At 38.1% G+C, this 72089-nt stretch overlaps 3 protein-coding genes across 3 annotated transcripts in view; all 3 read right to left on the reverse strand.

Annotated features, from left to right (window-relative positions):
* Positions 1-11021: 11021 nt before the first annotated feature.
* On the reverse strand, positions 11022-14144 carry LOC132847750 (uncharacterized). The gene is made up of 7 exons (XM_060873291.1): positions 13877-14144; positions 13686-13781; positions 13325-13503; positions 13111-13232; positions 12927-12988; positions 11585-11864; positions 11022-11345 (listed from the first exon to the last, which is right to left on the reverse strand). The coding sequence occupies exons 1-7, from the start codon at positions 13978-13980 to the stop codon at positions 11250-11252; spliced, it is 939 nt and encodes a 312-aa protein (XP_060729274.1). The 5' UTR covers positions 13981-14144; the 3' UTR covers positions 11022-11249.
* Positions 14145-14298: 154 nt separating this feature from the next.
* On the reverse strand, positions 14299-48785 carry LOC132847769 (mucin-2-like). The gene is made up of 12 exons (XM_060873306.1): positions 46011-48785; positions 39986-40118; positions 39760-39881; positions 17710-17771; positions 17502-17609; positions 17165-17259; positions 16937-17058; positions 16180-16241; positions 15972-16079; positions 15635-15729; positions 15409-15530; positions 14299-14505 (listed from the first exon to the last, which is right to left on the reverse strand). The coding sequence occupies exons 1-12, from the start codon at positions 48783-48785 to the stop codon at positions 14299-14301; spliced, it is 4011 nt and encodes a 1336-aa protein (XP_060729289.1).
* A 16020-nt stretch (positions 48786-64805) lies between these two features.
* The window catches only part of LOC132847770 (uncharacterized), a 31263-nt gene continuing 23979 nt past the window's right edge, over positions 64806-72089 (reverse strand). The window contains 15 exon segments of the mRNA XM_060873307.1: positions 64806-64907; positions 65140-65419; positions 66561-66622; positions 66728-66849; positions 66942-67120; positions 67336-67431; positions 67532-67593; positions 69721-69842; positions 69947-70101; positions 70284-70391; positions 70492-70553; positions 71243-71364; positions 71492-71703; positions 71829-71936; positions 72037-72089. The exon segment at positions 72037-72089 is cut by the window's right edge and continues 9 nt beyond it. Of these exon segments, the coding sequence (XP_060729290.1) occupies positions 64812-64907; positions 65140-65419; positions 66561-66622; positions 66728-66849; positions 66942-67120; positions 67336-67431; positions 67532-67593; positions 69721-69842; positions 69947-70101; positions 70284-70391; positions 70492-70553; positions 71243-71364; positions 71492-71703; positions 71829-71936; positions 72037-72089 (1839 nt within the window). The 3' untranslated portion in view covers positions 64806-64811.

The raw sequence follows: 72089 nt of genomic DNA on the forward strand, positions 1-72089 counted from the left end.
GAGCCCCAAACAATATTATTTCTGTCCCAGACAAGCCCCCAGTACTAGTAAGACCCAGTCTAGGGTTGGGACGCACAGTTTAAGGAATGGAACAGGCTGAGATGATGTAGAAGGTGGACAGAAAATTAATATGATGCCCCAGAGTTAAATAGAAATGACACACAAAAACACAGCTGTGAAATCAAGTTGATATATTGTGATTGTGGTATATAGAGCACAGTGAACTGGGGAAGATTTCCAGGTGGACCAAGGCTGAAATAACAAACAGAAATTTAAATTAACAATTCACATTGTCTCAAAGCAGCTTTAATGAAGTATAGAAACAGAAGAGAAAAAAAATAAATATATATATAATAATTAAAATAAGAATGAAAAATAAGAATAAAAATAAATAAATGAATACCTACAGTCGTATGCAAAATTTTAGGCACCCCTGACAATTTCCATGATTTTCATTTATAAATATTTGGGTGGGGGGCACGGTGGCTTAGTGGTTAGCACGTTCGCCTCACACCTCCAGGGTCGGGGTTCGATTCCTGCCTCCACCTTGTGGGTGTGGAGTTTGCATGTTCTCCCTGTGCCTCGGGTTTTCCTCCGGGTACTCCGGTTTCCTCCCCCGGTCCAAAGACATGCATGGTAGGTTGATTGGCATCTCTGGAAAAATTGTCCCTAGTGTGTGATTGCGTGAGTGAGTGAATGAATGAGTGTGTGTGTGTGTGCCCTGTGATGGGTTGGCACTCCGTCTAGGGTGTATCCTGCCTTGATGCCCGATGACGCCTGAGATAGGCACAGGCTCCCCGTGACCTGAGGTAGTTCGGATAAGCGGTAGAAGATGAATGAATGAATGAATGAAATATTTGGGTGTTTGGATCAGCAATCTTTGGCTCTCCTCTGAAGAGTGACAACATGGAGGCGTCAAAACAACTCTCAAATGACCTGAAAACAAAGATTGATCAACATTTATGGTTTAGGGGAAGGCTACAAAAAGTTATCACAGAGATATAAGCTGTCAGTGTCCACTATGAGGAAAATAGTGAGGAAATGGAAGACCACAGACACAGTTCTTGTTAAGGCCAGAAGTGGCAGGCCATGTAAAATATTGGAGAGGTGAAGGATGGTGAGAATGGTCAAAAACAGGCCACAGACCACCTCCAACATTCAACATCAACTTGCTGCAGATGGTGTCACTGTGCATCGTTCAACAATTCAGCGTACTTTGCACAAGGTGAAGCTGTAAGGGGAGAGTGATGCAATAGAAGCCTTTTCTGCTCACACGCCACAAACAGAGTCGCTTGAGGTATCCAAACACACTTGGACAAGCCGGCTTCATTTTGGAATAAGGTGCTGTGGAGTGATGAAGCAAGGATTGAGTTATTTGGTCATAACAAGGGGAGTTATGAATGGCGGCAAAAGAATTGCTTTCCAAGCAAAACATTTGCTACCCACAGTAACATTTGGTGGAGGTTCCATCATGCTTTGGGGCTTTGTGGCCAGTGCCGGTACTGGGAATCTGGGTAAAGTTGAGGGTTGCATGGATTCCACTCAATATCAGCAGATTCTTGAGAATGTTGAGGAATCCGTCAAGTTGAAGTCGCACTGGGGCTGGATATTTCCCTATATATATGGGGTTTAAAGAGTCTGTGTACGTTTTACTCATTTGATATCCTATTTATGGCAGTAGACAGCTATGAGGTCACAGAGATCAGGACCTCTGTAATTTTTTCTTATTAAAAAATAAAATGAGAAGCTCTTATAAATATAGGGTAATTTCCCGAAAACAAAATCTGTTGAAATGCTGGGTGGCTAGTGTAACGAAGGCTGGAGAGAGAAAGTACATAAACATGCCTTCCTGAGCTGATATGTGATGGAAGTGTAAAAAAACTATATTGGCAGAAAGTATAAATGAACCCGGGTCTCTGGTGTCAAAGCTGCACATACAGTATTACACAGTCAACACCTCACACCACTGGGGCCACTGTTTGCACAACAGTTTCATTATAATTTTCATTTATTATGAACAGTTTCATTTATTTAACTATTTCAATAGTTTCATTATTTGTCCAAATTAACTCAGTGCGTTAAAGAGATAAAACATTGGATGAGCTGAAATTTTCTGTTATTTAACTCGGATAAGACAGAAATACACTTCAACTTCCATTTAGAGGGATGTACTGTTACTAGTAGCTCGACAGTGAAAGACCTGGTGTTTATTAGACAGTAACTTGTCTTTAAAATCATATCACCATATTACAAGCACAGCCTTCTTCACCTTAGAAATATTGCCAAGCTGAGAAACATCCTGTCTGTATCTGATGCTGAGAAGCTAGTTCATGCTTTCATGACCTCTAGACTGGACTATTGTAATGCATTACTAGGTGGTTGTCCTGCATCTTTAATAAATAGGCTACAGTTAGTCCAAAATGCAGCTGCCAGAGTTCTCACTAGGACAAGAAAGGATGACCATATAACCCCAATTTTATCATCTCTACACTGGCTACCTGTTAAGTTTAGAATTGATTACAAACTGCTGCTACTTACATACAAGGCTCTTAATGGTTTAGCTCCCATGTATCTAACTAGTCTTCTAACACGTTACAATCCTTCGCGCTCTCTGAGATCACACAACTCAGGACTTCTGGTAGTTCCCTGAATATCTAAGTCTACTAAAGGCGTTTTCGTATTCAGCTCTCAAACTTTGGAATAGTCTTCCTGATAATGTTCGGGGCTCAGACGCACTTTCCCAGTTTAAATGTACTGTAGATTAAAAACTCATCACATTAGTCAGGCGTACACATAATACATCCCATAATACTGTGCTCTATTACGTCTGACCAAATGCACATTATCATCTAGTGCTTGCTAATATGAACAGCAGATATGTTAATTCCTCTCTACTGCTTCTCTCTTTCTATCATCCCGAGGCATCCAAAAATTGTACCAGCTCCGATTGTCTTTTGTGCGATGAAGATTTGGACCTCCACTGAGATGAGGCCAACTCTGTGAGAATCCTGAGGCAGCTAGAGATCTGCCAGCTCCGGTTGGACTCTGCGATACTAAAGAGGAGATGTGAACTCCATGTGTTCTTTTACATCATTACAACATTTATCAGACTGTATATTTATAATCACACCCACCCAGTGTTACCCATATGAGGATGAGGTTCCCCTTTGAGTCTGGTTCCTCTTAAGGTTTCTTCCTTTACCATCTAAGGGAGTTTTTCCTCCCCACAGTCACCTGAGTCACCTCAGACTTGCTCATTGGGGATCAATACAAACACATTTAAATATATCTAATATCAATCTTGAATTTTGTATTCTATTAATCTTTATATTAACCTTTTGTTCTATGTTCATGTTCTGTAAAGCTGCTTTGAGACAATGTCAATTGTAAAAAGCTCTATACAAATTGAATTGAATTGATAAAAGACAGAATTAATGAACTTCTCAGTAAACGAAAGTCTTCCTCTTTTTTAAAACTTACAGTAATGCTGCAAGAACTGTTTGAACATTTCCACTGATTGCACTGTATTTTGTACTTTGTCATAGGTTTAATAAAAGAACATATTTTGAGCAACAATTATTTTTTTGTTATTTACTTAGCTGAAGCCTTGACATACATTGCTGTATACAGTATATTGCATATGCTGTGATATACTGTAATACATTATAATATTATATTTATTAGAATGCTTTTTGAGTGTTATGACAATATAATTTTTGCTTCTCAGTTTCGAATTGCTTTGTCCCAGAATAAATGTAAAAAGCAAAAAATGTAAAATGGTATTTAAAAATGAAAACTGTGCTAGAGCTTATTATGTGAAGGAGCTAAGGTAACCGTGAGGCTATCTTAACTTTAAGGTGATATTTAAGGCATCTTTTGTTTCAGGAATTTGGATTCTTTTTTCCTACGATCAGTCTTGAGAAAAATTTAGAACTGTCTACATTTTCTTTCAGGAATACAGTTTATTGCGATAATTTTTTTCTTAAATATGAATTTAGGAAGAATATGACTAAACTTGAGAATGGCATGTTGTGAGATAATGCGTCGAAAAACATTCCCAAAATAAAAACTGTCTCCACACATGCACTTACAACACTTCAACACTTCATTTCAATGGGATGATGCTGCCAGCCTCCCGCATCAAGTAAAATTACTCAATCTTTAACACCATGGACAATAAACAACTTTGTAAACTGTCTAGACTGAATGATATAGCTGTAATTCAGACAACACTCAGAAGAGTTTTAAACAGCTGACTATTCATTCAGAGCTTCACATTTTATTTTTTAATTTGAAAAATGAAAACAGCCACATTCTCCAATATTAAAAGGATATGCAGACTTATGCAAACAGCTATAGTTTTTCCTGAATGTTAACCTAAATTTTAGTAGCAATGTATATGTATTGAATCAGGATCTAACAAGATTTATAACATTTTGTATTAGAAAAATATCTTTAAATGCCTTTAGTCATACTGTTTTTAGTAAAGAAAAAACTGAGATCATTATCAGATTTTGTTCTCATTGTTGGGATTTTTGTTATTTGGCTGTCTTGTTTAAATGAAGGTAGAATGCAGGTAGGGACATGCTGGAACAGGTTTGGAACTCTTAGTTCCACTGAAGAGAAGTTATAATGCTACCTAATACAATACCATCTTTTACAATTATGTCAATTCAACAATTTGGGTCCAACGTGTAAACATTAATATGTATCTTACATCTTTATATACAAACAGTAAAATATTTATTCTTTCAAAGTATGTTGTAAAACCCCATCAAGCATATGTATAATTCCACAGTTAGAGGACATAAAAAAAATTCACAAAGTAATATCATACTTATAATGAAAAATATAATGGAGGGTGACAGAAAATACATACTTGCCAGTGTATATTTACACATAAATCAGTTTCTTTAGAATCTGTACATATGTCACCAACTAGTTTCATGTGAATGTAACATGGGTGTGGCAGAAGTTTAATAGGCAGGTTTTATATTAATGATTAACACTTGAATAGAAAGGAGGTGATCCAACACAAACTGCACACTCTGGCAATATCAAGAGACAAACAGTAATCTGTCAGTCAGGATGTTAGTTCAATAGAACAATACATTTTTAATAGGACATAAGTGTTTATGTAACGACGGGAAACAGAGCGGACCCAAACGCAGGATAGCATAAATCAAAATAGGGTTTAATAACTGAAAACATGAAACAGGACGCAGACTAGACAGGACAAATCACAGTAGATGCCGCCCTGCATGAAGCAACGCGGCACAGTTAAATACAAGAAGACAATGACACAATAAGGATCAGGTGTGATGACAGGGAGGAGCAGATGAAGGCGGGGCAGACACGTGACGAGAAACATAAACAGATGCACGTGGCCAGAGTCCGGGCAGAGTCCTTACAGAGCCCCCCCCAAGGTGCGGCTCCCGACGCGCCAATCCGTCCAGGCAGTCCCGACGGGCCCGGGAGGGGGGAGCAAGGCACACGGCGAGGCAGGTGGGGGGAGCAAGGCACACGGCGAGGCAGGTGGGGGGAGCAAGGCACACGGCGAGGCAGGTGGGGGGAGCAAGGCACACGGCGAGGCAGGTGGGGGGAGCAAGGCACATGTGGGGCGACGTCCTCCACAGAAACCAAAAGTGAAGCGACGCCCCCCACCGGAAAGTGCGGGGCGATGTCACAGGACACTGAAAAAACAAAACAAACCTTGGGCTGGCGACATGGTCCGCAACCAGGAAGTGAGGCGGCGCCCCCCTCGAAAAAAACAAAAGCGAGGCAGCGCCCCTCACCGAAAAAATGCGGACCCACTTCGCCAAACGCGCCAAGTCCAGGGGGGAAAAAAAAAACAAACGCGAAAAAAGTACTCCCCGTTTAGCCGGTCCAAGTAGCTGCTATCCCGCTGGGTCCTCATGTGGCGGCATCTTCTGTAACGACAGGAAACAGAGCGGACCCAAACGCAGGATAGCATAAATCAAAATAGGGTTTAATATCTGAAAACATGAAACAGGACGCAGACTAGACAGTACAAATCACAGTAGATGCCGCCCTGCACGAAGCAACGCGGCACAGTTAAATACAAGAAGACAATGACACAATAAGGATCAGGTGTGATGACAGGGAGGAGCAGACGAAGGCGGGGCAGACACGTGACGAGAAACATACACAGATGCACGTGGCCAGAGTCCGGGCAGAGTCCTTACAGTTTAGCACAAAACTATGGATAATTGAAAACATTTTTTATAATCCCACTAACTGATATTTTTCCTTGCCAAACTCATCTTTGATTGGACTCTACATTCAGTTTTCTGTGAAACTGTTTTGTGACAATGTCTATTCTTTAAAGCACTTTATAAATAAAACTGAATTTATCTGAATAATTTAAATAGGGTGGTTCAAAATATTTTCTCAGAGTGCCTATTTGCACATTCTGTGTGCATTTTGTTCGGTTTAGAAAATAAACTAAAAGTCAGGTGATGTTAAAAAGCTGCAGGGTGAGAAATCTCAGCTGTGTACATCATAAAACCTCTGCTGAATACAGAAACTCATTCACCACAGGCCACTTTGTTGTCTTTAATTTACAAAGGTAGCACAGTACACAAAGGTTGAACAATTGGTGCAGCCAGAACCTGTAAAAGACAAAACCCAACCCAGCTTCACAATGTTGCTGAAAACGGACAAGACAAATTGTTCTACAGTTCTCTTTGACATCATAATTGGTCTAAAAATAACACATTGTCCATCCAGAGTTTACACCTGCCAACCTGTGAGATGACTAGTGTTCACCTGCAGCAGCAAAAGAAAAACATATACACAAATAAATTACATTTAAGATCCAACAATCCAAAAATATTTAATACTAATACTTCAATATCCATTAATATTTGAAAACATGTATAATTATACAGAATAAACTGAAACACATTAATAAAGTGAAATTTGTTTTGGTATAGGACAAAAAACTGGTACTGTTATAGGATATAGAGTGATACTGTAAATTGTATCATGACACTATAGCCAGTAGGAGCATAAACAAGCTGCAGTTAGTCCATTTACATTTACAGCATTTGGCAGATGCCCTTATCCAGAGTGACGTACATAAGTGCTTACTGTAAATCTCTAACATTGAATACATTAATGCTGGCTCACTAGGTTACATACTTAAGAGACTGGAGCCTTAATCCAGTGCCTTAGACCGCTCGGCCATGCTACCTGCACCACCTAGCAGCTAAAGAACCTACTGTAGTTCTAAATTGAAACAGAAACTATGAACACATCACTGCTATCTTATCCTCATTGCATTGCATAACCAGTCAAATTTTGCATTGATTATAAAATTCCATTACTGATTTATAAAGCACTGAATGGTCTCACATCACTGTACCTGAGAGATCACTTGTTTTTTTATAATGCGTCATGCCTTCTTTGACCAAATGTTGCACACTATTTGGTAGTTCCTCAAGTAGTAAAGGCTACAGCAGAGGCAGAGCTTTGTCTTTCAGAGCCCCACAGTTATGGAAAAGGCTTCCAATTGGTATTCGGGACTCAGACATCGGATCAATGTCCAGGCTAAAAACACATTGGTTTATTACAGCGTTTTATGAATAGATTTATTAGGTAAAGTAGCAGATCTGGAGAATTCATGGGCATAGATTGTTTGGTGAACTGGGATATTTGGATGCTGTCACCTTACCACATTTCCACCATGAGTTCCTAGTACTGGACCTACTTCACCAATCCCGATGTCCTACCCCTGGTTGGAGTCTCGTTGCCTGGTGTGCACTCTGGGTTAGAGTGCAAGAGTGTGAGAGAGAGAAAAATATTAGGTATGATTGTAGTCATTTGATGGACAAATGTTCATTATGTGAAAAGCGCAGACTGGTGAGACTAGCTATGACAGCATAACTAAAAAGGAGTGCCAGAAAGTGACAGAGATATGAGGGCTTACTGGGACATATAGTAACCCACCACAATACAGTCTGCATGGTGACAGCATCCAGACATCCCAGTTCACCAAACTGTTTGTTTCACTTTCCAATGCGTCCTAGGTTACCAACCTCTCTTGTTTTCCTGGTATAAAGAACTATCAGATTTTCCAGCCGTAGATAAATGGTTTTAATGGAGATAGACAGTGTGGCTATGTGCAATATGCCTACAGACAGTCATTTGGCATCAGTGCCTGCAGGCAGATCGTCAGAGATGACCCTGTACGCCATATCAGCCAGCGCAATGGCTATGGCTATTGACCAAGAACAGGAAACTGAAATTGCACAGTTGGCCCTAGATTCATTGAAGCTTTGACAATCTTACACCAAGTCAATGTTTGAAACAACTCTGCTAGCAGTTCCTCCTTCTACCCACCAGAGGGAACCTTTGCCTAAATATTAAATATTTTCAGGTTATTTCCTGCCATTGAGGACTTTTAAATCAGTGATTTATGTCATACTACACAAAGTATTGTTAGTTTATTTTACTTTGAATATCTGTATGTTGTTCCTGTCATTTTGACTCAAGTTTTAACCATTGCCCTGTTCTTGGATTTACTGTTCTCTGGATTACATTTTTGCACCTCTCTTCCACTGATTGTCTATTTTCAGCTTTGCCTATACTCTGCCTATTTCTGCTAACTTTGTTCCTTGCCTGCCTTTTTGGATGTGTATGTTGTGCTTTTTCCTTCATTAAACTCCGCAAATAGATTCTAATCCCTCTGCTTCTGCTAATCTGTCAGAGTATATAACCAATTAGAAATTGATTTGAATTTCAATGTGTTGTTTTTTTTATGTAAAATATGATTGTGATTTTAGTTCTTCCCACAATAATTTCTTACTCCTCAGCTTTGTATTAAAAATAAAAATTGTTTGTCAAATATTCATCACAGCACTGTAACATAGGTTTTGTCTTGTATTCTATGTCTTTTATTGTGATATCTGTTTATTGTGGTTTGCTTCCCTTGCCCCCATTTCCTCCTGCTTTGTGTATGTGTCATGTTCTTATTGGTTTTGCACTCGTGTCATTCTGTTCCCCTTTTGATTGCTTGTTCTAAGTCATGTGTTCTTGTTCTTGTTCGTCAGTGGTTTCCCATATGTATTTAACCATGTGTGGTTTCCATGTTCTTTGTCGGTTGTTGTCCCTTTATGGCTGCTGTGGGTGTGTGTTCGTGGTTCTCATCTCATTTTGTCATTGCCTTACCCAGTATTGCATTGTGTTTTGTTCAATAAAATCTTAACCTGCATTTGGATCCTCTGCCTCTAAATTTTATACACATGATAAGCCCACTACAATCGTCTTCTTTGCATAAGGAAGTTGGGTTCGGTGCACAGGGCTAGCCATGATATGGTGCCTCTGTAACAGAGATGGATAATGGAATCCTTGGGGGCCCAACAATGGCAGGTTAACAGTGCTGATCGATAACCCAGGGCCTTAACTGTTGCACTACCACTTCCAAATATTCAGTAGGAATTGGCAGTGGTACACATCTGTGTTTGATGTATAAGGTAAACATGTACTAGATAAATTGCTCCAAATTTCTGCAAATGAGGTGGCCACTTTATAGATCTTAGATTATTTTATAGACTTAATAATTATTTTATTGCCTTTTAGTCCAGTCTTTTTTTGATAGCATTTTGAATTTTTGTAAAGCTGCTTTGTGACAATTGTCATTGTTAAATGCACTAGCATTGTTGTACAAATAAAATCTAATTGAATTTCTGAGTTTCTGGTTTTTAGAGCATCAGTCTGAAGGGCATATTCTGGAGGACTAGAGATGCAGATTTGATCTAGAAGCGCTGTTCTAGCTGGAATCAGACAAACAAAAGGATATATATGAATATACTGAAATACGTTTACAATATGGGAATACAATTACAGAGAATTATTAGAACACAATGTAGTGCATACACAAGTATGAAACACAACAGTGATAAGAATAACAAGCCTCTTACTGACACAAAGAATAAATCGATATTGATACTTTAGAAAATACATTATGAAAGAGAAAAGGTAAAAAAAAAGAACACTTACACATGATGTGTACTTTATTTTGTTATCTGGAGAGAGAATGATGAGTGGAGCCCTTGGGCAGTTTTTTTATATACCAAAAGTGGTGTGGACGAAAATAAAGGGAAGTCAATAACCAAAGACAATAAATAATAAGAACTTAAAGTGCTGAGAATGGAATATAATGGTAACTCAAATAGCTAAAATCCGAACATAATTGGAATTTTTAGACTGAAAACTCAGAGCACCTGCTAACTCTGTTAATTGCCAGAAATGTAAATGTAAACATCTGCAGGCACTGAGTGAGAATTTCAGAGCTAGATCTCATCTATGATTTGTGTGAGTAATATTGCTTTTGTCAAAGTGTTTACTGACTTAAGGAGCTTAGAAGAAGTGACCCTACACCCAGTGTCACTCTGGCTGCAACAAAGCCTTTGCTTGTATACAGGCTTGATGAACCGCTGAAGGTGTCTGGGGGATACATGAAAATTCATTGTCATTCCAACATTCCTCCTGCATCCATGTAAAGTGCAAAGCAAATCTGTCCTGTAATGGGGTTGACACAGTTTCTGTTAAAGCACATTATTGAGAGGAAAAAAGGGGGAGATTCCTGGCATTGATTAACAAATCAATTCAATTTGATCTATTTGTATAGCACTTTTAACAATTCAGTATAATAATTAATAAAATAAAAAAATGTAAAGTTTAAGATTAAGTGATATTTATCTGTAACATATATCCCTAATGAGCAAGCCAAGCCAATGGTGGCAAGGAACAATCTCCCCGAGATGAAATGAGGAAGAAACCTTCAGAGGAATCAGACATAGAAGGGAACCTAATACTCATTTGGGTGAACTAGGTAGGAAATAGTGTAAATTTAAATAATGTCCTTTCTACAACAGTTTGTAGTTTAGTGAACTACTGTGTCAACGCAAATTCTGAGTTCACCACAGACCCAACACTTATTTCTTCATGCCAACATCTCAAAATGATAAAAATAGAAAAATACCCATTTACAGACATAATATTATCAGCTTTATTATACATATTATCAGGCAAAATAAACATATTTATGCACATATGAAATTCATATGTGAATGAAATACATTCTGTTGATTATTTTCTTTATAGTATGCAGCCTACATGCAGCTTGAAATTCAATAAATAAATAAATAAATAAATAAATAATTGATTCCAATAAATTAATTAAAATAAATGATGCAAGACATTTTTTTACACATAATCTGTTTTTAAAAGAGTCCATTTCTTGTTGCATATTGGACGTTGTAGGACCGTCTTCTGCTGTAGCGCCTCCTTAAACCAGCACAGCAGCCACAGAGCAGACACTGAGAGATACAGGGAGGAAGTTAAAAAAGAAAGACAAGGGGGAGTAGAGGAGAGATTCTGATTAGATATTTATGCTTATTTTTATTGTTGTAAAATAACATCTTTAATCAAAATAAACAAATAATCTTAGTTAGGTTTTGCAACAAATTATTGACATATAAAAATAAGAATATTTATATTTCATGTCAAAGAGCATCCTAAATTTATATGGTTTACAAGCGATTTTGGTGACACTTACACAGAGTAGAATCCAGCAGGGTATGAGAATAATGACTATACTGCAGGGGATAATGATGCCCAGGATCCATGCAGAATTTCCAACAGTGGTGATGTTCTGTGCTTGGACTGTGGGCCTTAGGACTACATGTACAGGGGGGTCTGTTTGAGCAGCAGGAGTAGTGAGGGTTGACAGACCGCTAATGTTGAATACTGCATCTAGAAATCCACTTGGTGTCCACTTGGTGTCACCTTCCACAAAGACGTATTCTGAATTAGCCACAATTTCTGTACCATTAAATCTGGAGGAAAAGAAAAATATAAATTGAGTGTATTTCCTACCCTTAAAGAACATATGACAGTTAATCATTTCATTGTAGAGCCCAAGAATGTGTTTTTAAAGGCAGGTCTTTGGAAATAATTGTCCCTAATTTTATGTTGGTCTCAAATATGTATATATATCAAATGCATTGTCATTGTCATTGTCAAATGGTGCCGCAACATGTCAAGTCTTCACCTGGAGATAGACATCAACTTGTTCACTTAGGAAGGCTGTAGTTATTCAGCAATATATCAGGTGCTTAGGGTTCCTTGAACTGTGCTCTGTTAGTTAAATGGGCTAACTTTATATTTTTAATAGGCTGAGAAACAATCTCAAGTACTATATTTTTTTTTCTGTTTGTATTGTGTAAGAACATTCTATTATCCTGTTATTTTTATTTGTTTTTGTAGTAAAAAATAAAAAGTGAATTATTATGACCTCAGCCAAGAAATACAAAGCTTAAGCCCAGTCCAGCTTGTTTGCTGTTCACCTGACTAATTGTCTTCTACATTTTTGAGTTTGCCTGTAATTTAACACTAAATCTATAGTTGTATCCAACATGTCTCTGAATCTTTCTATAATATTAAGGCAGTTCATATTTTAAATCAATTATTTCTATTAATACTATCCTGGTGCTTGCATTCTAAGAAGAAGCAGCTTTTATGTATCATGTACAGTACATATGAACAGGGTCAGCCAGTATACAGCATCCCTGGAACAGTCTGAGGTAACGGTTGCAGCTTGGTAGGACTGGGGCTTGAATCTATAATCTTCCATCAGGAACCCATTGCCTTACCAATTGCTCTAATCGGTGACCATCTGCACATGATCTTGATTCATTTCACCATTCATCAACCAATGATGAAAAATTGGCTCATATTACTCAATCTTTCAAAACCTTCCAGTTTACTATAATGGCTCCAGCACAGAGATATTTCTTCAAAATGACAACTTGTATTTTATTCCTTAAAGATAATGTTTGAATTTTGAATCAGTTTTGTGAAGCAGCACTCAAGATGAGATGTAAAATTAAGACACTTACGTGTAGTTTGCTTGTGGGAAGACAAATACAGGAGCATTTTTGACATTCAGAATATTGTTCAACTAAAAAAAGGGATAAAAAAGTGGTCTTAGTATTTTATTTATTTATTTATTTATTTATTTATTTATTTATTTATTTTAGAGTGTAAAATAATTTGGGACAAAGAGCAGTTGCTAACACATACCAAGCTGTTGATGGTGTTTTGGATTAAAGAATATGTTCCATTCCTCAGCTGCATGTCCTTGGAGATTGTCACATTGCTGATTTGGAATCCAAAGCTTATAATGTATGAGTTGTTGTCAATTTCTGAAAGGTAGATAATGAACAGAATTATATTCAACACATTACAGTTAATATATTTTAATTCTAATTTAGGGAGATTAATAAACTAGACTCACTCTGATAGGTGACATCCTGTATGCTCACAGGATCACTCAGTTTTTGTGTTACAAGATCTCGTGCTCTTCTGATCTTTGCATCCAGCTGAGCATTAGCAGCATTGAGAACATCAGCCTCACTAGGTACTTTGGTCAAATTCTTAAAAACTAGACGAATATATATCAGAACATTCCCCAATCTGAAATAGGAAAGCAAATATTACTTGTAAAGTACATGAAGAAAAAGTAGAACATAAAGCTCAGTTATTCATTAAGTAAATAAGAGCTGATGAAAACTAGAAGGTTGAGAATAGAATAACAACGTTGTTCTAACATTTTGTTAGAACAACTACCTTTTGAAATTATATTTCAGGGCACTTACACAGGTGAAATATCATTCAGGAAAGATGCTGGTGTTTTAGTGTCTCCAACTTGGCAGTTGTATAACATGTCTCCTATAACCTGGGTTCCTGAAATCCTGTTACCAGTAGAAATATATTCAAACATCATAATTTGGTTTACATTTCAAAATACAGAAAGTATTTTCTGTATAGAACACCACTGTGAACTCACGTGAAGAAAGAACTCTGTGGTTTGAATGGTTCTGCACCAGCTTTATTTAGAAGTGTGTTTAACTGGATAAGGAAAGATAATATATCAGTATGAATGTGAGACATTAAATCATTTCACTAATACGCAATGTGCTTAATTATATTGTATTAAAATGAAATTTTAACACAAGAATTTAACAGTTGATACATTTAACTCTCATACTGTAGTAGAAAACGGGGTCTTTCCACACATAAGAAGGGTACGAAGCCATGGCACATAACTCTAACCCTAAACCTAACCCTCCTGGTGCTACCCCAGGGTACAGATCTGTGCAAGGAAGAGGAGCAGGCATGGAATCCACTGCTCCCGAAAGCACCAGAGGTGGGAGGGCAGGAAGTAGGGGAAGCCTTCCTGAAAAGGACCTTCCTATGAAGCCTCGAGCATCAGGATAACTTCTTAGTATGCCTGGCCGAAATGACAGCCCTATGGTCTCCTCTCGCCTGACGGGTCTGCCACCAAATTCCTGCTGTAAAAGCCGGAGTCCCGATCTGGGAGGGGAACATGTTCTTTGCCCCTTTTCTCAAAAATGAGAGAAGTTTCTCTTTGAGGAACAAGGTTTGGTCTGGGTCAACAACAGTGGGCAGCACAACCTGAAGGGAGGATTACAGGATTTTGACTGGATTCTGTAGTGTTTTACCACGTTATCCATAACCCACTGTGACACACCCAGCAGAAGCTTCCATGCTGAGAGAGGTGTTAGCCTCTTGCGGTGCTTGCCTTGCCTACAGCCCTGAAAACCACATGAGGTGGTGGGGTAGACAGCATTGGAGATGGCCCTTAAAAGGCATCCTTGGAAACCCTCCGGCATTAGGATTCCTTCTGACCACAGATGAGCTCCTTTAGCAGGTCAGCTTGGTAAGCCTGTAAATCTGTGATTGTGTGCAGCATCATATCAGGTTATCCTACAAGATTGTAGCCCTTTCCTAAACGAACGATAATCGAACACCAGAGAATTGTGTAGCAATTTGACTGCTTCTTACTCCTCATTGCCTACATAGAGCACTACAATGCCTAAATCGAGTCCTTGAATAAAGAAAATACTTATAACTCCATATTTGATTAAGGAGAAATCGACCAAGCTAGCTCCGAAAGTAAAAGCAGAGGAATAAAAGCCAGGTGCTTGGTTGGATTACAGACAAACACGTGCGGATTGAGCATAGCAACAACACGCGATAATAGTTCTTTGTTCAAGTTGGGAGAAATTGCAAAGTCTGCTACCGGGATCACATGGAAACACAATGAAGCTGGAGTAATGTGACGGAAAATGCCATTATATGGACTTGCGCATAATCACTTCATCACGTATCCTTCCTAAAATTGGCGTGTGCACCCACAGAGCTTCAGACACAACTTCCTCAAAGTAGCATTCCCATAGTGTCAGCCGTGAGACAGCGTCAAGTTCCCTCAAAAAGGAACTGATGATTAAATGATATTCCAAAAAACATCAAGAACACCTGTAGAATGTCATTAAGCACATAGTAATGTACACTCACAGCATTGTTGATGATGCTCTCCACGGTGTTATAGGTATCATTCCATAATTCAGGGTTCTGTGACATGCTGATGTTACTGATCTGGAATGTGAATTTTACTGCATAGCAGGTGTCTGAAGTTTCTGTGGAACAAATCAGATGACCTTGAAATGCTGATAAAGAAGTCATAGAGATGAAAGAATAATTTGTGTAGTACGTATTTGTGTTATCAATAAAACAAACATACTCTCATAGGTGAAGTTCAGCACTTTTACAGAGTCAGTGAAGTTTGTAAGTCGAGCACTCAGAAGAGTCTGGATTACACTGAGGACCAAACTCTCACTGGGAACAGGAGAGGAGGAATTGAAGAACATCGTGGTCTGAACCACAGCTGAACCAGATCTGATGAAATAAAGCATTATGGTGATTATTTTTTACAGTCAGACTGCTGATTTAATTCTCTGTTAAATTCAAATGTTCGTAAGAATGTTATTAATTATAGATAAATGAACAGACTTCACATACAGAAGGTAAGAACACACTGACTGAATGCAAACTTCTTAAATTAACATCAGGACACTTACGTAGGTGTGCTTTGTGCTTTAAGCTCATTCAGGAAAGATGCTGGTGTTATAGTGTCTCCATCTTTGAAGTGGTATGTCATGTCACCATTAACCTGGTTTCCTGAACTCCTGTTAGCAGTAGAAGACAAAAGTCACAATCCAATTGACTGTACAATATGAATTAACACACTATTCTGTGAGAGTGGAAAGAACACTGCTGTGATCTTACGTGAACAGAGAGCTCTGGGGTTTGAAGGGTTTGGTAGCAGGTTCATTTAGAAGTGTATTTAACTGCAGAAATAAAAATAATTAATCAGTTTTTATGTTTGACCAAAGAACATTCCTTTGTATTGTTTCTGTAACCAGTTATTGTTTTAGATGATTTTTTTTATTCCTGTTTGTTTTCAACTGAATATACAGACATGATCTATCCATCCCTTCATTCCCTAAACTGCTTGATCCAGCATCAAAGTGAGCAGAGAGGCCAACACCTCCCTGTCTCTATCAACATCATACATTTTAAACAAAGAAAGGTTAGAGTCACTACCTGTACTTCTCCCACTGACCACAGGAGTCACTGTCACCTGAGTTCAGAACTGCTTTGCATCCCTGAGGGAATTCACTTCATTTATGTCCCAACTTATGGAATATTTTTGATGTCTGCCATTGCAAAGTCTTTCTACTATTTCTGTGAGACATATCTGACGTTTTTAATTTCCCCCATTGCAATCCACTATTCGATTATTGTTTATGATCCTGTTACAGATTTCTGCACAGTTTTAACTATTGTATCTACATTTTGCTGTGCTTTGACCTTTCCCTGATTTACCCCACTGTGGGTCTGTACTTCCTCAGATAACCCTGGGTTGATCTGTTGACTTTTAGATTAACTATTAAATTGTTTTTATTAATCTGTGCAACTGGATCCAATGTCATATCTGGATATTTGTGAGAATATCATTAAGCACAGAGTGATGCACACTCACAGCATTGTTGATGATGCTCTCCACTGGGTTGTAGGTATCATTCCATAATTCAGGGTTCTTTGACATGCTGATGTTACTGATCTGGAATGTGAATTTTACTGCATAGCAGGTGTCTGAAGTTTCTGTGGAACAAATCAGATGACCTTGAAATGCTGATAAAGAAGGCATAGAGATGAAAGAATAATATACGTGTAGTATGTATTTGTGTTATCAATAAAACAAACATACTCTCATAGGTGAAGTTCGGCACTTTTACAGAGTCAGTGAGGTTTGTGAGTCGATCACTCAGAAGAGTCTGGATTACACTGAGGACCAAACTCTCACTGGGAACAGGAGAGGAGGAATTGAAGAACATCGTGGTCTGAACCACAGCTGAACCAGATCTGAGGAAATAAAGCATTATGGTGATTATTTTTTACAGTCAGACTGCTGATTTAATTCTCTGTTAAATTCAAATGGTCGTAAGAATATTATTAATTATATATTAATGAACAGACTTCACATACAGAGGGTAAGAACACACTGACTGAATGCAAACTTCTTAAATTAACATCAGGACACTTACATAGGTGTGCTTTGTGCTTTAAGCTCATTCAGGAAAGATGCTGGTGTTGTAGTGTCTCCATCTTTGAAGTGGTATGTCATGTCACCATTAACCTGGTTTCCTGAACTCCTGTTAGCAGTAGAAGACAAAAGTCACAATCCAATTGACTGTACAATACGAATTAACACACTGTTCTGTGAGAGTGGAAAGAACACTGCTGTGATCTTACGTGAAGACAGAGCTCTGGGGTTTGAACGGTTCGGCAGCAGGTTCATTTAGAAGTGTGTTTAACTGTAGAAAGAAAAATAATTAATCAGTTTTTATGATTGACAAAAGAACATTCCTTTGTATTGTTTCTGTAACCAGTTATTTTTTTTAGATGATTTTTTTATTCCTGTTTGTTTTCAACTGAATATACAGATATGATCTATCCATCCCTTCATTCCCTAAACTGCTTGATCCAACACCAGAGTGAGCAGAGAGGCCAACACCTCCCTGTCTCTATCAACATCATACATTTTAAACAAAGAAAGGTTAGAGTCACTACCTGTACTTCTCCCACTGACCACAGGAACAAATCATCCCTGAGGGAATTCACTTCATTTATATCCCAACTTATGGAATATTTTTGATGTTTGCCATTGCAAAGTCTTTCTACTATTTCTGTGAGACATATCTGACGCTTTTAATTTCCCCCATTGCAATCCACTATTCGATTATTGTTTATGATCCTGTTGCAGATTTCTGCACAGTTTAAACTATTGTATCTACATTTTGCTGTGTTTTGACCTTTCCCTGATTTACCCCACTGTGGGTCTGTACTTCCTCAGATAACCCTGGGTTGATCTGTTGACTTTTAGATTAACTATTAAATTGTTTTTATTAATCTGTGCAACTGGATCCAATGTCATATCTGGATATTTGTGAGAATTAAGCACAGAGTGATGCACACTCACAGCATTGTTGATGATGCTCTCCACTGGGTTGTAGGTATCATTCCATAATTCAGGGTTCTGTGACATGCTGATGTTACTGATCTGGAATGTGAATTTTACTGCATAGCAGGTGTCTGAAGTTTCTGTGGAACAAATCAGATGACCTTGAAATGCTGATAAAGAAGTCATAGAGATGAAAGAATAATTTGTGTAGTACGTAATTGTGTTATCAATAAAACAAACATACTCTCATAGGTGAAGTTCGGCACTTTTACAGAGTCAGTGAGGTTTGTGAGTCGAGCACTCAGAAGAGTCTGGATTACACTGAGGACCAAACTCTCACTGGGAACAGGAGAGGAGGAATTGAAGAACATCGTGGTCTGAACCACAGCTGAACCAGATCTGAGGAAATAAAGCATTATGGTGATTATTTTTTACAGTCAGACTGCTGATTTAATTCTCTGTTAAATTCAAATGGTCGTAAGAATATTATTAATTATATATAAATGAACAGACTTCACATACAGAGGGTAAGAACACACTGACTGAATGCAAACTTCTTAAATTAACATCAGGACACTTACATAGGTGTGCTTTGTGCTTTAAGCTCATTCAGGAAAGATGCTGGTGTTTTAGTGTCTCCATCTTTGAAGTGGTATGTCATGTCACCATTAACCTGGTTTCCTGAACTCCTGTTAGCAGTAGAAGACAAAAGTCACAATGCAATTGACTGTACAATACGAATTAAAACACTGTTCTGTGAGAGTGGAAAGAACACTGCTGTGATCTTACGTGAAGACAGAGCTCTGGGGTTTGAACGGTTCGGCAGCAGGTTCATTTAGAAGTGTGTTTAACTGTAGAAAGAAAAATAATTAATCAGTTTTTATGATTGACAAAAGAACATTCCTTTGTATTGTTTCTGTAACCAGTTATTTTTTTAGATGATTTTTTTATTCCTGTTTGTTTTCAACTGAATATACAGATATGATCTATCCATCCCTTCATTCCCTAAACTGCTTGATCCAACACCAGAGTGAGCAGAGAGGCCAACACCTCCCTGTCTCTATCAACATCATACATTTTAAACAAAGAAAGGTTAGAGTCATTACCTGTACTTCTCCCACTGACCACAGGAACAAATCATCCCTGAGGGAATTCACTTCATTTATATCCCAACTTATGGAATATTTTTGATGTTTGCCATTGCAAAGTCTTTCTACTATTTCTGTGAGACATATCTGACGCTTTTAATTTCCCCCATTGCAAATCACTATTCGATTATTGTTTATGATCCTGTTGCAGATTTCTGCACAGTTTAAACTATTGTATCTACATTTTGCTGTGTTTTGACCTTTCCCTGATTTACCCCACTGTGGGTCTGTACTTCCTCAGATAACCCTGGGTTGATCTGTTGACTTTTAGATTAACTATTAAATTGTTTTTATTAATCTGTGCAACTGGATCCAATGTCATATCTGGATATTTGTGAGAATTAAGCACAGAGTGATGCACACTCACAGCATTGTTGATGATGCTCTCCACTGGGTTGTAGGTATCATTCCATAATTCAGGGTTCTGTGACATGCTGATGTTACTGATCTGGAATGTGAATTTTACTGCATAGCAGGTGTCTGAAGTTTCTGTGGAACAAATCAGATGACCTTGAAATGCTGATAAAGAAGTCATAGAGATGAAAGAATAATTTGTGTAGTACGTAATTGTGTTATCAATAAAACAAACATACTCTCATAGGTGAAGTTCGGCACTTTTACAGAGTCAGTGAGGTTTGTGAGTCGAGCACTCAGAAGAGTCTGGATTACACTGAGGACCAAACTCTCACTGGGAACAGGAGAGGAGGAATTGAAGAACATCGTGGTCTGAACCACAGCTGAACCAGATCTGAGGAAATAAAGCATTATGGTGATTATTTTTTACAGTCAGACTGCTGATTTAATTCTCTGTTAAATTCAAATGGTCGTAAGAATATTATTAATTATATATAAATGAACAGACTTCACATACAGAGGGTAAGAACACACTGACTGAACGCAAACTTCTTAAATTAACATCAGGACACTTACATAGGTGTGCTTTGTGCTTTAAGCTCATTCAGAAAAGATGCTGGTGTTTTAGTGTCTCCATCTTTGAAGTGGTATGTCATGTCACCATTAACCTGGTTTCCTGAACTCCTGTTAGCAGTAGAAGACAAAAGTCACAATGCAATTGACTGTACAATACGAATTAAAACACTGTTCTGTGAGAGTGGAAAGAACACTGCTGTGATCTTACGTGAAGACAGAGCTCTGGGGTTTGAACGGTTCGGCAGCAGGTTCATTTAGAAGTGTGTTTAACTGTAGAAAGAAAAATAATTAATCAGTTTTTATGATTGACAAAAGAACATTCCTTTGTATTGTTTCTGTAACCAGTTATTTTTTTTAGATGATTTTTTTATTCCTGTTTGTTTTCAACTGAATATACAGATATGATCTATCCATCCCTTCATTCCCTAAACTGCTTGATCCAACACCAGAGTGAGCAGAGAGGCCAACACCTCCCTGTCTCTATCAACATCATACATTTTAAACAAAGAAAGGTTAGAGTCACTACCTGTACTTCTCCCACTGACCACAGGAGTCACTGTCACCTGAGTTCAGAACTGCTTTGCATCCCTGAGGGAATTCACTTCATTTATGTCCCAACTTATGGAATATTTTTGATGTTTGCCATTGCAAAGTCTTTCTACTATTTCTGTGAGACATATCTGACGCTTTTAATTTCCCCCATTGCAATCCACTATTCGATTATTGTTTATGATCCTGTTGCAGATTTCTGCACAGTTTTAACTATTGTATCTACATTTTGCTGTGTTTTGACCTTTCCCTGATTTACCCCACTGTGGGTCTGTACTTCCTCAGATAACCCTGGGTTGATCTGTTGACTTTTAGATTAACTATTAAATTGTTTTTATTAATCTGTGCAACTGGATCCAATGTCATATCTGGATATTTGTGAGAATATCATTAAGCACAGAGTGATGCACACTCACAGCATTGTTGATGATGCTCTCCACTGGGTTGTAGGTATCATTCCATAATTCAGGGTTCTGTGACATGCTGATGTTACTGATCTGGAATGTGAATTTTACTGCATAGCAGGTGTCTGAAGTTTCTGTGGAACAAATCAGATGACCTTGAAATGCTGATAAAGAAGTCATAGAGATGAAAGAATAATTTGTGTAGTACGTAATTGTGTTATCAATAAAACAAACATACTCTCATAGGTGAAGTTCGGCACTTTTACAGAGTCAGTGAGGTTTGTGAGTCGAGCACTCAGAAGAGTCTGGATTACACTGAGGACCAAACTCTCACTGGGAACAGGAGAGGAGGAATTGAAGAACATCGTGGTCTGAACCACAGCTGAACCAGATCTGAGGAAATAAAGCATTATGGTGATTATTTTTTACAGTCAGACTGCTGATTTAATTCTCTGTTAAATTCAAATGGTCGTAAGAATATTATTAATTATATATAAATGAACAGACTTCACATACAGAGGGTAAGAACACACTGACTGAATGCAAACTTCTTAAATTAACATCAGGACACTTACATAGGTGTGCTTTGTGCTTTAAGCTCATTCAGGAAAGATGCTGGTGTTTTAGTGTCTCCATCTTTGAAGTGGTATGTCATGTCACCATTAACCTGGTTTCCTGAACTCCTGTTAGCAGTAGAAGACAAAAGTCACAATGCAATTGACTGTACAATACGAATTAAAACACTGTTCTGTGAGAGTGGAAAGAACACTGCTGTGATCTTACGTGAAGACAGAGCTCTGGGGTTTGAACGGTTCGGCAGCAGGTTCATTTAGAAGTGTGTTTAACTGTAGAAAGAAAAATAATTAATCAGTTTTTATGATTGACAAAAGAACATTCCTTTGTATTGTTTCTGTAACCAGTTATTTTTTAGATGATTTTTTTATTCCTGTTTGTTTTCAACTGAATATACAGATATGATCTATCCATCCCTTCATTCCCTAAACTGCTTGATCCAACACCAGAGTGAGCAGAGAGGCCAACACCTCCCTGTCTCTATCAACATCATACATTTTAAACAAAGAAAGGTTAGAGTCACTACCTGTACTTCTCCCACTGACCACAGGAGTCACTGTCACCTGAGTTCAGAACTGCTTTGCATCCCTGAGGGAATTCACTTCATTTATGTCCCAACTTATGGAATATTTTTGATGTTTGCCATTGCAAAGTCTTTCTACTATTTCTGTGAGACATATCTGACGCTTTTAATTTCCCCCATTGCAATCCACTATTCGATTATTGTTTATGATCCTGTTGCAGATTTCTGCACAGTTTTAACTATTGTATCTACATTTTGCTGTGTTTTGACCTTTCCCTGATTTACCCCACTGTGGGTCTGTACTTCCTCAGATAACCCTGGGTTGATCTGTTGACTTTTAGATTAACTATTAAATTGTTTTTATTAATCTGTGCAACTGGATCCAATGTCATATCTGGATATTTGTGAGAATATCATTAAGCACAGAGTGATGCACACTCACAGCATTGTTGATGATGCTCTCCACTGGGTTGTAGGTATCATTCCATAATTCAGGGTTCTGTGACATGCTGATGTTACTGATCTGGAATGTGAATTTTACTGCATAGCAGGTGTCTGAAGTTTCTGTGGAACAAATCAGATGACCTTGAAATGCTGATAAAGAAGTCATAGAGATGAAAGAATAATTTGTGTAGTACGTAATTGTGTTATCAATAAAACAAACATACTCTCATAGGTGAAGTTCGGCACTTTTACAGAGTCAGTGAGGTTTGTGAGTCGAGCACTCAGAAGAGTCTGGATTACACTGAGGACCAAACTCTCACTGGGAACAGGAGAGGAGGAATTGAAGAACATCGTGGTCTGAACCACAGCTGAACCAGATCTGAGGAAATAAAGCATTATGGTGATTATTTTTTACAGTCAGACTGCTGATTTAATTCTCTGTTAAATTCAAATGGTCGTAAGAATATTATTAATTATATATAAATGAACAGACTTCACATACAGAGGGTAAGAACACACTGACTGAATGCAAACTTCTTAAATTAACATCAGGACACTTACATAGGTGTGCTTTGTGCTTTAAGCTCATTCAGGAAAGATGCTGGTGTTTTAGTGTCTCCATCTTTGAAGTGGTATGTCATGTCACCATTAACCTGGTTTCCTGAACTCCTGTTAGCAGTAGAAGACAAAAGTCACAATGCAATTGACTGTACAATACGAATTAAAACACTGTTCTGTGAGAGTGGAAAGAACACTGCTGTGATCTTACGTGAAGACAGAGCTCTGGGGTTTGAACGGTTCGGCAGCAGGTTCATTTAGAAGTGTGTTTAACTGTAGAAAGAAAAATAATGAATCAGTTTTTATGATTGACAAAAGAACATTCCTTTGTATTGTTTCTGTAACCAGTTATTTTTTTTAGATGATTTTTTTATTCCTGTTTGTTTTCAACTGAATATACAGATATGATCTATCCATCCCTTCATTCCCTAAACTGCTTGATCCAACACCAGAGTGAGCAGAGAGGCCAACACCTCCCTGTCTCTATCAACATCATACATTTTAAACAAAGAAAGGTTAGAGTCACTACCTGTACTTCTCCCACTGACCACAGGAGTCACTGTTACCTGAGTTCAGAACTGCTTTGCATCCCTGAGGGAATTCACTTCATTTATGTCCCAACTTATGGAATATTTTTGATGTTTGCCATTGCAAAGTCTTTCTACTATTTCTGTGAGACATATCTGACGCTTTTAATTTCCCCCATTGCAATCCACTATTCGATTATTGTTTATGATCCTGTTGCAGATTTCTGCACAGTTTTAACTATTGTATCTACATTTTGCTGTGTTTTGACCTTTCCCTGATTTACCCCACTGTGGGTCTGTACTTCCTCAGATAACCCTGGGTTGATCTGTTGACTTTTAGATTAACTATTAAATTGTTTTTATTAATCTGTGCAACTGGATCCAATGTCATATCTGGATATTTGTGAGAATTAAGCACAGAGTGATGCACACTCACAGCATTGTTGATGATGCTCTCCACTGGGTTGTAGGTATCATTCCATAATTCAGGGTTCTGTGACATGCTGATGTTACTGATCTGGAATGTGAATTTTACTGCATAGCAGGTGTCTGAAGTTTCTGTGGAACAAATCAGATGACCTTGAAATGCTGATAAAGAAGTCATAGAGATGAAAGAATAATTTGTGTAGTACGTAATTGTGTTATCAATAAAACAAACATACTCTCATAGGTGAAGTTCGGCACTTTTACAGAGTCAGTGAGGTTTGTGAGTCGAGCACTCAGAAGAGTCTGGATTACACTGAGGACCAAACTCTCACTGGGAACAGGAGAGGAGGAATTGAAGAACATCGTGGTCTGAACCACAGCTGAACCAGATCTGAGGAAATAAAGCATTATGGTGATTATTTTTTACAGTCAGACTGCTGATTTAATTCTCTGTTAAATTCAAATGGTCGTAAGAATATTATTAATTATATATAAATGAACAGACTTCACATACAGAGGGTAAGAACACACTGACTGAACGCAAACTTCTTAAATTAACATCAGGACACTTACATAGGTGTGCTTTGTGCTTTAAGCTCATTCAGGAAAGATGCTGGTGTTTTAGTGTCTCCATCTTTGAAGTGGTATGTCATGTCACCATTAACCTGGTTTCCTGAACTCCTGTTAGCAGTAGAAGACAAAAGTCACAATGCAATTGACTGTACAATACGAATTAAAACACTGTTCTGTGAGAGTGGAAAGAACACTGCTGTGATCTTACGTGAAGACAGAGCTCTGGGGTTTGAACGGTTCGGCAGCAGGTTCATTTAGAAGTGTGTTTAACTGTAGAAAGAAAAATAATTAATCAGTTTTTATGATTGACAAAAGAACATTCCTTTGTATTGTTTCTGTAACCAGTTATTTTTTTAGATGATTTTTTTATTCCTGTTTGTTTTCAACTGAATATACAGATATGATCTATCCATCCCTTCATTCCCTAAACTGCTTGATCCAACACCAGAGTGAGCAGAGAGGCCAACACCTCCCTGTCTCTATCAACATCATACATTTTAAACAAAGAAAGGTTAGAGTCACTACCTGTACTTCTCCCACTGACCACAGGAGTCACTGTCACCTGAGTTCAGAACTGCTTTGCATCCCTGAGGGAATTCACTTCATTTATGTCCCAACTTATGGAATATTTTTGATGTTTGCCATTGCAAAGTCTTTCTACTATTTCTGTGAGACATATCTGACGCTTTTAATTTCCCCCATTGCAATCCACTATTCGATTATTGTTTATGATCCTGTTGCAGATTTCTGCACAGTTTTAACTATTGTATCTACATTTTGCTGTGTTTTGACCTTTCCCTGATTTACCCCACTGTGGGTCTGTACTTCCTCAGATAACCCTGGGTTGATCTGTTGACTTTTAGATTAACTATTAAATTGTTTTTATTAATCTGTGCAACTGGATCCAATGTCATATCTGGATATTTGTGAGAATATCATTAAGCACAGAGTGATGCACACTCACAGCATTGTTGATGATGCTCTCCACTGGGTTGTAGGTATCATTCCATAATTCAGGGTTCTGTGACATGCTGATGTTACTGATCTGGAATGTGAATTTTACTGCATAGCAGGTGTCTGAAGTTTCTGTGGAACAAATCAGATGACCTTGAAATGCTGATAAAGAAGTCATAGAGATGAAAGAATAATTTGTGTAGTACGTAATTGTGTTATCAATAAAACAAACATACTCTCATAGGTGAAGTTCGGCACTTTTACAGAGTCAGTGAGGTTTGTGAGTCGAGCACTCAGAAGAGTCTGGATTACACTGAGGACCAAACTCTCACTGGGAACAGGAGAGGAGGAATTGAAGAACATCGTGGTCTGAACCACAGCTGAACCAGATCTGAGGAAATAAAGCATTATGGTGATTATTTTTTACAGTCAGACTGCTGATTTAATTCTCTGTTAAATTCAAATGGTCGTAAGAATATTATTAATTATATATAAATGAACAGACTTCACATACAGAGGGTAAGAACACACTGACTGAATGCAAACTTCTTAAATTAACATCAGGACACTTACATAGGTGTGCTTTGTGCTTTAAGCTCATTCAGGAAAGATGCTGGTGTTTTAGTGTCTCCATCTTTGAAGTGGTATGTCATGTCACCATTAACCTGGTTTCCTGAACTCCTGTTAGCAGTAGAAGACAAAAGTCACAATGCAATTGACTGTACAATACGAATTAAAACACTGTTCTGTGAGAGTGGAAAGAACACTGCTGTGATCTTACGTGAAGACAGAGCTCTGGGGTTTGAACGGTTCGGCAGCAGGTTCATTTAGAAGTGTGTTTAACTGTAGAAAGAAAAATAATTAATCAGTTTTTATGATTGACAAAAGAACATTCCTTTGTATTGTTTCTGTAACCAGTTATTTTTTTTAGATGATTTTTTTATTCCTGTTTGTTTTCAACTGAATATACAGATATGATCTATCCATCCCTTCATTCCCTAAACTGCTTGATCCAACACCAGAGTGAGCAGAGAGGCCAACACCTCCCTGTCTCTATCAACATCATACATTTTAAACAAAGAAAGGTTAGAGTCACTACCTGTACTTCTCCCACTGACCACAGGAGTCACTGTTACCTGAGTTCAGAACTGCTTTGCATCCCTGAGGGAATTCACTTCATTTATGTCCCAACTTATGGAATATTTTTGATGTTTGCCATTGCAAAGTCTTTCTACTATTTCTGTGAGACATATCTGACGCTTTTAATTTCCCCCATTGCAATCCACTATTCGATTATTGTTTATGATCCTGTTGCAGATTTCTGCACAGTTTAAACTATTGTATCTACATTTTGCTGTGTTTTGACCTTTCCCTGATTTACCCCACTGTGGGTCTGTACTTCCTCAGATAACCCTGGGTTGATCTGTTGACTTTTAGATTAACTATTAAATTGTTTTTATTAATCTGTGCAACTGGATCCAATGTCATATCTGGATATTTGTGAGAATTAAGCACAGAGTGATGCACACTCACAGCATTGTTGATGATGCTCTCCACTGGGTTGTAGGTATCATTCCATAATTCAGGGTTCTGTGACATGCTGATGTTACTGATCTGGAATGTGAATTTTACTGCATAGCAGGTGTCTGAAGTTTCTGTGGAACAAATCAGATGACCTTGAAATGCTGATAAAGAAGTCATAGAGATGAAAGAATAATTTGTGTAGTACGTAATTGTGTTATCAATAAAACAAACATACTCTCATAGGTGAAGTTCGGCACTTTTACAGAGTCAGTGAGGTTTGTGAGTCGAGCACTCAGAAGAGTCTGGATTACACTGAGGACCAAACTCTCACTGGGAACAGGAGAGGAGGAATTGAAGAACATCGTGGTCTGAACCACAGCTGAACCAGATCTGAGGAAATAAAGCATTATGGTGATTATTTTTTACAGTCAGACTGCTGATTTAATTCTCTGTTAAATTCAAATGGTCGTAAGAATATTATTAATTATATATAAATGAACAGACTTCACATACAGAGGGTAAGAACACACTGACTGAACGCAAACTTCTTAAATTAACATCAGGACACTTACATAGGTGTGCTTTGTGCTTTAAGCTCATTCAGGAAAGATGCTGGTGTTTTAGTGTCTCCATCTTTGAAGTGGTATGTCATGTCACCATTAACCTGGTTTCCTGAACTCCTGTTAGCAGTAGAAGACAAAAGTCACAATGCAATTGACTGTACAATACGAATTAAAACACTGTTCTGTGAGAGTGGAAAGAACACTGCTGTGATCTTACGTGAAGACAGAGCTCTGGGGTTTGAACGGTTCGGCAGCAGGTTCATTTAGAAGTGTGTTTAACTGTAGAAAGAAAAATAATTAATCAGTTTTTATGATTGACAAAAGAACATTCCTTTGTATTGTTTCTGTAACCAGTTATTTTTTTTAGATGATTTTTTTATTCCTGTTTGTTTTCAACTGAATATACAGATATGATCTATCCATCCCTTCATTCCCTAAACTGCTTGATCCAACACCAGAGTGAGCAGAGAGGCCAACACCTCCCTGTCTCTATCAACATCATACATTTTAAACAAAGAAAGGTTAGAGTCACTACCTGTACTTCTCCCACTGACCACAGGAGTCACTGTCACCTGAGTTCAGAACTGCTTTGCATCCCTGAGGGAATTCACTTCATTTATGTCCCAACTTATGGAATATTTTTGATGTTTGCCATTGCAAAGTCTTTCTACTATTTCTGTGAGACATATCTGACGCTTTTAATTTCCCCCATTGCAATCCACTATTCGATTATTGTTTATGATCCTGTTGCAGATTTCTGCACAGTTTTAACTATTGTATCTACATTTTGCTGTGTTTTGACCTTTCCCTGATTTACCCCACTGTGGGTCTGTACTTCCTCAGATAACCCTGGGTTGATCTGTTGACTTTTAGATTAACTATTAAATTGTTTTTATTAATCTGTGCAACTGGATCCAATGTCATATCTGGATATTTGTGAGAATATCATTAAGCACAGAGTGATGCACACTCACAGCATTGTTGATGATGCTCTCCACTGGGTTGTAGGTATCATTCCATAATTCAGGGTTCTGTGACATGCTGATGTTACTGATCTGGAATGTGAATTTTACTGCATAGCAGGTGTCTGAAGTTTCTGTGGAACAAATCAGATGACCTTGAAATGCTGATAAAGAAGTCATAGAGATGAAAGAATAATTTGTGTAGTACGTAATTGTGTTATCAATAAAACAAACATACTCTCATAGGTGAAGTTCGGCACTTTTACAGAGTCAGTGAGGTTTGTGAGTCGAGCACTCAGAAGAGTCTGGATTACACTGAGGACCAAACTCTCACTGGGAACAGGAGAGGAGGAATTGAAGAACATCGTGGTCTGAACCACAGCTGAACCAGATCTGAGGAAATAAAGCATTATGGTGATTATTTTTTACAGTCAGACTGCTGATTTAATTCTCTGTTAAATTCAAATGGTCGTAAGAATATTATTAATTATATATAAATGAACAGACTTCACATACAGAGGGTAAGAACACACTGACTGAATGCAAACTTCTTAAATTAACATCAGGACACTTACATAGGTGTGCTTTGTGCTTTAAGCTCATTCAGGAAAGATGCTGGTGTTTTAGTGTCTCCATCTTTGAAGTGGTATGTCATGTCACCATTAACCTGGTTTCCTGAACTCCTGTTAGCAGTAGAAGACAAAAGTCACAATGCAATTGACTGTACAATACGAATTAAAACACTGTTCTGTGAGAGTGGAAAGAACACTGCTGTGATCTTACGTGAAGACAGAGCTCTGGGGTTTGAACGGTTCGGCAGCAGGTTCATTTAGAAGTGTGTTTAACTGTAGAAAGAAAAATAATTAATCAGTTTTTATGATTGACAAAAGAACATTCCTTTGTATTGTTTCTGTAACCAGTTATTTTTTTTAGATGATTTTTTTATTCCTGTTTGTTTTCAACTGAATATACAGATATGATCTATCCATCCCTTCATTCCCTAAACTGCTTGATCCAACACCAGAGTGAGCAGAGAGGCCAACACCTCCCTGTCTCTATCAACATCATACATTTTAAACAAAGAAAGGTTAGAGTCACTACCTGTACTTCTCCCACTGACCACAGGAGTCACTGTCACCTGAGTTCAGAACTGCTTTGCATCCCTGAGGGAATTCACTTCATTTATGTCCCAACTTATGGAATATTTTTGATGTTTGCCATTGCAAAGTCTTTCTACTATTTCTGTGAGACATATCTGACGCTTTTAATTTCCCCCATTGCAATCCACTATTCGATTATTGTTTATGATCCTGTTGCAGATTTCTGCACAGTTTTAACTATTGTATCTACATTTTGCTGTGTTTTGACCTTTCCCTGATTTACCCCACTGTGGGTCTGTACTTCCTCAGATAACCCTGGGTTGATCTGTTGACTTTTAGATTAACTATTAAATTGTTTTTATTAATCTGTGCAACTGGATCCAATGTCATATCTGGATATTTGTGAGAATTAAGCACAGAGTGATGCACACTCACAGCATTGTTGATGATGCTCTCCACTGGGTTGTAGGTATCATTCCATAATTCAGGGTTCTGTGACATGCTGATGTTACTGATCTGGAATGTGAATTTTACTGCATAGCAGGTGTCTGAAGTTTCTGTGGAACAAATCAGATGACCTTGAAATGCTGATAAAGAAGTCATAGAGATGAAAGAATAATTTGTGTAGTACGTAATTGTGTTATCAATAAAACAAACATACTCTCATAGGTGAAGTTCGGCACTTTTACAGAGTCAGTGAGGTTTGTGAGTCGAGCACTCAGAAGAGTCTGGATTACACTGAGGACCAAACTCTCACTGGGAACAGGAGAGGAGGAATTGAAGAACATCGTGGTCTGAACCACAGCTGAACCAGATCTGAGGAAATAAAGCATTATGGTGATTATTTTTTACAGTCAGACTGCTGATTTAATTCTCTGTTAAATTCAAATGGTCGTAAGAATATTATTAATTATATATAAATGAACAGACTTCACATACAGAGGGTAAGAACACACTGACTGAACGCAAACTTCTTAAATTAACATCAGGACACTTACATAGGTGTGCTTTGTGCTTTAAGCTCATTCAGGAAAGATGCTGGTGTTTTAGTGTCTCCATCTTTGAAGTGGTATGTCATGTCACCATTAACCTGGTTTCCTGAACTCCTGTTAGCAGTAGAAGACAAAAGTCACAATGCAATTGACTGTACAATACGAATTAAAACACTGTTCTGTGAGAGTGGAAAGAACACTGCTGTGATCTTACGTGAAGACAGAGCTCTGGGGTTTGAACGGTTCGGCAGCAGGTTCATTTAGAAGTGTGTTTAACTGTAGAAAGAAAAATAATTAATCAGTTTTTATGATTGACAAAAGAACATTCCTTTGTATTGTTTCTGTAACCAGTTATTTTTTTTAGATGATTTTTTTATTCCTGTTTGTTTTCAACTGAATATACAGATATGATCTATCCATCCCTTCATTCCCTAAACTGCTTGATCCAACACCAGAGTGAGCAGAGAGGCCAACACCTCCCTGTCTCTATCAACATCATACATTTTAAACAAAGAAAGGTTAGAGTCACTACCTGTACTTCTCCCACTGACCACAGGAGTCACTGTCACCTGAGTTCAGAACTGCTTTGCATCCCTGAGGGAATTCACTTCATTTATGTCCCAACTTATGGAATATTTTTGATGTTTGCCATTGCAAAGTCTTTCTACTATTTCTGTGAGACATATCTGACGCTTTTAATTTCCCCCATTGCAATCCACTATTCGATTATTGTTTATGATCCTGTTGCAGATTTCTGCACAGTTTTAACTATTGTATCTACATTTTGCTGTGTTTTGACCTTTCCCTGATTTACCCCACTGTGGGTCTGTACTTCCTCAGATAACCCTGGGTTGATCTGTTGACTTTTAGATTAACTATTAAATTGTTTTTATTAATCTGTGCAACTGGATCCAATGTCATATCTGGATATTTGTGAGAATCATTAAGCACAGAGTGATGCACACTCACAGCATTGTTGATGATGCTCTCCACTGGGTTGTAGGTATCATTCCATAATTCAGGGTTCTGTGACATGCTGATGTTACTGATCTGGAATGTGAATTTTACTGCATAGCAGGTGTCTGAAGTTTCTGTGGAACAAATCAGATGACCTTGAAATGCTGATAAAGAAGTCATAGAGATGAAAGAATAATTTGTGTAGTACGTAATTGTGTTATCAATAAAACAAACATACTCTCATAGGTGAAGTTCGGCACTTTTACAGAGTCAGTGAGGTTTGTGAGTCGAGCACTCAGAAGAGTCTGGATTACACTGAGGACCAAACTCTCACTGGGAACAGGAGAGGAGGAATTGAAGAACATCGTGGTCTGAACCACAGCTGAACCAGATCTGAGGAAATAAAGCATTATGGTGATTATTTTTTACAGTCAGACTGCTGATTTAATTCTCTGTTAAATTCAAATGGTCGTAAGAATATTATTAATTATATATAAATGAACAGACTTCACATACAGAGGGTAAGAACACACTGACTGAATGCAAACTTCTTAAATTAACATCAGGACACTTACATAGGTGTGCTTTGTGCTTTAAGCTCATTCAGGAAAGATGCTGGTGTTTTAGTGTCTCCATCTTTGAAGTGGTATGTCATGTCACCATTAACCTGGTTTCCTGAACTCCTGTTAGCAGTAGAAGACAAAAGTCACAATGCAATTGACTGTACAATACGAATTAAAACACTGTTCTGTGAGAGTGGAAAGAACACTGCTGTGATCTTACGTGAAGACAGAGCTCTGGGGTTTGAACGGTTCGGCAGCAGGTTCATTTAGAAGTGTGTTTAACTGTAGAAAGAAAAATAATTAATCAGTTTTTATGATTGACAAAAGAACATTCCTTTGTATTGTTTCTGTAACCAGTTATTTTTTTTAGATGATTTTTTTATTCCTGTTTGTTTTCAACTGAATATACAGATATGATCTATCCATCCCTTCATTCCCTAAACTGCTTGATCCAACACCAGAGTGAGCAGAGAGGCCAACACCTCCCTGTCTCTATCAACATCATACATTTTAAACAAAGAAAGGTTAGAGTCACTACCTGTACTTCTCCCACTGACCACAGGAGTCACTGTCACCTGAGTTCAGAACTGCTTTGCATCCCTGAGGGAATTCACTTCATTTATGTCCCAACTTATGGAATATTTTTGATGTTTGCCATTGCAAAGTCTTTCTACTATTTCTGTGAGACATATCTGACGCTTTTAATTTCCCCCATTGCAATCCACTATTCGATTATTGTTTATGATCCTGTTGCAGATTTCTGCACAGTTTTAACTATTGTATCTACATTTTGCTGTGTTTTGACCTTTCCCTGATTTACCCCACTGTGGGTCTGTACTTCCTCAGATAACCCTGGGTTGATCTGTTGACTTTTAGATTAACTATTAAATTGTTTTTATTAATCTGTGCAACTGGATCCAATGTCATATCTGGATATTTGTGAGAATTAAGCACAGAGTGATGCACACTCACAGCATTGTTGATGATGCTCTCCACTGGGTTGTAGGTATCATTCCATAATTCAGGGTTCTGTGACATGCTGATGTTACTGATCTGGAATGTGAATTTTACTGCATAGCAGGTGTCTGAAGTTTCTGTGGAACAAATCAGATGACCTTGAAATGCTGATAAAGAAGTCATAGAGATGAAAGAATAATTTGTGTAGTACGTAATTGTGTTATCAATAAAACAAACATACTCTCATAGGTGAAGTTCGGCACTTTTACAGAGTCAGTGAGGTTTGTGAGTCGAGCACTCAGAAGAGTCTGGATTACACTGAGGACCAAACTCTCACTGGGAACAGGAGAGGAGGAATTGAAGAACATCGTGGTCTGAACCACAGCTGAACCAGATCTGAGGAAATAAAGCATTATGGTGATTATTTTTTACAGTCAGACTGCTGATTTAATTCTCTGTTAAATTCAAATGGTCGTAAGAATATTATTAATTATATATAAATGAACAGACTTCACATACAGAGGGTAAGAACACACTGACTGAATGCAAACTTCTTAAATTAACATCAGGACACTTACATAGGTGTGCTTTGTGCTTTAAGCTCATTCAGGAAAGATGCTGGTGTTTTAGTGTCTCCATCTTTGAAGTGGTATGTCATGTCACCATTAACCTGGTTTCCTGAACTCCTGTTAGCAGTAGAAGACAAAAGTCACAATGCAATTGACTGTACAATACGAATTAAAACACTGTTCTGTGAGAGTGGAAAGAACACTGCTGTGATCTTACGTGAAGACAGAGCTCTGGGGTTTGAACGGTTCGGCAGCAGGTTCATTTAGAAGTGTGTTTAACTGTAGAAAGAAAAATAATTAATCAGTTTTTATGATTGACAAAAGAACATTCCTTTGTATTGTTTCTGTAACCAGTTATTTTTTTTAGATGATTTTTTTATTCCTGTTTGTTTTCAACTGAATATACAGATATGATCTATCCATCCCTTCATTCCCTAAACTGCTTGATCCAACACCAGAGTGAGCAGAGAGGCCAACACCTCCCTGTCTCTATCAACATCATACATTTTAAACAAAGAAAGGTTAGAGTCACTACCTGTACTTCTCCCACTGACCACAGGAGTCACTGTCACCTGAGTTCAGAACTGCTTTGCATCCCTGAGGGAATTCACTTCATTTATGTCCCAACTTATGGAATATTTTTGATGTTTGCCATTGCAAAGTCTTTCTACTATTTCTGTGAGACATATCTGACGCTTTTAATTTCCCCCATTGCAATCCACTATTCGATTATTGTTTATGATCCTGTTGCAGATTTCTGCACAGTTTTAACTATTGTATCTACATTTTGCTGTGTTTTGACCTTTCCCTGATTTACCCCACTGTGGGTCTGTACTTCCTCAGATAACCCTGGGTTGATCTGTTGACTTTTAGATTAACTATTAAATTGTTTTTATTAATCTGTGCAACTGGATCCAATGTCATATCTGGATATTTGTGAGAATTAAGCACAGAGTGATGCACACTCACAGCATTGTTGATGATGCTCTCCACTGGGTTGTAGGTATCATTCCATAATTCAGGGTTCTGTGACATGCTGATGTTACTGATCTGGAATGTGAATTTTACTGCATAGCAGGTGTCTGAAGTTTCTGTGGAACAAATCAGATGACCTTGAAATGCTGATAAAGAAGTCATAGAGATGAAATCATAATTTGTGTAGTACGTAATTGTGTTATCAATAAAACAAACATACTCTCATAGGTGAAGTTCGGCACTTTTACAGAGTCAGTGAGGTTTGTGAGTCGAGCACTCAGAAGAGTCTGGATTACACTGAGGACCAAACTCTCACTGGGAACAGGAGAGGAGGAATTGAAGAACATCGTGGTCTGAACCACAGCTGAACCAGATCTGAGGAAATAAAGCATTATGGTGATTATTTTTTACAGTCAGACTGCTGATTTAATTCTCTGTTAAATTCAAATGGTCGTAAGAATATTATTAATTATATATAAATGAACAGACTTCACATACAGAGGGTAAGAACACACTGACTGAACGCAAACTTCTTAAATTAACATCAGGACACTTACATAGGTGTGCTTTGTGCTTTAAGCTCATTCAGGAAAGATGCTGGTGTTTTAGTGTCTCCATCTTTGAAGTGGTATGTCATGTCACCATTAACCTGGTTTCCTGAACTCCTGTTAGCAGTAGAAGACAAAAGTCACAATGCAATTGACTGTACAATACGAATTAAAACACTGTTCTGTGAGAGTGGAAAGAACACTGCTGTGATCTTACGTGAAGACAGAGCTCTGGGGTTTGAACGGTTCGGCAGCAGGTTCATTTAGAAGTGTGTTTAACTGTAGAAAGAAAAATAATTAATCAGTTTTTATGATTGACAAAAGAACATTCCTTTGTATTGTTTCTGTAACCAGTTATTTTTTTTAGATGATTTTTTTATTCCTGTTTGTTTTCAACTGAATATACAGATATGATCTATCCATCCCTTCATTCCCTAAACTGCTTGATCCAACACCAGAGTGAGCAGAGAGGCCAACACCTCCCTGTCTCTATTAACATCATACATTTTAAACAAAGAAAGGTTAGAGTCACTACCTGTACTTCTCCCACTGACCACAGGAGTCACTGTCACCTGAGTTCAGAACTGCTTTGCATCCCTGAGGGAATTCACTTCATTTATGTCCCAACTTATGGAATATTTTTGATGTTTGCCATTGCAAAGTCTTTCTACTATTTCTGTGAGACATATCTGACGCTTTTAATTTCCCCCATTGCAATCCACTATTCGATTATTGTTTATGATCCTGTTGCAGATTTCTGCACAGTTTTAACTATTGTATCTACATTTTGCTGTGTTTTGACCTTTCCCTGATTTACCCCACTGTGGGTCTGTACTTCCTCAGATAACCCTGGGTTGATCTGTTGACTTTTAGATTAACTATTAAATTGTTTTTATTAATCTGTGCAACTGGATCCAATGTCATATCTGGATATTTGTGAGAATTAAGCACAGAGTGATGCACACTCACAGCATTGTTGATGATGCTCTCCACTGGGTTGTAGGTATCATTCCATAATTCAGGGTTCTGTGACATGCTGATGTTACTGATCTGGAATGTGAATTTTACTGCATAGCAGGTGTCTGAAGTTTCTGTGGAACAAATCAGATGACCTTGAAATGCTGATAAAGAAGTCATAGAGATGAAAGAATAATTTGTGTAGTACGTAATTGTGTTATCAATAAAACAAACATACTCTCATAGGTGAAGTTCGGCACTTTTACAGAGTCAGTGAGGTTTGTGAGTCGAGCACTCAGAAGAGTCTGGATTACACTGAGGACCAAACTCTCACTGGGAACAGGAGAGGAGGAATTGAAGAACATCGTGGTCTGAACCACAGCTGAACCAGATCTGAGGAAATAAAGCATTATGGTGATTATTTTTTACAGTCAGACTGCTGATTTAATTCTCTGTTAAATTCAAATGGTCGTAAGAATATTATTAATTATATATAAATGAACAGACTTCACATACAGAGGGTAAGAACACACTGACTGAACGCAAACTTCTTAAATTAACATCAGGACACTTACATAGGTGTGCTTTGTGCTTTAAGCTCATTCAGGAAAGATGCTGGTGTTTTAGTGTCTCCATCTTTGAAGTGGTATGTCATGTCACCATTAACCTGGTTTCCTGAACTCCTGTTAGCAGTAGAAGACAAAAGTCACAATGCAATTGACTGTACAATACGAATTAAAACACTGTTCTGTGAGAGTGGAAAGAACACTGCTGTGATCTTACGTGAAGACAGAGCTCTGGGGTTTGAACGGTTCGGCAGCAGGTTCATTTAGAAGTGTGTTTAACTGTAGAAAGAAAAATAATGAATCAGTTTTTATGATTGACAAAAGAACATTCCTTTGTATTGTTTCTGTAACCAGTTATTTTTTTTAGATGATTTTTTTATTCCTGTTTGTTTTCAACTGAATATACAGATATGATCTATCCATCCCTTCATTCCCTAAACTGCTTGATCCAACACCAGAGTGAGCAGAGAGGCCAACACCTCCCTGTCTCTATCAACATCATACATTTTAAACAAAGAAAGGTTAGAGTCACTACCTGTACTTCTCCCACTGACCACAGGAGTCACTGTCACCTGAGTTCAGAACTGCTTTGCATCCCTGAGGGAATTCACTTCATTTATGTCCCAACTTATGGAATATTTTTGATGTTTGCCATTGCAAAGTCTTTCTACTATTTCTGTGAGACATATCTGACGCTTTTAATTTCCCCCATTGCAATCCACTATTCGATTATTGTTTATGATCCTGTTGCAGATTTCTGCACAGTTTTAACTATTGTATCTACATTTTGCTGTGTTTTGACCTTTCCCTGATTTACCCCACTGTGGGTCTGTACTTCCTCAGATAACCCTGGGTTGATCTGTTGACTTTTAGATTAACTATTAAATTGTTTTTATTAATCTGTGCAACTGGATCCAATGTCATATCTGGATATTTGTGAGAATATTAAGCACAGAGTGATGCACACTCACAGCATTGTTGATGATGCTCTCCACTGGGTTGTAGGTATCATTCCATAATTCAGGGTTCTGTGACATGCTGATGTTACTGATCTGGAATGTGAATTTTACTGCATAGCAGGTGTCTGAAGTTTCTGTGGAACAAATCAGATGACCTTGAAATGCTGATAAAGAAGTCATAGAGATGAAAGAATAATTTGTGTAGTACGTAATTGTGTTATCAATAAAACAAACATACTCTCATAGGTGAAGTTCGGCACTTTTACAGAGTCAGTGAGGTTTGTGAGTCGAGCACTCAGAAGAGTCTGGATTACACTGAGGACCAAACTCTCACTGGGAACAGGAGAGGAGGAATTGAAGAACATCGTGGTCTGAACCACAGCTGAACCAGATCTGAGGAAATAAAGCATTATGGTGATTATTTTTTACAGTCAGACTGCTGATTTAATTCTCTGTTAAATTCAAATGGTCGTAAGAATATTATTAATTATATATAAATGAACAGACTTCACATACAGAGGGTAAGAACACACTGACTGAACGCAAACTTCTTAAATTAACATCAGGACACTTACATAGGTGTGCTTTGTGCTTTAAGCTCATTCAGGAAAGATGCTGGTGTTTTAGTGTCTCCATCTTGGAAGCGGTATGTCATGTCACCATTAACCTGGTTTCCTGAACTCCTGTTAGCAGTAGAAGACAAAAGTCACAATGCAATTGACTGTATAATACGAATTAAAACACTGTTCTGTGAGAGTGGAAAGAACACTGCTGTGATCTTACGTGAAGACAGAGCTCTGGGGTTTGAACGGTTCGGCAGCAGGTTCATTTAGAAGTGTGTTTAACTGTAGAAAGAAAAATAATTAATCAGTTTTTATGATTGACAAAAGAACATTCCTTTGTATTGTTTCTGTAACCAGTTATTTTTTTTAGATGATTTTTTTATTCCTGTTTGTTTTCAACTGAATATACAGATATGATCTATCCATCCCTTCATTCCCTAAACTGCTTGATCCAACACCAGAGTGAGCAGAGAGGCCAACACCTCCCTGTCTCTATCAACATCATACATTTTAAACAAAGAAAGGTTAGAGTCACTACCTGTACTTCTCCCACTGACCACAGGAGTCACTGTCACCTGAGTTCAGAACTGCTTTGCATCCCTGAGGGAATTCACTTCATTTATGTCCCAACTTATGGAATATTTTTGATGTTTGCCATTGCAAAGTCTTTCTACTATTTCTGTGAGACATATCTGACGCTTTTAATTTCCCCCATTGCAATCCACTATTCGATTATTGTTTATGATCCTGTTGCAGATTTCTGCACAGTTTTAACTATTGTATCTACATTTTGCTGTGTTTTGACCTTTCCCTGATTTACCCCACTGTGGGTCTGTACTTCCTCAGATAACCCTGGGTTGATCTGTTGACTTTTAGATTAACTATTAAATTGTTTTTATTAATCTGTGCAACTGGATCCAATGTCATATCTGGATATTTGTGAGAATATCATTAAGCACAGAGTGATGCACACTCACAGCATTGTTGATGATGCTCTCCACTGGGTTGTAGGTATCATTCCATAATTCAGGGTTCTGTGACATGCTGATGTTACTGATCTGGAATGTGAATTTTACTGCATAGCAGGTGTCTGAAGTTTCTGTGGAACAAATCAGATGACCTTGAAATGCTGATAAAGAAGTCATAGAGATGAAAGAATAATTTGTGTAGTACGTATTTGTGTTATCAGTAAAACAAACATACTCTCATAGGTGAAGTTCGGCACTTTTACAGAGTCAGTGAGGTTTGTGAGTCGAGCACTCAGAAGAGTCTGGATTACACTGAGGACCAAACTCTCACTGGGAACAGGAGAGGAGGAATTGAAGAACATCATGGTCTGAACCACAGATGAACCAGATCTGAGGAAATAAAGCATTAAGGTGATCTTTTTTTCTTCAACTGCAGAAAAAATTATGTCTGGACTACATTATATATATATATATATATATATATATATATATATATATATATATATATATATATATACTTATAGAACTACGTTAACATACATTTTCACTGCAGTAGTTTCTGCTGTTGTTGTTGTAGCTTGTGTTGTGTATAAAGTTGTCATTGCATATTCTGTTGTTGGTGTTGTAGTGGATGATTCACTTGTTGCAGTGGTTGTCCCTGGAATTGTGCTTGTTGGGGTGTAATTTGTTGTCAATGTGGTTGTTTCTGCTGATGTTGGTGGTGTTGTAGGTTGTGTTGTATATATAGTTGTGGTGGCAGATTCGGTTGTTTGTGTTGTAGTTGATGTTTCAGATTTTTCAGTGTTTGTCCCTGGAATTGTGATTGTTGTGGTAAAAGTAGTTGTCAGAGCTGTTGTTTCTGCTGTTGTTGTTGTAGCTTGTGTTGTATATAAAGTTGTTGTGGCAGATTCTGTTGTTGGTGTTGTAGTGGATGCTTCAGTTGTAGCAGTGGTTCTCTCTGTAATTGTACTTGCTGAGGTGGCGGTTGTTTTCAATGTGGTTGTTTCTGCTGATGTGTGTGGTGTTGTAGGTTTTGTTGTGTACAGGGTTGAGGTGGTTAATTCTGGTTTTGGTGTTGTACTGGATTTTTCAGTTGATGCAGTGGTTGTCACTGGAATTGTACTTGTTGGGGTAACAGTAGTTGTCACAGCAGTTGTTTCTGCTGATGTTTGTGTTGTTTTAGGTTCTGTTGTGTATAGAGTTGTGGTGGCAGATTCTGTTGTTGATGTTGTAGAGGATGCTTCAGTTGTAACAGTGTTTGTCTCTGGAATTGTGCTTGTTGGGGTAAAAGTTTTTGTCCCTGCTGTAGTTTCTGCTGATGTTGGTCTTGTAGGCTGTGTTGTGTGCAAAGTTGAGGTGGTTAATTCTGTTGTTGGTGTTGAAGTGTTTGAAACAGTTGTCACAGTGGTTGTCTCTTGAATTGTACTTGTTGGGTTGCTGATTGTTGTCAATGTGGTTGTTTCTGCTGATGTTGGTGGTGTTGTAGGTTGTGTTGGGTACAATGTTGTGGTGGTTAATTCTGTTGTTGGTGTTGAAGTGTTTGAAACAGTTGTCACAGTGGTTGTCTCTGGAATTGTGCTTGTTGTGGTGCTGGTTGTTGTCAATGTGGTTGTTTCTGGTGATGTTGGTGGTGTTGTAGGTTGTGTTTTGTATAGAGATGTGGTGGCAGATCCTGTTGTTGGTGTTGTAAAGGATGTGTCAGTTGTTTCCGTGGTGGTCACTAGAATTGTACTTGTTGGGGTAACAGTTGTTGTCACAACAGTTGTTTCTGCTGATGTTTGTGTTGTTTTAGGTTCTGTTGTGTGTAGAGTTGTGGTGGCAGATTCTGTTGTTGGTGTTGTACTGGATGTTTCAGTTGTTGGAGTGGTTGTCACTGGAATTGTGCTTGTTGGCGTAACAGTTGTTGTCACTGCAGTAGTTTCTGCTGATGTTGTTGTAGCTTGTGTTGTGTATAAAGTTGTTCTGGCAGATTCTGTTGTTGGTGATGTAGTGGATGCTTCATTTGTTGCAGTGGATGTCACTGCAATTGTGCTTCTTGAGGTAACAGTAGTTGTCACAGCAGTTGTTTCTGCTGATGTTTGTGTTGTTGTAGGTTCTGTTGTGTACAGAGTTGTGGTGGAAGATTCTGTTGTTGGTGTTGTAGTGGATGCTTCAGTTGTAGCAGTGGTTGTCTCTGGAATTGTGCTTGTTGGGGTAACAGTTGTTGTCACTGCAGTAGTTTCTGCTGATGTTGGTGTTGTAGATTGTGTTGTGTGCAAAGTTGAGGTGGTTACGTCTGTTGTTGGTGTTGAAGTGTTTGCACCAGTTGTCACAGTGGTTGTGTCTTGAATTGTATTTGTTGGGGTGCTGATTGTTGTCAATGTGGATGTTTCTGCTGCTCTTGGTGGTGGTGTAGGTTGTGTTGTGTATAGACTTGTGGTAGCAGGTTCTGTTGTTGGTGTTGTAGTGGATTTTTCAGTTGTTGGAGTGGTTGTCACTGGAATTGTACTTGTTGGGGTAACAGTAGTTGTCACAGCAGTATTTTCTGCTGATGTTGGTGGTGTTGTAGGGTGTGTTGTATATAGATTTGTGGTTGCAGATTCTGTTGTTGGTGTTGTAGTGGATGTTTCAGTTGTTGCAGTGTTTGTCTCTGGAATTGTGCTTGTTGGGGTGCTGGTTGTTGTCAGTGTAGTTGTTTCTGCTGATGTTTGTGTTGTTGTAGGTTCTGTTGTGTGTAGAGTTGTGCTGGCAGATTCTGTTGTTGGCGTTGTAGTGGATGTTTCAGTTGTTGGAGTGCTTGTCACTGGAATTGTGCTTGTTGGGGTAACAGTTGTTGTCACTGCAGTAGTATCTGCTGCTGTTGTTGTAGCTTGTGTTGTGTATAAAGTTGTTGTGGCAGATTCTGTTGTTGGTGATGTAGTGGATGCTTCAGTTGTAGCAGTGGTTGCCTGAGGAATTGTACTTTTTGGGGTGCTAGTCGTTGTCAATGTGGTTGTTTCTGCTGATGTTGGTGGTGTTGTAGGTTGTGTTGTGTACAATGTTGTGGTGGCAGATTCTCTTGTTGGTGTTGTACTGGATGTTTCAATTGTTGGAGTGGTTGTCACTGGAATTGTGCTTGTTGGGGTAACATTTGTTGTCACTGCAGTAGTTTCTGCTAATGATGGCGTTGTTGTAGGTTCTGTTGCGTATAGAGTTGTGGTGGCAGATTCTTTTGATGGTGTTGTAGTGTATGTTTCAGTTGTTGCAGTGGTTGTCACTGGAATTGTACTTTTTGGGGTAACAGTAGCTGTCACAGTAGTTGTTTCTGCTGATGTTTCTGTTGTAGGTTCTGTTGTGTGTAGAGTTGTGGTTGCAGATTCTATTGTTGGTGTTGTAGCAGATGCACCAGTTGTCACAGTGGATGTCTCTGGAATTGTACTTTTTGGGCTGCTGGTTGTTGTCAATGTGGTTGTTTCTGCTGATGATTGTGGTGTTGTAGGTTGTGTAGTGTACAATGTTGTGGTGGCAGATTCTGTTGTTGGTGTTGTACTGGATGTTTCAGTTGATGCAGGAGTTGTCACTGGAATTGTGATTGTTGTGGTAACAGGTGTTGTCACTGCAGTCGTTTCTGCTGATGTTGGTGGTGTTGTAGGTTGTGTTGTGTATAGACTTGTGGTGGCAGATTCTGTTGTTGGTGTTATACTGGATGTTTCAGTTGATGCAGTGGTTGTCACTAGAATTGTACTTGTTGGGGTAACAGTATTTGTCACAGCAGTTGTTTCTGCTGATGTTTGTGTTGTTGTAGGTTCTGTTGTGTGTAGAGTTGTGGTGGCAGATTCTGTTCTTGGTGTTGTAGTGGATGTTTCAGTTGTTGGAGTGGTTGTCACTGGAATTGTGCTTGTTGGGGTAACAGTTGTTGTCACTGCAGTAGTATCTACTGCTGTTGTAGCTTGTGTTGTGTATAAAGTTGTCGTGGCAGATTCTGTTGTTGGTGATGTAGTGGATGCTTCAGTTGTAGCCGTGCTTGCCTCAGGAATTGTACTTGTTGGGGTGCTAGTCGTTGTCAATGTGATTGTTTCTGCTGATGTTGGTGTTGTTGTAGGTTGTGTTATGTACAATGTTGTGGCAGATTCTGTTGTTGGTGTTGTACTGGATGTTTCAATTGTTGGAGTGGTTGTAACTGTAATTGTGATTGTTGTGGTAACAGGTGTTGTCACTGCAGTCGTTTCTGCTGATGTTGGTGGTGTTGTAGGTTGTGTTGTGTATAGACTTGTGGTGGCAGATTCTGTTGTTGGTGTTATACTGGATGTTTCAGTTGATGCAGTGGTTGTCACTAGAATTGTACTTGTTGGGGTAACAGTATTTGTCACAGCAGTTGTTTCTGCTGATGTTTGTGTTGTTGTAGGTTCTGTTGTGTGTAGAGTTGTGGTGGCAGATTCTGTTCTTGGTGTTGTAGTGGATGTTTCAGTTGTTGGAGTGGTTGTCACTGGAATTGTGCTTGTTGGGGTAACAGTTGTTGTCACTGCAGTAGTATCTGCTGCTGTTGTAGCTTGTGTTGTGTATAAAGTTGTCGTGGCAGATTCTGTTGTTGGTGATGTAGTGGATGCTTCAGTTGTAGCAGTGCTTGCCTCAGGAATTGTACTTGTTGGGTTGCTAGTCGTTGTCAATGTGATTGTTTCTGCTGATGTTGGTGTGGTTGTAGGTTGTGTTATGTACAATGTTGTGGCAGATTCTGTTGTTGGTGTTGTACTGGATGTTTCAATTGTTGGAGTGGTTGTAACTGGAATTGTGCTTGTTGGGGTAACAATTTTTGTCACTGCAGTAGTTTCTGCTAATGATGGCATTGTTGTAGGTTCTGTTGTGTATTGAGTTGTGGTGGCAGATTCTGTTGTTGGTATTGTAGTGGATGTTTCATTTGCAGCAGTGGTTGTCACTGGAATTGTGCTTGTTGGGGTAACAGTAGTTGTCACTGTAGTAGTTTCTGCTGTTGTTGTTGTAGCTTGTGTTGTGTTTAAAGTTGTTCTGGCAGATTCTGTTGTTGGTGTTGTAGCTGATGTTTCAGTTGTTGCAGTGGTTGTCTCTGGAATTGTACTTGTTGGGGTGCTGGTTGTTGTCAATGTGGTTGTTTCTGCTGATGTTGGTGTTGTTGTAGGTTCTGTTGTGTGTAGAGTTGTGGTGGCAGATTCTATTGTTGGTGTTGGAGTGGATGCACCAGTTGTCACAGTGGATGTCTCTGGAATTGTACTTGTTGGGATGCTGGTTGTTGTCAATGTGGTTGTTTCTGCTGATGTGTGTGGTGTTGTAGGTTGTGTTGTGTACAATGTTGTGGTTACAGATTCTGCTGTTGGTGTTGCACTGGATGTTTCAGTTGATGCAGTAGTTGTCACTGGAATTGTGCTTGTTGGGGTAACAGTTGTTGTCACTGCTGTAGTTTCTGCTGATGTTGGTGGTGTTGTAGGTTGTGTTATGTACAATGTTGTGGTGGCAGATTCTGTTGTTGGTGTTGTACTGGATGTTTCAATTGTTGGAGTGGTTGTCACTGGAATTGTGCTTGTTGGGGTAACATTTGTTGTCACTGCAGTAGTTTCTGCTAATGATGGCGTTGTTGTAGGTTCTGTTGCGTATAGAGTTGTGGTGGCAGATTCTGTTGATGGTGTTGTAGTGTATGTTTCAGTTGTTGCAGTGGTTGTCACTGGAATTGTACTTTTTGGGGTAACAGTATTTGTCACAGCAGTTGTTTCTGCTGATGTTTGTGTTGTTGTATGTTCTGTTGTGTGTAGAGTTGTGGTTGCAGATTCTATTGTTGGTGTTGTAGCAGATGCACCAGTTGTCACAGTGGATGTCTCTGGAATTGTACTTGTTGGGCTGCTGGTTGTTGTCAATGTGGTTGTTTCTGCTGATGATTGTGGTGTTGTAGGTTGTGTTGTGTACAATGTTTTGGTGGCAGATTCTGTTGTTGGTGTTGTACTGGATGTTTCAGTTGATGCAGGAGTTGTCACTGGAATTGTGATTGTTGTGGTAACAGGTGTTGTCACTGCAGTCGTTTCTGCCGATGTTGGTGGTGTTGTAGGTTGTGTTGTGTATAGACTTGTGGTGGCAGATTCTGTTGTTGGTGTTATACTGGATGTTTCAGTTGATGCAGTGGTTGTCACTAGAATTGTACTTGTTGGGGTAACAGTATTTGTCACAGCAGTTGTTTCTGCTGATCTTTCTGTTGTTGTAGCTCGTGTTGTGTATAAAGTTGTCGTGGCAGATTCTGTTGTTGGTGATGTAGTGGATGCTTCAGTTGTAGCAGTGCTTGCCTCAGGAATTGTACTTGTTGGGGTGCTAGTCGTTGTCAGTGTGATTGTTTCTGCTGATGTTGGTGTTGTTGTAGGTTGTGTTATGTACAATGTTGTGGCAGATTCTGTTGTTGGTGTTGTACTGGATGTTTCAATTGTTGGAGTGGTTGTAACTGGAATTGTGCTTGTTGGGGTAACATTTTTTGTCACTGCAGTAGTTTCTGCTAATGATGACATTGTTGTAGGTTCTGTTGTGTATAGAGTTGTGGTGGCAGATTCTGTTGTTGGTGTTGTAGTGGATGTTTCAATTGCAGCAGTGGTTGTCACTGGAATTGTGCTTGTTGGGGTAACAGTAGTTGTCACTGTAGTAGTTTCTGCTGTTGTTGTTGTAGCTTGTGTTGTGTTTAAAGTTGTTCTGGCAGATTCTGTTGTTGGTGTTGTAGCTGATGTTTCAGTTGTTGCAGTGGTTGTCTCTGGAATTGTACTTGTTGGGGTGCTGGTTGTTGTCAATGTGGTTGTTTCTGCTGATGTTGGTGTTGTTGTAGGTTCTGTTGTGTGTAGAGTTGTGGTGGCAGATTCTATTGTTGGGGTTGGAGTGGATGCACCAGTTGTCACAGTGGATGTCTCTGGAATTGTACTTGTTGGGATGCTGGTTGTTGTCAATGTGGTTGTTTCTGCTGATGTTGGTGGTGTTGTAGGTTGTGTTGTGTACAATGTTGTGGTTACAGATTCTGCTGTTGGTGTTGCACTGGATGTTTCAGTTGATGCAGTAGTTGTCACTGGAATTGTGCTTGTTGGGGTAACAGTTGTTGTCACTGCTGTAGATTCTGCTGATGTTGGTGGTGTTGTGTATAGAGTTGTGGTGGCAGATTCTGTTGTTGGTGTTGTAGTGGATGTTTCAGTTGTTGGAGTGGTTTTCACTGGAATTGTGCTTGTTGGGGTAACAGTTGTTGTCACTCCTGTAGTTTCTGCTGATATTGCTGGTGTTGTAGGTTGTGTTATGTACAATGTTGTGGTGGCAGATTCTGTTGTTGGTGTTGTACTGGATGTTTCAATTGTTGGAGTGGTTGTCACTGGAATTGTGCTTGTTGGGGTAACATTTGTTGTCACTGCAGTAGTTTCTGCTAATGATGGCGTTGTTGTAGGTTCTGTTGTGTATAGAGTTGTGGTGGCAGATTTTGTTGATGGTGTTGTAGTGGATGCTTCAGTTGTTGCAGTGGTTGTCACTGGAATTGTACTTTTTGGGGTAACAGTAGTTGTCACAGCAGTTGTTTCTGCTGATGTTTGTGTTGTTGTAGGTTCTGTTGTGTGTAGAGTTGTGGTTGCAGATTCTATTGTTGGTGTTGTAGCAGATGCACCAGTTGTCACAGTGGATGTCTCTGGAATTGTACTTGTTGGGCTGCTGGTTGTTGTCAATGTGGTTGTTTCTGCTGATGACTGTGGTGTTGTAGGTTGTGTTGTGTACAATGTTGTGGTGGCAGATTCTGTTGTTGGTGTTGTACTGGATGTTTCAGTTGATGCAGGAGTTGTCACTGGAATTGTGATTGTTGTGGTAACAGGTGTTGTCACTGCAGTCGTTTCTGCTGATGTTGGTGGTGTTGTAGGTTGTGTTGTGTATAGACTTGTGGTGGCAGATTCTGTTGTTGGTGTTATACTGGATGTTTCAGTTGATGCAGTGGTTGTCACTAGAATTGTACTTGTTGGGGTAAGAGTATTTGTCACAGCAGTTGTTTCTGCTGATGTTTGTGTTGTTGTAGGTTCTGTTGTGTGTAGAGTTGTGGTGGCAGATTCTGTTCTTGGTGTTGTAGTGGATGTTTCAGTTGTTGGAGTGGTTGTCACTGGAATTGTGCTTGTTGGGGTAACAGTTGTTGTCACTGCAGTAGTATCTACTGCTGTTGTAGCTTGTGTTGTGTATAAAGTTGTCGTGGCAGATTCTGTTGTTGGTGATGTAGTGGATGCTTCAGTTGTAGCCGTGCTTGCCTCAGGAATTGTACTTGTTGGGGTGCTAGTCGTTGTCAATGTGATTGTTTCTGCTGATGTTGGTGTTGTTGTAGGTTGTGTTATGTACAATGTTGTGGCAGATTCTGTTGTTGGTGTTGTACTGGTTGTTTCAATTGTTGGAGTGGTTGTAACTGTAATTGTGATTGTTGTGGTAACAGGTGTTGTCACTGCAGTCGTTTCTGCTGATGTTGGTGGTGTTGTAGGTTGTGTTGTGTATAGACTTGTGGTGGCAGATTCTGTTGTTGGTGTTATACTGGATGTTTCAGTTGATGCAGTGGTTGTCACTAGAATTGTACTTGTTGGGGTAACAGTATTTGTCACAGCAGTTGTTTCTGCTGATGTTTGTGTTGTTGTAGGTTCTGTTGTGTGTAGAGTTGTGGTTGCAGATTCTGTTCTTGGTGTTGTAGTGGATGTTTCAGTTGTTGGAGTGGTTGTCACTGGAATTGTGCTTGTTGGGGTAACAGTTGTTGTCACTGCAGTAGTATCTGCTGCTGTTGTAGCTCGTGTTGTGTATAAAGTTGTCGTGGCAGATTCTGTTGTTGGTGATGTAGTGGATGCTTCAGTTGTAGCAGTGCTTGCCTCAGGAATTGTACTTGTTGGGGTGCTAGTCGTTGTCAATGTGATTGTTTCTGCTGATGTTGGTGTTGTTGTAGGTTGTGTTATGTACAATGTTGTGGCAGATTCTGTTGTTGCTGTTGTACTGGATGTTTCAATTGTTGGAGTGGTTGTAACTGGAATTGTGCTTGTTGGGGTAACAATTTTTGTCACTGCAGTAGTTTCTGCTAATGATTGCATTGTTGTAGGTTCTGTTGTGTATTGAGTTGTGGTGGCAGATTCTGTTGTTGGTATTGTAGTGGATGTTTCAGTTGCAGCAGTGGTTGTCACTGGAATTGTGCTTGTTGGGGTAACAGTAGTTGTCACTGTAGTAGTTTCTGCTGTTGTTGTTGTAGCTTGTGTTGTGTTTAAAGTTGTTCTGGCAGATTCTGTTGTTGGTGTTGTAGCTGATGTTTCAGTTGTTGCAGTGGTTGTCTCTGGAATTGTACTTGTTGGGGTGCTAGTCGTTGTCAATGTGGTTGTTTCTGCTGATGTTGGTGGTGTTGTAGGTTGTGTTATGTACAATGTTGTGGTGGCAGATTCTGTTGTTGGTGTTGTACTGGATGTTTCAATTGTTGGAGTGGTTGTCACTGGAATTGTGCTTGTTGGGGTAACATTTGTTGTCACTGCAGTAGTTTCTGCTGATGTTGGTGGTGTTGTAGTTTGTGTTGTGTATAGAGTTGTGGTGGCAGATTCTGTTGTTGGTGTTATACTGGATGTTTCAGTTGATGCAGTGGTTGTCACTAGAATTGTACTTGTTGGGGTAACAGTATTTGTCACAGCAGTTGTTTCTGCTGATGTTTGTGTTGTTGTAGGTTCTGTTGTGTGTAGAGTTGTGGTGGCAGATTCTGTTCTTGGTGTTGTAGTGGATGTTTCAGTTGTTGGAGTGGTTGTCACTGGAATTGTGCTTGTTGGGGTAACAGTTGTTGTCACTGCAGTAGTATCTACTGCTGTTGTAGCTTGTGTTGTGTATAAAGTTGTCGTGGCAGATTCTGTTGTTGGTGATGTAGTGGATGCTTCAGTTGTAGCCGTGCTTGCCTCAGGAATTGTACTTGTTGGGGTGCTAGTCGTTGTCAATGTGATTGTTTCTGCTGATGTTGGTGTTGTTGTAGGTTGTGTTATGTACAATGTTGTGGCAGATTCTGTTGTTGGTGTTGTACTGGTTGTTTCAATTGTTGGAGTGGTTGTAACTGTAATTGTGATTGTTGTGGTAACAGGTGTTGTCACTGCAGTCGTTTCTGCTGATGTTGGTGGTGTTGTAGGTTGTGTTGTGTATAGACTTGTGGTGGCAGATTCTGTTGTTGGTGTTATACTGGATGTTTCAGTTGATGCAGTGGTTGTCACTAGAATTGTACTTGTTGGGGTAACAGTATTTGTCACAGCAGTTGTTTCTGCTGATGTTTGTGTTGTTGTAGGTTCTGTTGTGTGTAGAGTTGTGGTTGCAGATTCTGTTCTTGGTGTTGTAGTGGATGTTTCAGTTGTTGGAGTGGTTGTCACTGGAATTGTGCTTGTTGGGGTAACAGTTGTTGTCACTGCAGTAGTATCTGCTGCTGTTGTAGCTCGTGTTGTGTATAAAGTTGTCGTGGCAGATTCTGTTGTTGGTGATGTAGTGGATGCTTCAGTTGTAGCAGTGCTTGCCTCAGGAATTGTACTTGTTGGGGTGCTATTCGTTGTCAATGTGATTGTTTCTGCTGATGTTGGTGTTGTTGTAGGTTGTGTTATGTACAATGTTGTGGCAGATTCTGTTGTTGCTGTTGTACTGGATGTTTCAATTGTTGGAGTGGTTGTAACTGGAATTGTGCTTGTTGGGGTAACAATTTTTGTCACTGCAGTAGTTTCTGCTAATGATTGCATTGTTGTAGGTTCTGTTGTGTATTGAGTTGTGGTGGCAGATTCTGTTGTTGGTATTGTAGTGGATGTTTCAGTTGCAGCAGTGGTTGTCACTGGAATTGTGCTTGTTGGGGTAACAGTAGTTGTCACTGTAGTAGTTTCTGCTGTTGTTTTTGTAGCTTGTGTTGTGTTTAAAGTTGTTCTGGCAGATTCTGTTGTTGGTGTTGTAGCTGATGTTTCAGTTGTTGCAGTGGTTGTCTCTGGAATTGTACTTGTTGGGGTGCTAGTCGTTGTCAATGTGGTTGTTTCTGCTGATGTTGGTGGTGTTGTAGGTTGTGTTATGTACAATGTTGTGGTGGCAGATTCTGTTGTTGGTGTTGTACTGGATGTTTCAATTGTTGGAGTGGTTGTCACTGGAATTGTGCTTGTTGGGGTAACATTTGTTGTCACTGCAGTAGTTTCTGCTGATGTTGGTGGTGTTGTAGTTTGTTTTGTGTATAGAGTTGTGGTGGCAGATTCTGTTGTTGGTGTTGTAGTGGATGTTTCAGTTGTAACAGTGGTTGTCTCTGGAATTATACTTGTTGGTATGATGGTTGTTGTCAATGTGGTTGTTTCTCCTGATGTTGGTGGTGTTCTAGGTTGTGTTGTGTACAATTTTGTCGTGTCAGATTCTGTTGTTGGTGTTGTAGTGGATGTTTCAGTTGATGCAGTGATCGTCACTGGAATTGTGCTTGTTGCGGTAAAAGTAGTTGTCACTGCAGTAGTTTCTGCTGATGTTGGTGGTGTTGTAGTTTGTGTTGTGTATAGAGTTGTGGTGGCAGATTCTGTTGTTGGTGTTGTAGTGGATGTTTCAGTTGTTGGAGTGGTTGTCTCAGGAATTGTACTTGTTGGGGTGCTGGTTGTTGTCAATGTGGTTATTTCTGCTGATGTTGGTGGTGTTGTAGGTTCTGTTGTGTGTAGAGATGTGGTGGCAGATCCTGTTGTTGGTGTTGTAGTGGATGTTTCAGTTGTTGCAGTGGTTGTCACTGGAATTGTACTTGTTGGGGTAACAGTATTTGTCACAGCAGTTGTTTCTGCTGATGTTTGTGTTGTTGTAGGTTCTGTTGTGTATAGAATTGTGGTGGCAGATTCTGTTGTTGGTGTTGTACTGGATGTTTCAGTTGTTGGAGTGGTTGTCACTGGAATTGTGCTTGCTGGGGTAACAGTTGTTGTCACTGCAGTAGTTTCTGCTGATGTTGGTGGTGTTGTAGGTTCTGTTATGTATAGAGTTGTGATGGCAGATTCTGTTGTTGGTGTTGTACTGGATGTTTCAGTTGATGCAGTAGTTGTCACTGGAATTGTGCTCGTTGGGGTAACAGTTGTTGTCACTCCTCTAGTTTCTGCTGATGTTGCTGGTGTTGTAGGTTCTGTTGTGTACAATGTTGTGGTGGCAGATTCTGTTGTTGGTGTTATACTGGATGTTTCAGTTGATGCAGTGGTTGTCACTGGAATTGTGCTTGTTGGGGTAACAGTTGTTGTCACTGCTGTAGTTTCTGCTGATGTTGGTGGTGTTGTAGGTTGTGTTGTGTATAGAGTTGTGGTGGCAGATTCTGTTGTTGGTGTTGTAGTGGATGTTTCCGTTGCAGCAGTGGTTGTCACTGGAATTGTACTTGTTGGGGTAGCAGTAGTTGTCACTGCAGTACTTTCTGCTGTTGTAGCTTGTGTTGTGTATAAAGTTGTTCTGGCAGATTCTGTTGTTTCGTTGCTTGTTGTATCTTGAACTTTATTCATATTTGTATTAGTATATCCTGTTGATGTAGTGGATGGTACATTCGTAGGGCTTGTTGTATCCTCTATAATTGTTGAATACTGAATTGCACTTGTTGGAGAATTATTCAGTATATATGTAGTTGTTTCTGCTGTTGTTTGTGCTTGTGCTGTATATGCACTGAGCCCCAGCCATAGACATACTGTTACAAGTGTAGAATATAATTATTTAATCTACTGACATAAGTTATGTTCACATAATTTTGTGTTAATTCTAAAATTAATCAATTAATCTCTTACATTCTGGCTTTCAATAGATCATGTGACAGTTAATGTACGAAGAAAATTCACATAGTATTTTACATTAAAACCTGCTTCTATTCTTATTCAATGCCCCTTTGAGACAATGTAAATTGTTAAAAGTGATATACATATAAATAAGTGTAAAATGCAAAATGAAATAGAAATTCCACAATTAAATATTATCAATTTAATTACTTTTTTCTACTGACACACACACATGTCCTATTGTTGCATGTTTTAAATTTGAAAAAATACATTTGTTTATGACAAATAAGTATGATTTATGATTTATTTTAAAAGTATTAATTTATTACATTATAATAATATTTACAGGCACTTTTTGTATTTCTTTTGTAAATATTTAATAGACACAATCTTAAAATATCAGGTCTACTTACGTATAGTGAGATGAGCATAACTGATCTTGATATATTTTGAAAAATCAAACCTGTTGATATTGAATGAGACAAAAATCAGAGCTTTTGTTGTATTATGTGTCAAATAGTATTTAGCAACTAAAATATTAATAGAAACTATAATACATTTAACTAATGAATATAATAAGTAACAATTAATCATCTTAATTTATTTTCTGTTATATTTAGTCTGTTTCCATGAACTATATAAAAACAAATATGAAATAAATAAAAAAGAGCTATATTACCTTGTTTTCTTCTTGAAACTCATGACTGTCTAATTTCAACACTGAAAATTTGTCCCTGTAACTCTGTCAGTAATAGCCTTAATGACAACAGGGTCTGTCATGACAAATGGTTCACCCAAAGTGTAAGCAGGCTTTATTAGGAGTGGTTAGAGGTGTAGCTCAACAGGTGTCTTCACCTTTTCATGACTATTTTCATGCAACTTAACAATAATGGGTGTGTTTCATAATGCAGAGATTATCATCAGACATAAAACGGCGTAAATATGTTAATCACATAAATCAGGAAATTTACTACTGTAACAGTGACCTTAAGACAATAAAATTTATAAGTGGTCATTGTCCTTCACCTTCTCATTAAGGCATAATTATACAAACTGAGTATGTATTAAATATCTAAATTCACATTCAATACTTGAATACTTCTTTAAGTCTATATTTAGGTGTTGTCAAGTGACTTTATCTATATGATCTATACACACATTATTTATTATATAAGTTATATAATTATTATTATTATTATTATTATTATTATTATTATTATTATTATTATCAGTAGTATCCTTATACAGTAGCAGTATCCTTATACATACATACATTTTGTATGTATGTGTCTCTTTAGTAGAAAATCTTTTCAACTCCATTATAAATATGTACTCTTAATGCTAACCACAATTCACTGAATAAAATGCCTTAAGATTTCTCCAATTTTAGAACACATATTCTGAATAATATGATAGTGTAATATGTATGCAGATGTATGTCTTTGATTTGATTCAATTATAAAGTTATACAAGAAATGTAAAAACAAAAATGAACAATGTAAAAAAAAATGAACATGCCTCTTGACGTAAAACCCTTCGTCACACCCAAATGTGTCTGTCATTGTGCTGTGTCACAATTTTACATAACAATACTTACAATACAAAGGTCAAACATTCCATCGTACCTGAAAAATGAGTCACCAGTACTGGAATTTTGTTAGCGTCTTCCATGACCCAATGTTTTGTTTCTTGAACAAAAGTTACACCTTTTTTCTGTGTTTTAGCCGTACAAACACACACACACACACACACAATATATATATATATATATATATATATATATATATATATATATATATATATATATATATATATACGTATATATATATACACACACTGAAACTAGAAACTATAGTTTCTATAAACTATAGTTTGTTCTTTTTGTTTTGTGAATGTTTGTGAGAGATTAGGATATATATATCCTAATCTCTCACAAACATTCACACAATATGTTATAAGGAGTTCTAAAGAGCATATTCCCTTTTTTACTCTTTAAGCATTTTAATAAGAGTATATAGGCCGGTAGTGGGTAATTTACCATATTTTACCAGCCTAATCTTTCTTGGTGTTTGTCACAACTTAATCAACACAAAACAATTACCAGCCTAATATACATACATCACACCTTGATCAGAATTGAAAGTCTCAGTTGTAATTTTCATTACAAAGCACGATGCTGCCACTATAAATTACAACTGAGGCTGTCATTTCTGCTTAATGTGTAATAGTAATAATAAAGCTTGTGTAATTAAAAGTTAGGGTGCAGGCAGGTCAGAATTGTAGTAATAGACAGAAGTTAACAAGTTAAACCTATAGAAATTCTGTGCTACAACCTTTTCTAAGATCTTGCAGATAAAGGGGTGATTGGATACATTTCTATATGGCAGTTGTTTAAAAAATGTCCTCTTTATATGGAAAAACATTATTTTTTTTATATAAAAGATTTATTTTATTAAGTCATGAGATTTGGATGCAATTGCAGTTTACCCATTTATTTAGAGAGGCAGGCAGACAAATTCAAATTCAGTCTAAATTTAAAACAACAAGCAGGCAGAAGTCAGGTGATCAACAAGTGGTGCAGGTAATCCGGACACATGAGGGAAACAAATAACAGCATATGGGTTGCAGCAAGACATGAATTAAAACAAAATTATTATCACAAACAAATAGATGACAAGAATAAAAGCACCTGCAGTAGCACTTCAGGCTGTTATGCACTGAGCTGCTTGGGTTTATCTCCCAGTTCGACACTTTAATATTCAGTTCGATAACCTGGAAGATACTCTGATTTCAGTAGGTGTTTATCAGAATGCAATAAGAGGCACGCCTGGAGACTGTCATGCGTTCTTCAACCAATGTTGTGTCAGTCAGCTGTATGGACTGGTCTTTAACAATCAGGTCTGCGCTGAACTCAGAGTTTACGATGACCCATTAGTTCCTCAGGAGCTCTTGGTTGTATGGTTATAAACTGTTGTAGAAAGGATATTATTTACATTTACATTATTTACTGTTCAGTGTCACCCAAATGAGGATGAGGTTCCCTTCTGAGTCTGGTTCCTCTCAAGGATTCTTTTTTTCTTATCATCTCAGGGAGTTTTTCCTTGCCACTGTCGTCTCTGACTTGCTCATTAGGGATAGGGATAGATAGTTATGTAGTATTTTTAATTAATATTTTTAAATTAATTTTAAACCTTAATTGTATTTATTCATTTATTTATTTTTATCCTGATTATTATTATTATTATTATTATTATTATTATTATTATTATTATTATTATTATTATTTCTTTTTACTCTCCCTTCTGTTTCCATAATTCTGTAAAGCTGTTTTGAGTTCTGGCTCTCACTGTAAATAAAAATAAACTGATAATAATGCCTATAGCTGTGGGTGATTAGGAAGATCCCTGGCAGTTGTGGGGATTGCCGACTTGTGAGGGGCAGAATTAGCGGGGATTTTTTAACACAGACCAGGAACAGATGAGGACATCACATCTAAGAAGTGTCCATAATTTAAGTTAAAATAATAAAAATCAATTTGTCCAACTTGTCCAAATTTGTCAATTTGTTACTAGACCAAGACTGCATGTCCCTATTAGTTCTACTTGACCTTAGTGCTGCATTCGACACTATAGATCCCAACATTCTTCTAGATCACTTACACAATTACACAGGTATTCATGGACAGGCTTTAAGTTGGTTTAGATCCTACCTCTCTGATCAATACCATTTTGTAGAATTAAATGGCGAATCCTCCAGTTTATTGCCAGTTAATTATGGGGTCCCTCAAGGATCAGTTCTAGGACTTCTGCTTTTTTCGATATACATGCTTCCATTAGGGAACATCATTAGAAGACATGGGATTAGTTTCCACTGTTATGCTCACGATACACAGTTATATATCTCATCAAAACCAGATGAAATAGCTGATTTGTCCAAATTAACTCAGTGCGTGATAAGACAGAAATACTACTTATCGGTCAAAAAACCAGTACACAGAAACTCTCACACTTCAACTTCCATTTAGAGGGATGTACTGTTACTAGTAGCTCGACAGTGAAAGACCTGGTGTTTATTAGACAGTAACTTGTCTTTAAAATCATATCACCCATATTACAAACACAGCCTTCTTCCACCTTAGAAATATTGCCAAGCTGAGAAACATCCTGTCTGTATCTGATGCTGAGAAGCTAGTTCATGCTTTCATGACCTCTAGACTGGACTATTGTAATGCATTACTAGGTGGTTGTCCTGCATCTTTAATAAATAGGCTACAGTTAGTCCAAAATGCAGCTGCCAGCGTTCTCACTAGGACAAGAAAGTATGATCATTTAACCCCAATTTTATCATCTCTACACTGGCTACCTGTTAAGTTTAGAATTGATTACAAACTGCTGCTACTTACATACAAGGCTCTTAATGGTTTAGCTTTCATGTATCTAACTAGTCTTCTAACACGTTACAATCCTTCATGCTCTCTGAGATCACAAAACTCAGGGCTTCTGGTAGTTCCCAGAATATCTAAGTCAACTAAAGGTGGTAGAGCATTTTCTTATTTAGCTCCCAAACTTTGGAATAGTCTTCCTGATAGTGTTCGGGGCTCAGACACACTTTCCCAGTTTAAATGTAGATTAAAAACTCATCACTTTAGTCAGGTACATATAATACATCCCATAATATTGTGCTCTAATACATCTGACCAAATGCACATTATCATCTAGTGCTTGCTAATATGAACAGCAGATATGTTAATTCCTCTCTACTGCTTCTCTAGGCATCCAGAAATTGTACCAGCTCCGATTGTCTTTTGTGCGATGAAGATTTGGACCATGAGATGAGGCCAACTCTGTGAGAATCCTGAGGCATCTAGAGATCTACCAGCTCCAGTTGGACTCTGCGATACTAAAGAGGAGATGTGAACTCCATGTGGTCTTTTACATCATTACAACATTTATCAGACTGTATATTTATAATCACAGTATAATCACCCCCCCCCCCCCCCAAAGTAAAGGTTTCTTCCTTTACCATCTAAGGGAGTTTTTCCTCCCCACAGTCACCTGAGTCACCTCAGACTTGCTCATTGGGATCAATACAAACACATTTAAATATATCTAATATCAATCTTGAATTTTGTATTCAATTAATCTTTATATTAACCTTTTGTTCTATGTTCATGTTCTGTAAAGCTGCTTTGAGACAATGTCAATTGTAAAAAGCTCTATACAAATTGAATTGAATTGATAAAAGACAGAATTAATGAACTTCTCAGTAAACGAAAGTCTTCCTCTTTTTTAAAACTTACAGTAATGCTGCAAGAACTGTTTGAACATTTCCATTGATTGCACTGTATTTTGTACTTTGTCATAGGTTTAATAAAAGAACATATTTTGAGAAACAATTATTTTTTGTTATTTACTTAGCTGAAGCCTTGACATACATTGCTGTATGTACTGCATATGCTGTGATATACTGTAATACATTATAATATTATATTTATTAGAATGCTTTTTGAGTGTTATGACAATATAATTTTTGCTTCTCAGTTTCGAATTGCTTTGTCCCAGAATAAATGTAAAAAGCAGATGGTATTTAAAAATGAAAACTGTGCTAGAGCTTATTATGTGAAGGAGCTAAGGTAACCGTGAGGCTATCTTAACTTTAAGGTGATATTTAAGGCATCTTTTGTTTCAGGAATTTGGATTATTTTTTCCTACAATCAGTCTTGAGAAAAATTTAGAACTGTCTACATTTTTTTTCAGGAATACAGTTTATTATGATTATTTTTTTCTTAAATATGAATTTAGGAAGAATATTACTAAACTTGAGAATGGCATGTTGTGAGGTAATGCGTCGAAAAACATTCCCAAAATAAAAACTGTCTCCACACATGCACTTACAACACTTTCAATGGGATGATGCTGCCAACCTCCCGCATCAAGTAAAATTACTCAATCTTTAACACCATGGACAATAAACAACTTTGTAAACTGTATAGACTGAATGATATAGCTGTAATTCAGACAACACTCAGAAGAGTTTTAAACAGCTGACTATTCATTCAGAGCTTCACATTTTATTTTTTAATTTGAAAAATGAAACAGCCACATTCTCCAATATTAAAAGGATATGCAGACTTATGCAAACGGTTATAGTTTTTCCTGAATGTTAACCTAAATTTTAATAGCAATGTATATGTATTGAATCAGGATCTAACAAGATTTGTATTAGAAAAATATCTTTAAATGCCTTTAGTCATACTGTTTTTAGTAAAGAAAAAACTGAGATCATTATCAGATTTTGTTCTCACTGTTGGGATTTTTGTTATTTGGCTGTCTTGTTTAAATGAAGGTAGAATGCAGGTAGGGACATGCTGGAACAGGTTTGGACCTCTTAGTTCCACTGAAGAGAAGTTATAATGCTACCTAATACAATACCATCCTTTACAATTATGTCAATTCAACAGTTTGGGTCCAACATGTAAACATTAATATGTATCTTACATCTTTATATACAAATAGTAAAATATTTATTCTTTCAAAGTATGATGTAAAACCCCATCAAGCATATGTATAATTTCACAGTTAGAGGACATATCATACTTATAATGAAAAATATAATGGAGGGTGACAGAAAATTCATACTTGCCAGTGTATATTTACACATAAATCAGTTTCTTTAGAATCTGTACATATGTCACCAGCTAGTTTCATGTGAATGTAACATGGGTGTGGCAGAAGTTTAATAAGCAGGAAAAACAGGTTTTATATTAATGATTAACACTTGAATAGAAAGGAGGTGATCCAACACAAACTGCACACTCTGGCAATATCAAGAGACAAACAGTAATCTGTCAGTCAGGATGTTAGTTCAATAGAACAATACATTTTTAATAGGACATAAGTGTTTAGCACAAAACTATGGATAATTGAAAACATTTTTATAATCCCACTAACTGATATTTTTCCTTGCCAAACTCATCTTTGATTGGACTCTACATTCAGATTTCTGTGAAACTGTTTTGTGACAATGTCTATTCTTTAAAGCACTTTATAAATAAAACTGAATTTATCTGAATAATTTAAATAGGGTGGTTCAAAATATTTTCTCAGAGTAAATATTACTATACATTTGAACATATAAATCTAGCCTATTTGACTGCACATTCTGTGTGCATTTTGTTCGGTTTAGAAAATAAACTAAAAGTCTGGTGATGTTAAAAAGCTGCAGGGTGAGAAATCTCAGCTGTGTACATCATAAAACCTCTGCTGAATACAGAAACTCATTCACCACAGGCCACCTTGTTGTCTTTAATTTACAAAGGTAGCACAGTACACAAAGGTTGAACAATTGGTGCAGCCAGAGCCTGTAAAAGACAAAACCCAACCCAGCTTCACAATGTTGCTGAAAACGGACAAGACAAATTGTTCTACAGTTCTCTTTGACATCATAATTGGTCTAAAAATAACACATTGTCCATCCAGAGTTTACACCTGCCAACCTGTGAGATGACTAGTGTTCACCTGCAGCAGCAAAAGAAAAACATATACACAAATAAATTACATTTATGATCCAACAATCCAAAAATATTTAATACTAATACTTCAATATCCATTAATATTTGAAAACTATATAATTATACAGAATAAACTGAAACACATTAATAAAGTGAAATTTGTTTTGGTATAGGACAAAAAAACTGGTACTAGTATAGGATATAGAGTGATGCTGTAAATTGTATCATGACACTATAGCCAGTAGGAGCATAAACAAGCTGCAGTTAGTCCATTTACATTTACAGCATTTGGCAGATGCCCTTATCCAGAGTGACGTACATAAGTGCTTAAATCTCTAACATTGAATACATTAATGCTGGCTCACTAGGTTACATACTTAAGAGACTGGAGCCTTAATCCAGTGCCTTAGACCGCTCGGCCATGCTACCTGCACCACCTAGCAGCTAAAGAACCTACTGTAGTTCTAAATTGAAACAGAAACTATGGACACATCACTGCTATCTTACCCTCATTGCATTGCATAACCAGTCAAATTTTGCATTGATTATAAAATTCCATTACTGATTTATAAAGCACTGAATGGTCTCACATCACTGTACCTGAGAGATCATTTGTTTTTTTTTATAATGCGTCATGCCTTCTTTGACCAAATGTTGCACACTATTTGGTATTTCCTCAAGTAGTAAAGGCTACAGCAGAGGCAGAGCTTTGTCTTTCAGAGCCCCACAGTTATGGAAAAGGCTTCCAATTGGTATTCGGGACTCAGACATCGGATCAATGTCCAGCCTAAAAACACATTGGTTTATTATAGCGTTTTATGAATAGATTTATTAGGTAAAGTGGAGAATTCATGGGCACTGGAGAATTCATGGGCATAGATTGTTTGGTGAACTGGGATATTTGGATGCTGTCACCTTGCCACATTTCCACCATGAGTTCCTAGTACTGGACCTACTTCACCAATCCCGATGTCCTACCTCTGGTTGGAGTCTCGTCGCCTGGTGTGCACTCTGGGTTAGAGTGCAAGAGTGTGAGAGAGAGAAAAATATTAGGTATGATTGTAATCATGTGATGGACAAATGTACATTATGTGAAAAGCGCAGACTGACGAGACTAGCTATGACAGCATAACTAAAAAGGAGTGCCAGAAAGTGACAGAGATATGAGGGCTTACTGGGCCATATAGTAACCCACCACAATACAGTCTGCATGGTGACAGCATCCAGACATCCCAGTTCACCAAACTGTGTTTGTTTCCCCTTTCCAATGCGTCCTTGGTTACCAACCTCTCTTGTTTTCCTGGTATAAAGAACTATCAGATTTTCCATCCGTAGATAAATGGTTTTAATGGAGCCAGACAGTGTGGCTATGTGCAATATGCCTACAGACAGTCATTTGGCATCAGTGCCTGCAGGCAGATCGTCAGAGATGACCCTGTACGCCATATCAGCCAGCGCAATGGCTATGGCTATTGACCAAGAACAGGAAACTGAAATTGCACAGTTGGCCCTAGATTCATTGAAGCTTTGACAATCTTACACCAAGTCAATGTTTGAAACAACTCTGCTAGCAGTTCCTCCTTCTACCCACCAGAGGGAACCTTTGCCTAAATATTAAACATTTTCAGGTTATTTCCTGCCATTGAGGACTTTTAAACCAGTGATTTATGTCGTACTACACAAAGTATTAGTTTATTTTACTTTGAAAATCTGTATGTTGTTCCTGTCATTTTGACTCAAGTTTTAACCATTGCCCTGTTCTTGGATTTACTGTTCTCTGGATTACATTTTTGCACCTCTCTTCCACTGATTGTCTATTTTCAGCTTTGTTCCTTGCCTGCCTTTTTGGATGTGTATGTTGTGCTTTTTCCTTCATTAAACTCCGCAAATAGATTCTAATCCCTCTGCTTCTGCTAATCTGTCTGTAGAGTATATAACCAATTAGAAATTGATTTGAATTTCAATGTGTTGTTTTTTTTATGTAAAATATGATTGTGATTTTAGTTCTTCCCACAATAATTTCTTACTCCTCAGCTTTGTATTAAAAATAAAAATTGTTTGTCAAATATTCATCACAGCACTGTAACATAGGTTTTGTCTTGTATTCTATGTCTTTTATTGTGATATCTGTTTATTGTGGCTTGCTTCCCTTGCCCCCATGTCCTCCTGCTTTGTGTATGTGTCATGTTATTTTTGGTTTTGCACTCGTGTCATTCTGTTCCCCTTTTGATTGCTTGTTCTAAGTCATGTGTTCTTGTTCTTGTTCATCAGTGGTTTCCCATATGTATTTAACCATGTGTGGTTTCCATGTTCTTTGTCGGTTGTTGTCCCTTTATGGCTGCTGTGCGTGTGTGTTCGTGGTTCTCATCTCATTTTGTCACTGCCTTACCCAGTATTGCATTGTGTTTTGTTCAATAAAATCTTAACCTGCATTTGGATCCTCTGCCTCTTCATTTTATACACATGATAAGCCCACTACAATTCTCTTCTTTGCATAAGGAAGTTGGGTTCGGTGCACAGGGCTAGCCATGATATGGTGCCTCTGTAACAGAGATGGATAATGGAATCCTTGGGGGCCCAACAATGGCAGGTTAACAGTGCTGATCGATAACCCAGGGCCTTAACTGTTGCACTACCACTTCCAAATATTCAGTAGGAATTGGCAGTGGTACACATCTGTGTTTGATGTATAAGGTAAACATGTACTAGATAAATTGCTCCAAATTTCTGCAAATGAGGTGGCCACTGCATATTACCATGCTGCAGCCTTGTATTACTTTATAGATCTTAGATTAGACTTAATAATTATTTTATTGCCTTTTAGTCCAGTCTTTTTTTGATAGCATTTTGAATTTTTGTAAAGCTGCTTTGTGACAATTGTCATTGTTAAATGCACTAGCATTTTTGTACAAATAAAATCTAATTGAATTTTGGAGTTTCTGGTTTTTGGAGCATCAGTCTGAAGGGCATATTCTGGAGGACTAGAGATGCAGATTTGATCTAGAAGCGCTGTTCTAGCTGGAATCAGACAAACAAAAGGATATATATGAATATACTGAAATACGTTTACAATATGGAAATACAATTACAGAGAATTATTAGAACACAATGTAGTGCATACACAAGTATGAAACACAACAGTGATAAGAATAACAAGCCTCTTACTGACACAAAGAATAAATCGATATTGATACTTTAGAAAATACATTATGAAAGAGAAAAGGTAAAAAAAAGAATACTTACACATGATGTGTACTTTATTTTATTATCTAGAGAGAGAATGATGAGTGGAGCCCTTGGGCAGTTTTTTATATACCAAAAGTGGTGTGGACGAAAATAAAGGGAAGTCAATTAACCAAAGACAATAAATAATAAGAACTTAAAGTGCGGGGGCACGGTGGCTTAGTGGTTAGCACGTTCGCCTCACACCTCCAGGGTCGGGGTTCAATTCCCGCCTCCACCTTGTGTGTGTGGCGTTTGCATGTTCTCCCCGTGCCTCGGGGGTTTCCTCCCCTGGTCAAGACATGCATGGTAGGTTGATTGGCATCTCTGGAAAATTGTCCCTAGTGTGTGATTGCGTGAGTGAATGAGAGTGTGTGTGTGTGTGCCCTGCGATGGGTTGGCACTCCGTCCAGGGTGTATCCTGCCTTGATGCCCGATGATGCCTGAGATAGGCACAGGCTCCCTGTGACCCGAGGATAGTTCGGATAAGCGGTAGAAGATGAATGAATGAATGAATGAATGAATGAACTTAAAGTGCTGAGAATGGAATATAATGGTAACTCAAATAGCTAAAATCTGAACATAATTGGAATTTTTAGACTGAAAACTCAGAGCACCTGCTAACTCTGCTAATTGCCAGAAATGTAAATGTAAACATCTGCAGGCACTGAGTGAGAATTTCAGAGCTAGATCTCATCTATGATTTGTGTGAGTAATATTGCTTTTGTCAAAGTGTTTACTGACTTAAGGAGCTTAGAAGAAGTGACCCTACACCCAGTGTCGCTCTGGCTGCAACAAAGCCTTTGCTTGTATACAGGCTTGATTAACCGCTGAAGGTGTCTGGGGATACATGAAAATTCATTGTCATTCCAACATTCCTCCTGCATCCATGTAAAGTGCAAAGCAAATCTGTCCTGTAATGGGGTTGACACAGTTTCTGTTAAAGCACATTATTGAGAGGAAAAAAGGGGTAGATTCCTGGCATTGATTAACAAATCAATTCAATTTGATCTATTTGTATAGCACTTTTAACTATTCAATATAATAATTAATAAAATAAAAAAATGTAAAGTTTAAGATTAAGTGATATTTTTCTGTAAAATATATCCCTAATGAGCAAGCCAAAGCCAATGGTGGCAAGGAACAATCTCCCCGAGATGAAATGAGGAAGAAACCTTCAGAGGAATCAGACATACTGTAGAAGGGAACCTAATACTCATTTGGGTGAACTAGGTAGGAAATAGTGTAAATTTAAATAATGTCCTTTCTACAACAGTTTGTAGTTTAGTGAACTACTGGGTCAGCGCAAATTCTGAGTTCACCACAGACCCAAGACTTATTTCTTCATGTCTTAAAATGATAAAAATAGAAAAATACCCATTTACAGACATAATATTATCAGCTTTATTATACATATTATCAGGCACAATAAACATATTTATGGACATGCAAGAATGAAATACATATTTCTATTCTGTCGATTATTTTCTTTATAGTATGCAGCCTACATGCAGCTTGAAATTCAATAAATATATTAATAAATAAATGAATAAATAAATAAATATTTAAATATATAATTGATTCTAATAAATTCCAATGATACAAGACATTATTTTACACATAATTTGTTTTTAAAAGAGTCCATTTCTTGTTGCATATTGGACGTTGTAGGACCGTCTTCTGTTGTAGCGCCTCCTTAAACCAGCACAGCAGCCACAGAGCAGACACTGAGAGATACAGTTAAAAAAAGAAAGACAAGGGGGAGTAGAGGAGAGATTCTGATTAGATATTTATGCTTATTTTTATTGTTGTAAAATAACATCTTTAATCAAAATAAACAAATAATCTTAGTTAGGTTTTGCAACAAATTATTGACATATAAAAATAAGAATATTTATATTTCATGTCAAAGAGCATCCTAAATTTATATGGTTTACAAGCGATTTTGGTGACACTTACACAGAGTAGAATCCAGCAGGGTATGAGAATAATGACTATACTGCAGGGGATAATGATGCCCAGGATCCATGCAGAATTTCCAACAGTGGTGGTGTTCTGTGCTTGGACTGTGGGCCTCAGGACTATGTGTACAGGGGGGTCTGTTTGAGCAGCAGGAGTAGTGAGGGTCGACAGACCGCTAATGTTGAGTACTGCATATAGAAATCCACTTGGTGTCCACTTGGTGTCACCTTCCACAAAGACGTATTCTGAATTAGCCACAATTTCTGCACCATTAAATCTGGAGGAAAAGAAAAATATAAATTGAGTGTATTTCCTACATTTAAAATACACATGACAGATAATCATTTCATTGTAGAGCCCAAGAATGTGTTTTTAAAGGCAGGTCTTTGGAAGTAATTGTCCCTAATTTTATGATGGTCTCATTCCTCTTTTGGTTTTATCACTAAACCTAACATTGACAAGATCCTGCAGGTTTACTACAGAGCTTTTGTTTTCAAAAACTGTAATTTGATCAGTTCAGGTTATCAATCTACCTATCTCTCTCTCGCTCTCTCTCTCTCTGTCCAAGTCTTCACCTGGAGATAGACATCAACTTGTTCACTTAGGAAGGCTGTAGTTATTCAGCAATATATCAGGTGCTTCGGGTTCCTTGTTCCTTGTAAGTTAAATGGGCTATTTTATATTTTTAATAGGCTGAGAAACAATTTAAGATCTCAAGTACTACATTTTTTTCTGTTTGTATTGTGTAAGAACATTCTAAGTTATCCTGTTATTTTTATTTGTTTTTGTAGTAAAAAATAAAAAGTGAATTATTATGACCTGAGCCGAGAAATACAAAGCTTAAGCCCAGTCCAGCTTGTTTGCTGATCACCTGACTAATTGTCTTCTACATTTTTGAGTTTGCCTGTAATTTAACAATAAATCTACAGTTGTATCCAACATGCCTCTGAATCTTTCTATAATATTAAGGCAGTTCATATTTTAAATGAATTATTTCTATTAATATTATCCTGGTGCTTGTATACTAAGAAGAAGCAGCTTTTATGTATCATGTACATATGAACAAGGTCAGCCAGTATACAGCATCCCTGGAACAGTCTGAGGTAACGGTTGCAGCTTGGTAGGACTGGGGCTTGAATCTATAATCTTCCATCAGGAACCCATTGCCTTACCAATTGCTCTAATCGGTGACCATCTGCACATGATCTTGATTCATTTCACCATTCATCAACCAATGATAAAAAATTGTCTCATATTACTCAATCTTTCAAAACCTTCCAGTTTACTATAATGGCTCCAGCACAGAGATATTTCTTCAAAATGACAACTTGTATTTTATTCCTTAAAGATAATGTTTGAATTTTGAATCAGTTTTGTGAAGCAGCACTCAAGATGAGATGTAAAATGAAGACACTTACGTGTAGTTTGCTTGAGGGAAGACAAATACAGGAGCATTTTTGACATTCAGAATATTGTTCAACTAAAAAAGAGGGATAAAAAAGTGGTCTTAGTATTTTATTTATTTATTTATTTTTTATTTTAGAGTGTAAAATAATTTGGGACGAAGAGAAGTTGCTACACATACCAAGCTGTTAATGGTGTTTTGGATTAAAGAATATGTTCCATTCCTCAGCTGCATGTCCTTGGAGATTGTCACATTGCTGATTTGGAATCCAAAGCTTATAATGTATGAGTTGTTGTCAATATCTGAAAGGTAGATAATGAACAGAATTATATTCAACACATTACAGTTAATATATTTTAATTCTAATTTAGGGAGATTAATAAATTAGACTCACTCTGATAGGTGACATCCTGTATGCTCACAGGATCACTCAGTTTTTGTGTTACAAGATCTCGTGCTCTTCTGATCTTTGCATCCAGCAGAGCATTAGCAGCATTGAGAACATCAGCCTCACTAGGTACTTTGGTCAAATTCTTAAAAACTAGACGAATGTATATCAGAACATTCCCCAATCTGAAATAGGAAAGCAAATATAACTTGTAAAGTACATGAAGAAAAAGTAGAACATAAAGAACAGTTATACACTCATTAAGTAAATAAGAGCTGATGAAACTGGAAGGTTTAGAATAGAATAACAACGTGAGTAACTAATTATAATTGAATGAGGGGGCATTTAACACATTTTGTTAGAACAACTAACTTTTGAAATTATATTTCAGGGCACTTACACAGGTGAAATATCATTCAGGAAAGATGCTGGTGTTTTAGTGTCTCCAACTTGGAAGTTGTACAACATGTCTCCTATAACCTGGGTTCCTGAAATCCTGTTACCAGTAGAAATATATTCAAACATCACAATATAATTTGGTTTTCATTTCAAAATACAGAAAATATTTTCTGTACAGAACACCACTGTGAACTCACGTGAAGAAAGAACTCTGTGGGTTGAATGGTTCTGCACCAGCTTCATTTAGAAGTGTGTTTAACTAGATAAGGAAAGATAATTTATCAGTATGAATGTGAGACATCATTTCACTAATGTGCTTAATTATATTGTATTAAAATGAAATTTCAACACAAGAATTTAATGGTCGATACATTTAACTCTCTTACTGACAACAGGAGGTCAGCCTAATCCTATATCTATCCCAGCACAGCCGATGCTATTGGCCTTCATTTATTTCCCTAATCATACATAACCTGGTGTAGTAGAAAATGGGGTCTTTCAGCACATAAGAAAGGTATGAAGCCTTGGCGCATACCCTAAACCTAACCCTCCTTGGTGCCCTGAAATAGCGCACTGGCAGGTGCTAATCCAGGGTATAGATCTGTGCAAGGAAGAGGAGCGGGCATGGACCCCACTGCTCCTAAACGTGTCAAAGATGGCAGGGCAGAAAGTAGGGGAAGCCTTCCTGAAAAGGATGTTCCTAGGAACCCCCCGAGCATCAGGATTCCTTTTTAGCCCGCCTGGCCGAGATGACGGCCCTACAGTCTCCTCTCACCTCACGGGTTTGCCACGAAATACCGGCTGTAAAAGCCGGAGTCCTGATCTGGGAGGGGAACATGCCCCCTTTCCTCAAAAATGAGAGAAGTTTCTCTTGGAGGAAGAAGGTTTGGTCTATGCCAACAACAGTGATCAGCACAACCTGAAAGGAGGAGGACAGGATGTTGACTGGATTCTGTAGCATTTTACCACGTTATCCATAACCCACTGTGACACACCCGGCAGAAGCTTCCATCCTGCCAGGTGGTCTGAGAGAGGTTTTAGCTGCTTGCTGTGCTCGCCTTGCCTAGAGCCCTGAAACAGCAAGCTGGCAGGGCTAACCCAGGAGGCAACATCACGTAAAGAGCATGGGTGGTCATGGCTGAACCGCAAATCACATGAGGTGGTGAGGTAGACAGCATTGGAGAAGGACCTTAAAGGGCATCATTGGAAACCTTAGCCCTCGGGTGTTAGGATTCCTTCTGACCACAGATGAGCTCCTTAGCATGTCAGCCTGGTACACCTACAAATCTGCGATTGTATGCAGCACCACACCAGCTTATCCTACTAGATTGTAGGCCTTCCCTAAAAGGCAGAATAGAATAAACAAGCAGCATATGGGTCTTTCCACAGCCTCAGCACCACAGTGTGGAGGTTTGTGAAAATGGGAGACGCCTGCATAGAGCTGGAAGCGAAAGCAATTGTCAAGCTCAGAGTGGACAATGCTAACCTTTCATAGGACCAATGGAAGCTAAGTTAGTAACAGCATGTGTGCTCAGTTCCAGGAGCTAATCGAACACCAGAGCATGTGGTGGCAATTTGTCTTTCTCCTCATTGCTTACATTGACCTCCTCAGAGTCTGATGCAGAAAATTCCATATTTGATTCAGGAGAAATCGACCTAGCAAGCTCTCAAAGCCGAAGCAGAAGAATTAAAGCCAGGTGCTTGGCTGGAGTACAGCCAAACATGTGTAGATTGAGTATAGCAACAATGTGTGATAATAGTCCTTCGTTAAGACGTTAAAACGCAAAGTGAGCTCATGGTGTCAAAGCAAAGACATTAGAGTCTGTGGAGAGGACGATAAATAGGGCTCACCCATATCTCATTCATTTTCCGCTAAATTAACCTGCAACCTTAATGACTGCAGCCAACGCACTGCCTGGACAGACACAGAACTCCGGCCTGGAATGCAGCAAGTGCAAAAAGCGATCACTCATAATGCCATAATGCCTGATCCCTTGAGAGTCGATGGCTCATTTTGTGATGAGGAAAAAAAAGACCCTCGTAATTTTATCTTCGTTTACAATAGTTCGTATACAATTAGACAGATAATAGACACCAACATACACAGAGCACTTCCTAAAGACAAAGAAGCTGGAGAAATGTGACATAAATGCCCTTATATGGACTTGTGCTTAATCACTTAATCACGTGTCCTTCTGATGCCATATAATTGCTATCTGTGAACACAGAGCTTCGGACACCACTTCCTCAAAGTAGTGTTACCATAGTGTCAGCCCTGACAAAGCATCACGTTCACTCAAAAGGGAACTAATGATCAAGTGATGTTCCAAAAAAAGATCAGGAACCTCTGTAGAATGTCATTAAACACATGGCGATGTACACTCACAACAATGTTGATGATGCTCTCCACTTGTTTGTAGGTATCATTCCTGACATCAGGGTTCTGTGACATGCTGATGTTACTGATATTGAATGTGAATTTTACCGCATAGCAGGTGTCTGAAATTTCTGTGGAACAAATCAAGTGACTTAGAAAGGCAGATAAAGAAGTAATAGAGATAAAAGAATAATTTGTGTAGTATGTATATCTGTTATTACTAAAACAAACATACTCTCATAGGTGAGGTTCAGCACTTTTACAGAGTCAGTGAGGTTTGTGAGTTGAGCACTCAGAAGACTCTGGATTACACTGAGGACCAAACTCTCACTGGGAACAAGAGAGGAGGAATTGAAGAACATCGTGGTCTGAACCACAGCTGAACCAGATCTGATGAAATAAAGCATTATGGTGATTATTTTTTACAGTCAGACTGCTGATTTAATTCTCTGTAAAATTCAAATGTTTGAAAGAATATTATTAATTATTTATAAATGAACAGACTTCACATACAGAGGGTAAGAACACACTGACTGAATGCAAACTTCTGAAATTAACATAAGGACACTTACATAGGTGGGCTTTGTGCTTTAAGCTCATTCAGGAAAGATGCTGGTGTTTTAGTGTCTCCATCTTGGAAGTGGTATGTCATGTCACCATTAACCTGGTTTTCTGAACTCCTGTTAGCAGTAGAAGACAAAAGTCACAATACAATTGACTGTACAATAAGAATTAACACACTGTTCTTTGAGAGTGGAAAGAACACTGCTGTGATCTTACGTGAAGAGAGAGCTCTGGGGTCCGAACGGTTCGGCAGCAGGTTCATTTAGAAATGTATTTAACTGGAGAAGGAAAGATAATTTATCAGTTTATATATGTCATCAAAGATGAATCCTCTGTATTGTTTCTTTAACCATGTATTGTTTTAGATGAAAATTGTTCCTTTTTTATTCAAATGAATATACAGACATGATCTATCCAACTTTTCATTCCCTAAACTGCTTGATCCAGCACCAGAGTGAGCAGAAAGGCCAACACCGCCCTGTCTCTATCAACATCATACATTTTTAACACAGTAAGGTTGGAGTCACTACCTGTACTTCTCCCACTGACCACAGGAGTCACTGTCACCTGAGTTCTGAACTGCTTTGCATCACTGAGGTGAATTCACTTCATTTATGTCAATACTTATGGAATATGTTTGATGTCTGCCATTGCAAAGTCTTTCTACTATTTCTTTGAGACATATCTGATTCTTTTCAAGTCCCCCATTGCAGTCCTCTATTCGATTATTGTTTACAATCCTATTGCATTTTTCTGTGCAGTTTTGAGTATTGTATCTACATTTTGTTGTATTTTGACCTTTCCCTGATTTACCTCACTGTGAGTCTGTACTTCCTCAGATAACCCTGGGTTGATCTGTTAACTTTTAGACTATTTGATTTTTAAACTATTTTTATTAATTTATGCAACTGGATCCAACATCATCTCTGGATATTTGTGAGAATATCATTAAGTGATGTACACTCACGACATTGTTGATGATGCTCGCCACTTGGTTGTAGGTATCATTCCTGACATCAGGGTTCTGTGACATGCTGATGTTACTGATATTGAATGTGAATTTTACCGCATAGCAAGTGTCTGAAATTTCTGAGGAACAAATCAGGTGACTTAGAAAGGTAGGTAAAGAAGACTTTGAAATGCTAATAAAGAAGACATAGAGATGAAATCATAATTTGTGTAGTACGTATTTGTGTTATCAATAAAACAAACATACTCTCATAGGTGAAGTTCAGCACTTTTACAGAGTCAGTGCGGTTTGTGAGTCGAGCACTCAGAAGAGTCTGGATTACACTGAGGACCAAACTCTCACTGGGAACAGGAGAGGAGGAATTGAAGACCATCGTGGTCTGAACCACAGCTGAACCAGATCTGATGAAATAAAGCATTATGGTGATTATTTTTTACAGTCAGACTGCTGATTTAATTCTCTGTAAAATTCAAATGTTTGAAAGAATATTATTCATTATTTATAAATGAACAGACTTCACAAACAGAGGGTAAGAACACACTGACTGAATGCAAACTTCTTAAATTAACATCAGGACACTTACATAGGTGTGCTTTGTGCTTTAAGCTCATTCAGGAAAGATGCTGGTGTTTTAGTGTCTCCATCTTGGAAGTGGTATGTCATGTCACCATTAACCTGGTTTCCTGAACTCCTGTTAGCAGTAGAAGACAAAAGTCACAATACAATTGACTGTACAATAAGAATTAACACACTGTTCTTTGAGAGTGGAAAGAACACTGCTGTGATCTTACGTGAAGAAAGAGCTCTGGGGTTCGAACGGTTCGGCAGCAGGTTCATTTAGAAA

Source organism: Tachysurus vachellii, chromosome 6, assembly GCF_030014155.1.
Source record: "Tachysurus vachellii isolate PV-2020 chromosome 6, HZAU_Pvac_v1, whole genome shotgun sequence".
In the NCBI taxonomy this organism is placed as follows: Eukaryota; Metazoa; Chordata; class Actinopteri; order Siluriformes; family Bagridae; genus Tachysurus; species Tachysurus vachellii.

Coding starts and splice junctions, on each gene's coding strand:
- LOC132847769 (XM_060873306.1), bottom strand. CDS start 48,785: ATGCAATCATTAGCAGAAACTACTGCAGTGACAAAAATTGTTACCCCA. Junction 17,772..39,759: donor AGAGCATCATCAACAATGCT/GTGAGTGTGCAT, acceptor TTCTTTCTACAG/TTAAACACACTTCTAAATGA. Junction 15,730..15,971: donor AAAGCACAAAGCACACCTAC/GTAAGTGTCCTG, acceptor TCCTGTTCCCAG/TGAGAGTTTGGTCCTCAGTG.
- LOC132847750 (XM_060873291.1), bottom strand. CDS start 13,980: ATGTCTCACATTCATACTGATATATTATCTTTCCTTATCCAGTTAAAC. Junction 13,782..13,876: donor CCACAGAGTTCTTTCTTCAC/GTGAGTTCACAG, acceptor TACTGGTAACAG/GATTTCAGGAACCCAGGTTA. Junction 11,346..11,584: donor CCTGCTGGATTCTACTCTGT/GTAAGTGTCACC, acceptor TGTATCTCTCAG/TGTCTGCTCTGTGGCTGCTG.